This window comes from Nicotiana attenuata, unplaced genomic scaffold, assembly GCF_001879085.1.
Source record: "Nicotiana attenuata strain UT unplaced genomic scaffold, NIATTr2, whole genome shotgun sequence".
In the NCBI taxonomy this organism is placed as follows: domain Eukaryota; kingdom Viridiplantae; phylum Streptophyta; class Magnoliopsida; order Solanales; family Solanaceae; genus Nicotiana; species Nicotiana attenuata.
In genome coordinates, this window is record NW_017670307.1 from 626766 (window position 1) to 698854 (window position 72089).

The 72089-nt window shown below is 39.5% G+C and overlaps 2 protein-coding genes and 1 long non-coding RNA gene across 7 annotated transcripts; 2 read left to right on the forward strand and 1 right to left on the reverse strand.

Annotated features, from left to right (window-relative positions):
- Nucleotides 1-2598: 2598 nt before the first annotated feature.
- LOC109237567 lies at nt 2599-3429 on the forward strand. The gene has a single exon (XM_019403888.1). It carries the CDS (start codon nt 2599-2601, stop codon nt 3427-3429), a length of 831 nt encoding a protein of 276 aa, XP_019259433.1.
- Nucleotides 3430-8755: 5326 nt separating this feature from the next.
- On the reverse strand, nt 8756-13143 carry LOC109237580. Of its 5 annotated transcripts, none has more exons than XR_002069642.1 (5): nt 13013-13143; nt 12757-12839; nt 12520-12585; nt 10456-11010; nt 8756-8968 (listed from the first exon to the last, which is right to left on the reverse strand). It is a non-coding gene; the product is annotated as an uncharacterized LOC109237580 (long non-coding RNA). The 5 variants fall into 5 exon arrangements; XR_002069641.1 differs by having other exon boundaries at nt 10456-10580; nt 10906-11010; nt 12757-13143; XR_002069643.1 differs by having other exon boundaries at nt 10456-10580; nt 12757-13143.
- Nucleotides 13144-26346: 13203 nt separating this feature from the next.
- LOC109237568 (F-box protein At5g07610-like) lies at nt 26347-27561 on the forward strand. The gene has a single exon (XM_019403889.1). It carries the CDS (start codon nt 26347-26349, stop codon nt 27559-27561), a length of 1215 nt encoding a protein of 404 aa, XP_019259434.1.
- Nucleotides 27562-72089: the final 44528 nt, after the last annotated feature.

Consider the following 72089-nt stretch of genomic DNA (forward strand, 5'->3'; position numbering starts at 1 on the left):
TATCTCCTAACCTACAACCCTAATGCTCGACCTCCACAACTTCCTATCAAGGGTCATGTCCTCGTAAATCTGCATCTGCACCATGTCCTGCCTCTTCTCATACCCATCAAGGCCAGCTGTTCACACCTCCTTACGGGTGCATCCAGGCTTCTCCTCCGCAAGTGCCCGAACCATCTAAGCCTAGCTTCCCGCATCTTGTCTTCCATGGGAGCCACACCCACCTTCGCCCGGATATTTTTATTCCTAATCTTATCCAGCCTAGTATGCCCGCACATCTATCTCAGCATCCTCATCTTTGCAACTTTCATCTTCTGGATATGAGAATTCTTGACTGGCCAACACTCTGCACCATACAGCATGGTCGGCCTAACCACCGCTCTATAGAACTTTCCTTTAAGTTCCGGAGGTACCTTCCTGTCACACAGGACGCCAGACGCTAGCCTCCATTTCATCCACCTCACTCCTATACGGTGCGTGACATCCTCGTCAATATCCCCTTCCCCCTATATAACCGACCCTAGGTACGTGAAGCTCCCTTTCCTGGGATTGACTTGAGAGGCAAGCCTTGCGTCCATGTCCGCTTCTCCCGGCATGCCGCTGAACTTGTACTCCACTTATTCAGTCTTAGTCCTGCTCAGCTTGAAACCTTTAGACTCAAGGGTCCGTCTCCAAACCTCCAACCTCTCGTTAATACCCCTCGCGTCTCATTAATCAGAACTATATCATCAGCGAATAACATACACCATAGCACCTCCTCTTAAATATGGTGTGTCAGTGCGTCCATCGTCAGAGCAAATAAGAACGGGTTAAGCGCAGATCCTTGGTGTAACCCCGTAACAACCGAAATTGCTCCGAGTCGCCCCCCACTGTCCTAACCCCATTCTTAGCTCCATCATACATGTCCTTAATCACCCTAATATAAGCCAACCAAATTCACTCTCATAATTACAGTAATAATACTTTTAATTTGTTTTAGAAATAAACACACGCTTTAAATTTTACATTTCATACTAATATGTAATATATCAAACTAAACATTTAATAAAAAAATCCATGCATTATATAATTCTTGTATTACTAATCTATGTATTGTTAATTCTTACATTACTAATTGGTACATTATAATCCGACATAACTTGTCGCTACAACAATCGACCCCTAACATAACTGCTATGTGGTCATCTCAATTATTCATGACAATAACCTAACATTTGCATTTATCAGTTACATTGACTTATGTATGACAGGGTAACAGATAAAGTCTAGAAGATGCGACTGTGTGGTGTCGATGCTTATAAAACTGGAGGTGGCGACGTGCATCAAAGCTCTCCATGTTTAATACTATCCATTTATTTTTGGCAGAATACATCGACAGCCCTTTAAAGTTGTCCTCATTTTTTATATTGACACTCCATCTTAAGTCCGTCTATTTGAGCACTTCAACCACACCTTAAATGTGACATTTAAACACAATGGCATAGTGTGTGTTGCCCACCTCATTAGAGAGCGTGGGATGCTATTGTTATAGGTCCCAAAGATAAATAAATGTCAATAGAGAAAAAACAAACAAAAAAAATAAAATAACATTCTTTCTCTCACCTCTCCATCTTCTCATTCCACCATATCCTGTCAATTCACACGATGCGAGCTTTACCAAGCTTCACTGTAAACACCCAAAACAACTACGTCCAGCAACCCCTTTTAACTCTTTAAACCAACAGCCCCAACACCACCAAATAACTCGCGCACAGAAGTACAGAAACATCATGTAAGTTGCACTGATCGTTATCTCCTCAACCCAAAAATAACAAAAATCTTGCAAGATGTCCAAAAGTAGCAAGAGCAAGAAAGAAAAACTTTGTTACCTCATTCTTCTCTTGAACAGTATTTGGATATTTCAATAGTGACAAAAATACATTGTTGTTCTTGTACAATATTAAAATTTTAAAAGGTAAGGCATTGAACCCTTTTCTTTTCCTTTGATTCTCTCGGCACAAGTTAACGTGGTTAGCTAACCTGCGCCTGGAAGCCATGGGAGGGAGGGGAAGACCTAAGCGAAACCAGCAGAAGAATGCAACGGATGAGCAGCGTTCCTTAGCAACTAGGAATGCTGTGTTAGAGCTCTTTGTATCTCCGAAAGGGATACGAATTGAAGAACCAGATGGAAGATCAAATTTGAAGAATATGCAAGCTGAAGAAAACAGTGATGAAGGAGATCTAACTAGGAACAAAGGAAAAATGAAGGAAGGGATGAGTACCCCAGCTCCAATGGTAGCTATTGCTAAAAGAGACGAGTCGAGGAAGAAAGAACAAGGGAGCAATTTGAACACAAATGGAACGGCCCGCCATCTGCTAGCATTGTGGTTTTCCATCGATTCTTTATCAATGGCCCACCCTTTCTTTGAACCTTGTCAATGATCGAACTTAAAGATATGAACTGAGTGCCATTCAACTCGTGAACTTAGCCGATACAAAGCTTTATGATAGCACCCAATTTTTCCGATTCGGCGGTTCGATCTATGATCCAAAGATGATGGGAAGCAGATCGTATCTAGGACCCAAACATGGGCAAATGTGGTGGTTGGGAACAAGCTGGCTATGAAGGGCATGAATTTGCAATTTATTGCCCCAATTGTGCAAAACGGAGAGAAAATGGTGAAGCTCAAAGCAGAAGATGTAGAACAGGAGACTGCAAAATGGAAGAATGCCATTGTCATATATGTAATAGGTGAATCTCCCTCAATTGGAGCCATGGACAGATTTGTGAATTCAATGGGTAAGTACTTAACAAAACCTCAGATCTACTACCATAATGAAGACTACTTCATCATACGATTCAGTAGTATTAAGGAGAGGGACCAAATATTGTACTCAGGGCCACATACGATTAATAATCGACCAATAATTATGAAGGCATGGTCGGAGGAGTTCAACCTACATGATGAGGTGCTAAAGACAATCCCATTATGGGTTAAGCTGCCTAACCTACCTATTAATTGGTGGAGTATGACAGCATTAAGCAAAATAGGTAGTGCCCTGGGTAACCCCATCTATGTTGATGAGTGTACGACTGGAGCAGTAAGAATTTCATATGCAAGATTATTAGTAGAAATGGATATCACAAAGCCACTTCCAAGACAGGTGAAACTGCAGGATCCTAAAGGGAAGGAGATGATGCAGGAGGTGGAGTATGACTGGGAACCCAAATACTGCAGTAAGTGTTTGAAAACAGGTCATGAATGTTCTGAAAACAGGAAGCCAATACAGCAACAAAGAAATATTCAGCAGAAGAAGACTAATAAGGGGAGAATGGTATGGGTTAGAGCAGATAAAGAAGAAGGCAATGAAACTAAGGAGAAAGACCAGACAAAAGAGAGCTCAGGGATCAAGGGAGAGATGGAATGCAAAGCAAGGAAGCAGGATGGATAACAGTAGCAGGCAAATCTGCAGCAAGAGCAGCCACAGCAAAACAACAAGAAGTTCACAATATTGATGAAGTTAATACATTCCAGAGCTTGATTTATGATCATAGGAATGAAGTAGCAGGTACTAGCCAGACCAGTAGTCAAGGAGAGCAGGGGTACTTTCACTATCCTTATTTCATTCCAGTATGAGTGTGGTAACTTGAAATGTTAGAGGGATGAATAAAATATATAAGCAGAAAGAAGTAAAGGAATTTTTTAGAGTAAATAATAAAGTTGTAATAGCTATAGTAGAGCATAGAGTTAAAGATTTGAAAGCCATTGATATAATCAGGAAGATAGCTCCAGGATGGGAATGGATATCTAATGCTAGAACAGGACAAAAAGGAAGAATATGGGTAGTATGAGTTCCTAGAATATACATCTTTGTTCCTAAGGAAATTGATAAACAATTTATCCATGGGCAGATTAGTATGAAGTCAAAGCCAGTTAATTTTGGTTTCACAGCAGTATATGAGCTACACACCATCAAAGACAGGAAGCCTTTGTTGGCTAAACTAAGGCAGATAAATAGCATCCAACAGGGTCCCTGGTTGGCAATGGGAGATTTTAATGCAGTACTTCATGTAATAGATAGACAACATGGATCAGAAATTCAGGACATGGAAGTGAAAGATTTTAAGGAATACATGATGGATACAGGCATGAATGAATTACAATCAGTGGGAAGGGATTATACATGGACCACTAATCATACATATAGTAGGATAGATAGGGAGTTGGTGAACACTGAGTGGATGATGACTATGCCTAACTTGAAAATTCAGGTATTAGAGCCACTAATATCTGACCATTCTCCTTTGAAGCTGATGATCACACAGGGGCATACAAAGAAATGCAGACCATTTAGATTCTTGAATTGCATTGCTGACCATCCTCAATTTATCCAACTAGTTGAAAAAGCTTGGAAGGAGGGAAAGGACACTGAAAAAATGCAAATAGTTTGGCATAAGCTCAAAAGAACTAAGGAGCTTGTCAAGGAACTAAATACACAGCATTACAAAGGGTTGGATGGAAAAATTAAAGAGGCAAGGAAAGAGTTGCAAACAATACAGGAAGACATGGGCAATAGAAGGCAAGACACTGTGCTGAGAAAGAGAAGAAACTGAAGCAGGATTTAGAGAAATGGGTGAACATTGAGGAAAGTGTCTACAAACAAAAATCAAGGGTGCAATGGCTGAAACTGGGAGACTCCAATTCAGGATACTTCTTTGCACAGATGAAGCATAGAAACAGTACAAATGGAATTCAAATGCTATCAGATGATATGGGAAAGCAATTGGTTCTAGATGATGAAATAGAAGGAGAAGTACTGGGCTACTACAAGAACCTACTAGGTACAAAATATGACTCCATTCCAGCTATAAATCCCAACATAATCAAAATGGGAACTACATTGAGTAGAGAACAACAACTGCACCTGATCAGACAAGTCACTAAGGAAGAAATAGGAGAGGCATTGAAAGAGATTAATGATCTGAAGGCTCCAGGATATGATGGTTTCAATGCAGTGTTCTTTAAGAAAGCATGGGACTGTATAGGTGAAGAGGTGACACTGGCAGTGGAGGATTTCTTTGAGACTGCACAAATGTATAAACTAGTGAATTGCACAGCTATAACTTTGATACCTAAAGTCAAGAACCCAACAAGTATAAAAGAATTCAGGCCCATCTCATGTTGCACAGTGATTTACAAGGTAATTTCCAAGGTTCTCACTAGAAGACTTCAGTGTGTTATGGACGTTTTGTTTGACATTTCTCAAGCAGCATTTGTGCCAGGAAGAGCTATAACTGATAACATCATATTGAGCCATGAGTTGGTTAATGGATATGGGAGGAAAGGTGTATCTCCAAGGTGTATGATGAAACTTGACATGTAGAAAGCATATGATTCAATAGAGTGGGACTTTATGGAGCAAATGATGCATGCATTAGCTTTCCCAGCACAGTTTGTTAGGTGGATAATGGGGTGTATAAGGACAGTCACATACACAATACTGATTAATGGTGTTCAAACTAGACCTTTTGAAGCACAAAGAGGATTAAGACAAGGGGATCCTTTATCTCCTTACTTATTTTTACTCGCAATGGAATACTTGACAAGGAGGCTGAAAATGCTCAACAAAGATCCAGATTTTAACTACCACCCCAAGTGTGCAAAGATGCAAATCTTGCAACTTGGGTTTGCTGATGATCTTTTACTGTTTTGCAGGGGAGACTTGAAGTCAGTCCAACTTATATTCAGTGGCTTTCAAGAGTTCTCAAAAGCATCAGGACTGAAAATTAACAAGAACAAAAGCTCTTTATTTTGTGGAGGAATCACACAAGAAAATCAAGAAGAGATGCTAAGCTTCCTGGGGATACAGAAGGGAGAACTACCTGTGAGATACCTTGGAGTTCCACTAAGCACAAAGAGAATATCAATTGCACAATGCCAACCCTTGATTGAGAAGATTGTAGGAAGAATAACATCTTGGACTACCAGATTCCTGTCCTATGCAGGAAGAATACAGCTTATAAAAAGTGTACTATTTGCAGTGCAAACATACTGGGCACAAATCTTTGTGATGCCCAAGAAGATTACAAAGCTAATAGAGTCCATTTGCAGGATCTTTCTATGGACAGGTGAGAGTAATGTCTCAAAGAAAGCACTTTTAGCATGGGAGAAGATATGCATGCCCAGGACAGCAGGAGGTATCAACATCATGCATATAGCATTATGGAATAAGGCAGCAATATGCAAGCATTACTGGGACTTATGCAGAGAGAAGAATAAGTTGTGGATTCAGTGGATCCATAGCTACTATGTCAAAGGTAGAGAAGTATGGGGTCTACAGGTGAAACAAGCATCTTGGATCGTGGGGAAGATACTAAAGGCAAAGGACACTCTTGACAAAGCAAGCTTCAACTATGAAGATGTAAAGAGAACCAAGAATAGCAGTATCAAAGCAATATACCACAGGCTGCGAGGAAATTTTGGAAAGGTGAGCTGGAAAAAAGTTGTGTGCTAGAATGTAGGGTGCCCACGATGGTCTTTCATGTTAATATTGACGGCTCATGGCAAGTTATACACGAAGGATAGACTACAGAAATGGGGAATACAAGTAGAGGAAGAATGTGTGCTGTGCAAAACAGGAAGAGAAAGTATCCAACACTTGTTTTTTTGAGTGTGAATATTCAAGAGCATTATGGAGCAGATTGTTAAGCTGGCAAGGTATTAATAGGAGAGCACAGGGATGGGACCAAGAACTAATATCGGCAACACATTTCACCAAGCGAAGGAACCCAAGAACAGAACTGTTCAAGATGATCTTAGCTGCAGCTGTGTATTATGTATGGCAAGAACGAAATGTAAGAATTTTCCAAGCAAGAGAAAGGAGATGGGAAGTGCTATGCAAACAGATTGTGCAAGAAGTCCATTGTAGAAACAACAAATACTTAGGAACTTTGTTGAATAGCCTGAATTGGTACCCTTGTAATGGATAAATATTCTTATGAAAAGGAGGGAGTGGATAATAGAAGTGTAGGATGGAATGTATGGGTTTTGTATTACTTGTAAATATTTTCCCTGGTAAATAGAAAGTTTAATTACCAAAAAAAAAAAATAGTGACAAAATTAACATTAAGAAGAAGAAAATTTTGAATAATAACATTTCCGGCGAAATTTTATTTTTTTCCGGCAAAGTTTCGTTTTTCTCAACATTAACGAAATTAAACTTTGTGACTTGAATCTAAAGAAAAATCAGATTTACATCTCATAAAAGGGCGAGGCTTTGTTTTCCCAGTAAATTTTTGTGAATCTAAAGAAGGAGAAAATCAGATTTGGATCTTTCAGAAAAAAAATTCGGCCAAAGCTCCAATGTGAAGAAAAAGGAGAAAACGAAGAAAGAAAGGACCAATTTTTTGGAGAAGAGTTGGAAAAGAATGGCTGAAAATTAATTTTGCAGGCAAGGAATGGTCATTGGGGAAGATGACGATGGGTGGGTGGACTTCTCATTTTTATGTTTAATTAATTATTTCTAATTTTTTTATATTTATTTAAGTTAAATTCATGTGTCCTTGTCTTATTCGTCAGTCTAGTGTGTGAATTTCACGTACCTTTGGTGATTGGCTGCCTATAAATTTGGTGTTTAAATGACACATTCGAGGTGTGGTTGGAATATTTAAATGGAACGGACTTAAAATGGAGTGTCAAAGTAAAAAGTGAGACAACTTTAAGGAGTTGTCGATGTATTCTGCCTTCATTTTTCATATCATGTCATGTAAACCGAGTCTAGTTTTGTGAATCCAGATTCCATATTAACAATCTTAAATGAAATCATAAGTGTGTTCCATGATTAATTACCATTAAAAAAACTTTTAAAACAGTGTCTTTTAAGGCGGAGAGAACGTATTGCTTAATAGAGGCAACATACATAAGCTTCAAGATGGGACGTAAGCACATTAATTTTTAAAAAAATTTAATTAATAAATTAATAAAGTAGAATATGAAAAATACATCAAATTTCAAAAAAAAAAAAAAAATTAAAGCCATAGAAAAACAGCTAATAGAAAACAATATGTCTAGTACACTTGTACAAGCATAAATAATGCAAAAATTCCCGACAAACAAATCAATTGGAATGTCTTAACCTTCTAACAATTAAAAATCATAATTTTAAAAAAAAAAAAAAAAACATTATCAAATTACACATTTTCCCTCCGTAAAGTAAAAAATTACTCTATTAGTCCCAATTTAAATGTCATACTTTTCTTTTTAGTCTATCCCAAGAAGAATGTCAAATTTCCTTATTTATAAATACTTTAACTGTAAAATTTCTACTTTACCCATAATAAAATAATTTACAGTCACATTAATATTTATGAATTATTTTAGACCACAAGTTTTAAAGTCTTCCTTTCTTTCTTAACCTTTGTACCTAGTCAAACATCACCATATAAATTGAGATGGAGTGAATAATAAACTTTATCAATATTATAATTTAAAACGTTACCCTTTCATATATAAATGAAACTAGATAGCCGGTGCCCGTGCACAATGTACCTAGTCAAACATCACCATATAAATTGAGATGGAGTGAATAATAAACTTTATCAATATTATAATTTAAAACGTTACCCTTTCATATATAAATGAAACTAGATAGCCGGTGCCCGTGCACGCACGGGCGTAAGTTATACACTGCTATACCACGGATCCGCAATATTCTTGTACCAAAAACGTTTGACACTGAAAACTTGTTTCAATTGTTTAGCAAGATAGGAAAAAGGAAAGAACACTATCAAGGTAATTAGATACTAACATAATAATGCTGCATGCTATGTACATTTATTTGAGGACCAAAGTTGTACAAGATATAAAATATACATTGCAACAGTACATTCTTCTGCCTACTTCCATGAGAAAGACAAAATAGCATGCATTTCTTGTAAAAGTCGATCACCCCATAAATCTTTGTTGCTGTAATTTTTCTTTTCGCAGTAGTACTGCAGCAAGATTCAACAAAGTATCAGAACCTGCTTACGCGTACAATTCCTAAATTTCAGATTCCCTTAGAAGAAGAAGAGGAAACAGATGTTAAACCAGTATGAGGACCAACTCATTATGTTTCAACTTTCAAATGAAGAAAAAGTATACTACAAAACCTGATTGTTAACGACGTAGGGAGAGACATGAGCATACTTTTAGTTTTCGATTTGCCAAATGTTGAATACACATCAATTATTAGAATCCATTTACTTTAAGAAGATAGATTCTTGTGATTCAATTTTGAATGAACTGTAATCCAGATGCAGAAATTCCAGAAAAATCCACCCAAAAGAAGTGCCGAAACAGTTAAGTGCAGAAGGCATGAATGAAAATGTGTAGAATGCAGAAAGATAATGCAAAAACTGAAAAGTGTGCAGAATATAGGAAAATCTTCAATATGCAGAAAAAGATGGTGCATACAGTGGAAAAATAAGTACAAAATTATGCAAAAAATATGGAACAAAAATTGAAAATTAGTGCAGAATACACGAAAATAAAATACAAAAAACCAAGAGAAAAAAGAGCAACGTCAGAATTTTTGCTGGAAACTAAAATTGATTGAGGTTAATAGTACGGAAAAAGTTATGCTCTAGAATGAGTGTCTGCTGGATTTTGCTTTAGTAGATACTTTTTAGGCTCCTCTTTCCCCAACTGATATTTGCCATGAAGTTAAAATCCTATGCTAGAATTTCATTCAGGCAAACCCACCTAAAGTTCTATAAGACTTTCTTTATTAGAAAAAGCCTACACAAAGTTCTTTCCTAATATTTAGATAATAGGTTCTTGTTCTTTTATATGAAGCCACTGCCAACCAAGGGTTCTATCAACACATAAGTTGTTTAAGTAGTCTCAACTAATATTTTCATGTGTCATGTAATATGTATCAATCAAGTAATCGTTCTATTAAGGCGTAGAAATACCAACCAACATAAAGTATCATCAAGAATATATTCCTTTGCGCCAACTTTTATCATTACTGAAGTTAATCAATCAATAATATCATGGTACTTTCCTAAGGCATGAACAACAAAGTTGCACCGGGCAAAGGTCAATCTAGCATAAGCTCTGGCAGAAATCCTTTAATCTTATTACCAGATCACCTCATTCTTCACCATCTAAATCAAAATACTGGAAAGTTAAACTATCAATTTCCTTCAACATTTTTCAAGGGAGTCATATAAAATGTGCAGATTAAATAGAACAGCTCTAGCACTTCCTTTTTAATTCTTTGAATAAGTGAATCTAATGAAACACAATGTTTGTTGGAGAGTGCATGAAATGTCGGCATCCATGTTTTACCACAACCAACCGATAACCCATTATCGTCTTTTAAGCTCTCACATTTTAGGTTTCATGTATCGACACCATTTCATAAGACACACGGAAAGCCAGTAGTAAACAAGTCTTCAAATTTTCTAAGGATTTCAAGAAAAAACAAACTAACCTTGAAAAATGCTTTAGTAGAGTTTCTACTCAAACAAGATTCGGCGAAATAGGTTACACCATCCTGCCCTTAGTGGAAACGTATTTCTTTTCCACTTGCTGATCTTCCCTTCCTAAATGCATATCCTAATGATACATATTAACACATCAAAATTTGCATCATAATCGCATATTTTCAGCTAAAACATAGGTTGTAAGCAATAATATGCAGACAATATATCATTTTTAACTGTAGAGACATCATTTTCAAGTATGTATGAACACGAAACATTAATGGATGCGAGTAGTAACTAAACCAAATGCAATTAATTTCTGAATTTTGGAGATAAATGTCATCCGTAAGATGAAGAGAGAGATTTTGATGGAGCTTCTGTAATGTCCTTGAGCACACTAATGATGATGATTTAGATTTTTAAGGATTTCACTATCTGGAGGAATGCTAGATTCATACACACTTGGGCAGGGAGAAAAGAACGAAAAATCTTATCCAATTCATGTCAGAAGCTCTTCTAAGTCACATTCAAGTCAATTCTTTTCCTCTATTGCTGGGATTTAGCTGCAAAAAAAAAAAAATTCTCAGCCCTTCATAGCTAAATTATAAGGCTAGCAATTGCTTATTCTCTTTTGGTAAGATTGTGAAAATTTAGTATTGCTTCCTAGAAATATAAAATAGCTGTAACTCAAATATGTGTACCACATAAATAAGGCAAGACTTTTATGTAAGCAAGCTGGATAAATTAGTAGCTTTAAAATGAACTCCACACAATGATCTGACAGTACAGATATCACCCAATGAACAGATTTAAGATGACAAGCAATCTTTATAAAGTTCCCTTAGACTTAGAGTAATCAAGATAAGAGATAATGCATAGATGCTAAAGCTAAACTATGCAGTTTAATATCTAGATTACACAGAGCTTATTCACTGAAACCATAAATTGACAACCTGACAACTTCTCAAACTCAAATGTTCATTCTGCAACTATAGGTTACACCAAACGATTGTAAGCTATGATCGATCATCGATGTAGAGAAGGACTCTTAGGGAATACGAAGAAAGATATCGAAAACACAAATCGCTGGTAAAAAAAATCCTGCCTCTACACAAAAATTCATTTAACTCTAGCTAATGAAATGCCTAGCTGATTGCAGCGTGATTAACACCTTCGTTTCTATTGTGCTTTCTTTCATAGTGAAAACTCTAAAACAGATGCAAGTTTCATATGTTCCAGCTTCCTTGAAAAGCCCTTGAGTTTTCTCTTGCATAGAATATTTTAGCACTTCTCAGGCCATCAATGACAGCTTCACGAACCCAAGAAACAACATAACCTCAGTTATCTTCAGAATAATCATCTGAAGCCTAACAAAATTGTCTACATGACCTCATTCTCAATGAAGACAAACAAAGATATACTTTCCTTAATGATCTTTTGGCTCGATAAAATTTTGCAAGTTGATTAAAGTTTTTTGACAACATGCTGCGCTATGACATCCCTATAATTTCACACACCATAGAGCGAATTGTTCCATCAATGAAAAAATGTGCAGCTTAGTTCCTCAGCAGTACCAGTAAATTTAGAAGAGGCACTTCTTAACACGTTAATTTCAAGCTTCAGAAGCATATGTGAACTACCATTTAGCTTGAAACTTGAACCTATACTTTCCGTTATTACAAGGTGAGCACGAGTAAAGCACTTCGTTGCTTGTTTAGTACCCATAGATTCAAGATAGAACTCATGGGTTATGGCCGCGCACGCCTTGGTGCCTTGGCCCTTGCCTACATTAAATAGCAGCTTAAGCGACGTGAAGCGCCTTCCTCGGGTTTTTTTGAGCTTCAAGGCTTAAACGTGCCTTAAATAAGCCTTTGACAACATAACCAACAATTTGTCATTACAGTAAAAGATGATTGATAAATTCCACATGTGTTAGGTTAATGGGCAACCCATTATGACTGAAGCACGCTCTCGTATCTCGTACATTTGGAGCTAATCTAACCAACAATGCAGAAGATAAGTAAGATAAAAGAAACCAAAATAATTTGATATAATATAAATGTATTACTGACCTTTAAGAGTTTTGTTCACATATCCTTTTTCTATTCCCATTGAGTTCCTTTTAGTTCCATTGATCGCTACCAAATTGACACAAAATAGTTAATGAACAAAAGCATATGTAAAATCACGTTAAAAAAGAGCCAAAGGCTCGGAAATTCTATAATTGCCTTCAATAAATTTATTTTTTCTAGTGGGGCCAGCGGTGATGGAGGATGAAGGAGAAAAGGGCAAAATGTCTAGAACAATACCTCATTGTAGACCGCTTAGATCTCCAAAGACCTCTCAAAGAACGTCCTTTAAAGTCATCTAGATAAAACCAAGAAATTTGGCACTAGATATACAAATCAAAACATTCATAAGTGGAACCAGTTAAGGAAAGATCTAAAAGCACCAGTAACTCTAGAATAAACATCAGAAATTCTGTTTACAGTTCGCAGATGCGGCAAATATAGCCTATGGAATTCGAAGAGGAAGAGGAAAAATCCCCAAATCGGGAACGCTCACCTGTTAGTCATAAATATATACAGGAGCGCTAGAGCAAAACTCAAACTAAAATTTACAATTTCAGAAACAAAAAATCAGAAGCTGGAAGCATACGATGTAAGAGATGGAAAGAGAGAGTGTGGGAAAAAAAGGATTACTGGATGGATACGAAGAGGAGTTAGAAAATACGTGTCCAAGAACAGCTCCATGTTGGTATCCAAAGGACGATTTTATCCTTGGACGACCAGAACTTTCATTTATTATATAGTAGAAGTAGAAAATATCTTTCAAGTAGAAGTAACATATGTCTGATAATTTTTAGAGACAGATAACTAAGACATAAAATATAATAACAACTAAAGATATAAGGCTTCAGTTACCGTATTTTGAAAACGAAAAATTCATATAATATAGACACTGACGGTGTTTTTAATTATAAGATATACAATACTAGGTTTATTATTTGAGTTATTCGACTTTTATAAGCCATGTGTTGTTAGTATAATGTATTTGTAAAATAATTCTGGAGAAAATAAAATAACATAAACAGAAATATAAACGAAACAAAAGTTAATCCGAGCCCACTGAATTCACAGTGTTTCCTTAAGGAATTTAATCCACTCCTAGTACCCAAGGTTATGGATTATTTCCTCCCAGGATAGAACGAATTACACACTGGTGTAGTGATACTTCAAACCCCCAATGTTTCAGCGAACACAAAGTTCGGTAGCAAATCACACTTACCGTTGTTTTCTTTGAAGTTAAAACAATGCAGAAGAAGGAGGAGAAACTCAGAAAATCGTATGGAAAATCTGAGAGAATGGACTTGTATTTATAACGAATGTTGGGTTGAAATCTGAAGAGGTGCAACTCTTCAAAATAGCTGTTTATGCAAAACGGCCATAGCATAAATGTCATAACATAAATGACTATTTACTCAACAATAAAGAGAGAAAATTGAAAAAGGGTAGTTAATTTTCTGTTACAAAAAAGAAAACGGAAAAATGGAAACGGTTGGATTTTAATATTAATATTCTTGGATTTAATATTAATATTTTGTTATTAAAACGGATATTTAATAACATTTCTGTTAATATTTACTATTAACAAACAAATTTGGTCCAAAAAATTAATTAATCAATCATTTGACCGGATCCGAAGCCGAAGCCGAGCCGAGCGAGCGACGGCGCGAGGCTTGCCTTCTTCTCAACTCTTTAAGAGCTAGAAGAAGAGCAATTGCTTATATACCTATTAAAAATCTCTTTCTCTTCCAATATGGGACAATGTCCCTTCATCAAGGAGGGAATCTCAAATGAAACTCAAATATTTCATTTTCCCTCCATTTCCCATTCACCCCTCTTTTAAGCATTAATATACTTAAAACCCCAACAATCCCCCACATGAAGGAATGGCTATATCACGAAAATATGCATGAAAAACTATGTGATTCGCGAGCAAGGATTAATTGTGTGCACGGTAAAATCCGGGGATCCAATTTCCCCGTCATTATGATGCCCCGCGACATACTTCCCAAGGCTCGAGACTGGGTCGAGGTTCACCTTCGAGGGCTGTCAATGCTCGACCTCGGAGCCATGCAGACCAACGGCTATATCGGGAAAATGGGGAGTTCACAAGGCACGCTAGGGCTGACATGGTCTAGCGGGCTACTCTGAACCCAAATCAGGGCGTCATTCAGTCGTCTCATCCCCATATCTATATAATTAATGTATTTTGTACTATGTGGGGTTCCCTCCTATATAAAGGGAGTCCTTGCCATTTTGTAGGGGATTTGTTGCTTCAGCTGCTCCACAAGAAATATAAGACAACATTCTCTCTACTCTCTTACATATTCTCTTGATATTATTGCTCCTATTTATTATCTTCATTATTGTTCATCATTTATTGCTTATCATTGGCCATAAAGAGCCTTCTTTGATTTTATTATAACTGTTAGTCATACTTCGATTACCTTCGATAGCTCACAGTCGAGCCCCGGAATCGACCTCGAGGCACCCGAATCGACAAGCTCGAGGCCCGATTGCTAACCTATCGGTTTGACCATCACCTTATCCTTTGCTCTTATTTCGTTTCTAAGTCTCACATACACAGCATCAACTACTTAACAACCGGCATAAAAATAGATCACGTATTTTTAGAGTCCCATAATCAAATTTAATTATTGTTACCATTTTCACAGTAAGCAGTTTGGCGCCCACCGTGGGGCTAAAAATAATAGTGATTATTTTCTTGCTGGTCCCATTACACAACGCAAGTTATCTTTTACACCTTTTCTTGTCCAAGATCTTCAATTTCAGGTTGAAATGCCTAGCTTAGTAAATAGAGTCAAAAACGACAATCTCGAGAACCACGGAGGGAATGGTATGGCTGTTCTGGGTGCCGGTATACCACCACAGGACTCTATGAAATGCATCGGAGCCGACCTCTAAGGATACGACCTCGCGCGACGCCCAATGCATTGACGCCGCTCCTCGGATTCACCAGAAAGTGCGCCGAAAAGTTCCGTGGGAAACTCGGCAAAATCCAACCTGGGCGAAAAAAGAGATTCCTCGGCATATCGTTCATATCATTACTGGAGGGACCGTCATTCCCCAAGGGCCCATGATCAAGCGGACAAAAATATCCACCGCAGAAGAAGGGCCGACCGGAGACCGCGTGGCCGAAGACACCCTCGCATTCAGCGAAGAGGATCTCGAGACCTTGGCAGAACCACACAACGACGCGCTGGTAATCTCATTTCTTTTAAGCAACATTCGAGTTAAATGTGTGCTCGTGGATCCAGGCAGCTCGGCAAACATAATCAGGTCAGAGGTAGTAGAATAGCTTGGGATGCTCGATCGGATCATACCCACCTCCCTGGTCCTCCACGGCTTCCACATGACCGGTGAGGTAACAAAAGGAGAAATCACCCTCCCGGTCGACACGTCCGGCACAGTTCAAAACACCGAGTTCCAAGTCATCGGTGGCGACATGAGGTACAATGCATTGTTCGGCAGGCCATGGATACAGAGCATAAGGGCAGTACCGTCAACTCTGCACCAGATGATAAAATTTCCCACAAAGGATGGCATAACAACCATATATGGAGAACAACAGGCGGCGAAAGAAATGTTCGCGGTTTACCACGAGGTGTCGACCCTCGCGCACCCAACCTCGGATGAGTCTAGGAGCATACAGACCCCCGAGGACGACGAAAAAGATTTCTTCGCTCCTCGAACTTTCGTTGCCCCCGAAGAGTCGGATGCAACGAAATCTACAATCGAAGATCTGGAGTAGACTGTTTTGATCGAACACCTCCAGATCGTAAGGTATACCTGGGAACGGGATTGACCCCCGAACTCAGGAAAGAATACATTCAATTTCTTATTAACAATATCTATTGTTTCGCTTGGTCCCACTTAGATATGATAGGAATTCCGCCGGAAATAACCTCCCACAGACTGAGTGTCGACCCCAGGTTTAAACCGATGAAGCAGAAAAGGAGACCACAGTCCGAGGTAAAACACGCATTCATCAAGGAGGAGGTAACGAAACTTCTTAAAATAGGGTCCATTAGAGAGGTAAAATACCCCGAATGGCTAGCCAACGTAGTAGTGGTACCCAAAAGGGGAAACAAGCTAAGAATGTGCGTAGATTATAAAGACTTAAATAAGGCGTGTCCAAAGGATTTGTTCCCATTGCCTAACATCAATCGTCTGATCGATGCTACGGCCGGCCACGAGACCCTCACCTTTTTCGATGCCTACTAGGGGTATAGTCAAATTCAGATGAACCCCGAGGATAGGGAGAAAAACTTCGTTCGTCACGAAATATGGTACCTACTGTTATAACGTGATGCCCTTCGGACTAAAAAAATGCAGGGGCTACGTACCAGCGTCTAGTTAATAAAATCTTCGAGCATCAAGTAGGAAAATCCATGGAAGTTTATATTGATGATATGCTAGTTAAGTCCCTGTGCGCAGAGGACCATTTGACTCATTTGCAGGAAACATTCGACGTCCTCAAAAGTTACAGCATGAAGCTCAACCCCGAGAAATGTGCCTTCGGAGTGGGTTCGGGCAAATTCCTAGGCTTCATGGTATCAAATGAGGATCGAGATTAACCCCGATAAAATCAAGCCCATCGAGGAAATCACGGTGGTAAATAATATAAAGGTCGTGCAACGACTGACAGGGCGAATAGCGGCTCTGGGCAGATTCATATCAAGGTCATCTGACAGGAGCCATCATTTCTTCTCTTTACTCAAAAGGAAAAACAACTTTGAATGGACTCCAGAATGCCAACACGCCTTAGAGGAGTTGAAACGATATCTGACTAGCCCGCCTCTGCTCCATACGCCAAAGGAGAATGAAATGCTATATCTATACTTGGCCGTATCAGAAATAGCGGTAAGCGGCGTGCTGGTTCGATGAAGACAAGGTACGCAATTTTCCTGTTTATTATGTACAGCCGGACACTAGGGGAAGCGAAACTTAGGTATCCGCAACCTTGAAAAATTGGCTCTGCTTATTAGCGTCCTCGCAAAAAAATTTGAAGCCCCTATTTTCAATGCCACCGTATTGCGTTCTCTACAACATATCCTCTCCGGAGCAATATTGCTCACTAAACCGAAGCTATCGGGCCCGATTGGCACAAATGGGCCATCGAATCTTGGGGTGTAATGATATCGAGATCAACCAGCCGAACGGCCATCATAGTCCCAAATTCTGTCGGACTTCGTGCTGATTTTTTCCCCCTCTCGTGCCCGAGGTAGAAAAGGAAACTTTTACTAAAAAATCAGGTCTGTTGCACATCTTCCGGGGTATGGACCATGTTCAACCGACGCCGAGCGCCACAAAAACACGTGAAGAGATCCGGACTCGGTATAGAGTCCTGTAAGGCACCTACGGGACGGCGTATATCAGGCAATCTATTAAAAACGCAAATTGACTAACAATGAAGCCCGAGTACGAGGCTTATGATTGCAGGTCTAGAACTGGCCAAAAGCCTTGGGAGCCGAGACCTATCGAGGGCAAATGCGATTCACTCTGGTAGTTAAACGGCAAGTGAATGGGAGCTATGAATCCGGGGACAGGATGTCAGAGGTGTTTGGATAAAATCCAAGTCACATTACGTTGTTTCAAAGAATGGACCTTAGTCCATCGTGCCTCGAAGCAGAATAGCGAGGCCGAGTGCCCTTCCAAACTAGGATTCATCTGTGAAAAGATGACTAACTCCCGAGGCTGTTATTCAGCTATCTAAATCAGTGGTCGAGGAAGGTTCATATGCGAGGATTAACTCCACAGCCGTAACAGTGGGACCTGGAGAAATAAATAATATTGTATTATTTGAAAGACAAACAATATGCCACGGATCCAAAAATCAAGGGCCTGCGAATCAAAAGCAGCCCGGTTCTCGCTCGATGAAAAGCAAGACTCTAATACAGGAGAACTTTCGATGGTGCCCCTAGCCAAGTAATGTCTGGGGCAGGGGAATACTAGACTATAGTACTCGAGATATTCACGAGGTACTTGCGGAAACCATTTCCGGCGTCCGATGTCCTTAGTCGAAAGCTGATGAGGGCAGGCTACTACTGGGATCAACAAACAACGAGGAAACGACACCAAGGAATTCGTTCCGAAACATGCGATATAATGCCAGAATTTGCCCCCATGATTCACCGACCCGGCTGAAAAATACATTCGTTTCTTCATCTCCATTCATAAAATGGGGGAATGGACCATCATCCGGCCCTACTACGACGGCCCCAGTAAGCTAAATTCCATTTTATCTTTCATGACTGACTATTTCTCGAAATGGGTGGAAGCCGCAGGCCTTCCGAGAAAGTAAGAGAAAAAAGAAAATCAATTAACCTCCTCATCTGGGACCAATATTGCTGCTGATATCCGGATTCCCTCGAGACTAAATTGTGCGATAACTGGGAAGCAGTTCATCGAAAGCAAGTAACACAGTTCCTTGATGGATCACAAAATCAAGAAATCCTGTCGACGCCTTACCACGCCCGTGTGACAAACGGCCAGGCCGAGTCCCAAATAAATACCATCATCCCGAAATTTAAAAAGAAGAAGTTGAGAGCGCCAAGGGGAAAGTGAAGAGACAATGTTGCCCGAAGTCTATGGGCAACAGAACAACTTCAAATCAAGCAAGGGGAAAGCCTTTCTCCCTAAGTATACGACGCCGAGGCTTGTGAACGCGGTGGAGGTCGGGAAGCCGAGCGCAGATTTCCACAACAACACCCGCGAAGGTTCGAACAACGAGGCCATGGCAACGGCCTCGAACTGCTAGATGAAAATAGGAAGCCTCGCTGGTCCGAATGGCCGCCAGAAGCAAAAGGACTCGACAAGCGTATTACAAACAGGAAAACCACCTCTCCGACATTCGCGAGTTAGGGACTTGAGTCCTAAGGAAAGTCACCTTAACATCTGAAACCTAATGAAGGAAAGCTAGGTCAAAATTGGGACAGGACCGTACAATGTCCTCCGAGTAGTTGGTTAAAGGTTTTTAAGCTCGGTACACCTGGAGGGCGAACACATTCAAGCCAACTGGAACAGATATCAATGGTAAAAACGATATTAGTTTGCTAAGGGCATCCGATTGAAAAATCCAAAAAGCGCACCCTCGGCATGCCGTGCATCTCTTCCTTCCGACCGGATTTTTATCCCAGAACGGTTTTACCTAGCAGATTTTAACAGAGGCAACGACATGATTCCTATCCTAAGGAATTCACAAGTAATTCAAGATTCTTTTGCAAATCCACCTCGAATATGGGGGCACACCCACCGGAAGGTCACCTACCAGGAAAGCCAACGATTCACCTACATTCTCAAATGGGACATCGATAGGAACAGTAATGTCCGGCCAAACGATCGAGACGAACCATGCCCATATAGAGCAAACCGACCTGTAGACAACAAAAACATGTATTACTTGTAACACAGTAATCGAGAATACTTTTCATTTAAAGCATTTCACGCTTTCAGGAAACTCGACCGTTCTAGCAAAAGGGACTCCCTCTGGTCAAAAGGTCCCGAACACACTCGGAAGGCTGGCGGTCAATAATTCGACACCCGAACGACCCCGGGTCGAACATCCAAACTCCATAAGCCTCTCAATTGAGCACCAAAAAATCATAAAGCGTCTCCAAAGCCAAAAGTGTCCCGACACTTGGAGACTGGCGCCAAAATCTCCAAAAAAAAATCTCATGACCTCAGGTCGGAGTCGCCAAATTGTAAGCTCAAGGTGAGGCAATACCAGCTTACAAGTAACGGTCCCGACCAGGATAACCCCCGATGACCGGGGACCTGTCGCCAATCACCAAATTCATTAAAAACCCGAAGCCATAAGACGGGCAGGCTCGGTCTCGCAAGACCTACGAAAGGCAACAACAGCATCTGTAAGACCTCAAGCAAGGCATGAACCACACTTGCACGAAGTGGCAATATCTGTAAGACCTCGAGCAAGGCAAGAACCATACTTGTACTAAGTATCTAAAAACTGTAAGACCTCAAAGGCATGGAAATTTTGTAAGAGCTTGATAAAGGCATAAACACGATCTCAAAGTTTTGGCTATATATCGAACTTGTAAGACCCCTAAAAGGCATACACTCGATATAGACGCCTAAACTACTTCACTCGGGATCAAAAATGGCTCCGGCCAAGCACAAATGAGTATGGTCATAAGGCTGTACCAGCCAAACTAACGCGACTCGGGGACGCCTGACTGTTGCTACAAAATCACAGGCCTTCAATTACTTCGAATCTATTTCGAAAAGAACCGGTTAAATAGGCTACCCTCGACATAGGCAAAAGAGCTTCGACCATGTCAGCTCCTAAACACTGGCTTCGAGATACTCAGCCTCCGAGCCAAACCTCCCGAGGTGCTCGATCATCTCCATATAATGACTCACAATCGAGGTTTTTTATTAAACTGTCGAAGAGTTAGGCAAACACTTTCAAAAAATCCTTATCGAGGGAAAAATAAAGCCTACACAAAAGGTCGCATCGACCCAAGGCGTAAGAGCCATTGTTGCCAGCCCACATAAACAATCGCACCGACCCAAAGCGTAAGAGCCACTGTCGCCAGCTTAAAATACGAAAACTTGAGGGTCGAATGAGCTCGAGTCGAAACCCAACTCGGAGACTGAACCCAAAATAGTCAACTACATATGCCTAAGGGCAAGGCATAAGAGCCATTGTCGCCAGCCCACACAAAAGGTCGCATCGACCCAAGGCGACCCAAGGCGTAAGAGCCATTGTCACCAGCCCACATAAAAGGTCGCACCGACCCAAAGCGTAAGAGCCACTTTCGCCAGCTTAAAATACGAAAACTTGAGGGTCGAATGAGCTCGAGTTAAAACCCGACTCCGAGACTGAACCCAAAATAGTCAACTATATATGCCTAAGGGCAAGGCGTAAGAGCCATTGTCGCCAGCCCGCATAAAAGGCCGCATCGGCTAAGTCGTAGAGCCATTGTCGCCAGCCCACACAAGTCCAAAAGTTTGAGGGTCAAAATGAGCTCGAGTCGAAATCTGACTCGGAGACTGAACCCGGAACAGTTAACTAAGAATGCCTAAGAGCGAAAAGCACCAGAGCTCAAATGACAACTTACGCTAAGAGGGCGTACCGACCCAATACGTACGAGTCGCTGTCACCAGCGCTAAGATCAAAGGTCGTGCCGGTCGGATGCATGGAAAAACTAGGACCGAGGGTCTAACCCGAGAGCTGGGACCTCGGGTCGTAAGTCAAAATACATCACGTAGTATTTCCAAAAAAAAGGGAAAGAAGGGGTAGAAACAAAAAGCCTTCTTATGGCCCACAAAGGGGATGTTTACAAATATTGAAAAAACCCTTACAAACAGAGAAGCAAACAAAATCCTAATCTATCATCGAGCCTGCATCTTCGATGGCTTCACCAAGGGTTGCACCCCAACAACTATGCGTCCTTCAATGGCCCCTTCTCGACGGCCTCTTGCCCTCCGGGGGCTCCGCCTTCATTTCTATCACCTCCCGAGCCACTGCCCGGCACACCTCCGAAAGCAAGCAAGTCAACATCTTTCCTCTCTAGGGTCTCCACCCTCCCGAGCTCGGCAGGCAGAATGATATCTCCCGCATGTACGTCCCCAAAAGCCAGCCTCCGAGATCCAAATCGAGCACGCTCCACAGCTCGAATCGGTTTCGAATCGTCCCCCTCAGGCGCCCTCCCGGTTTGAGCGCTCGTCGCCATGGCATCCTCTCTACGCAAAGATATAAGCGCCTCGACTTCAGTTTTGATCCCGGATAATGCAGCTACCAGCTCATATTGGAGACCTCTGTACTTGTCACTATCCTCCCTCACGTCGCTAAGCTGACGCCCGACTAAGGTCACCTTCTCCCGGAGGGCATCCCTCTCGAAAGCTATCTGTTTCACATGTCGTTTGAGTTCGGAGACTTCACAGTCTCTAGCCTGGAGCTCCTCCCTCAGCTGGGCGCTTTCCTTCTCAAACTGCACAAATCGGATCCAAGATGTTAAAACACTGGGATCTGGCAAAACATTCAGATAATAGTAAAACGGGGACTAAGTAACCTATTCAGTAAGGTGAGCCTTCTCGCGCTCATGACGGGTCATCTCATCCTGATACCGGGTGAAAGTCTAACTAAAAAGCGCCTTGGCCTGAAGCCATGAAAAAAGACANAGAGGCAGGAGCTTTCGCCATCCTAGAAATTTCGGAGAAAAGGGGAGCTGCGTTCCTATGAAAGAACAGAAGTAAAGGTAGAACGAACCTTTTTTAGGGGATGGAAATATCGTGAGTTATAAAGAACTAGAAGGAGGGTATTTATAGAAACCCCACATGCGTTTTGAAGGAGGCCAAGAGACGGTTAACTGCCATTATCAATGCAAAGACCTTCAGGAGCTGCGTGTGCATCGTCTTTTGGCACCTTATGACTGCCATCACTACAAAAGTATCAGAGGGGGCAAAAATTCAAGATCGTTTCTTATCACTTTCACTCTAAAAAACGTAGAGACTATCTGTGCACGGTAAAATCGGGGGGTCCAATTTCCCCGTCATTATGATGCCCCGCGAGCATACTTCCCAAGGCTCGAGACTGGGGTCGAGGTTCACCTTCGAGGGCTATCAATGCTCGACCTCAGAGCCATGTAGACCAACGGCTATATCGAGAAAATAGGGAGTTCCCAAGGCACGCGGCTAGGGCTGACACGGTCTAGCAGGCTACTCTGAACCCAAATCAGGGCGTCATTCAGCCGTCCCATCCCCATATCTATGTAATTAATGTATTTTGTACTATGTGGGGATTTCCCTCCTATATAAAGGGATTCCTTGCCATTTTGTAGGGGATCTGTTGCTTCAGCTGCTCCACAAGAAATATAAGACAACATTTTCTCTGCTCTCTTACATATTCTCTTGATATTATTGCTCCCATTTATTATCTTCATTATTGTTTATCATTTATTGCTTATCATTGGCCATAAAGAGCCTCCTTTGATTTTATTATAACTGTTAGTCATACTTCGATTACCTTCGATAGCTCACAGTCGAGCCCCAGAATCGACCTCGAGGCCCCCGAATCGACAAGCTCGAGGCCCGATTGCCACACTCAAGATCGCTAAGGAAATATTAGAATATAAGAGAATTGCCAAAGGAAGCTTTTGTATTAGAGAAAATTTTATTGGTTTGCTTGATGAATTACATATGAATGGCCCCCTTTATATACTAGTCTCCTAGGGACTACTGAGTAAATAAAAATTACTACACAAGTCCCTTATTATTTACAAGAAGTCCCTTATCTAGAATATTCTACATAATTAGAATCTTCTAAGGACTTTCCTAGCAATTTCATAGGGTTCTAGGGTCTTCCTAGGGAAACCTCTATATTTCTCTAGAACCTTCCTACATGTGCTAGTATATTTCATATGTAAGCACCTACGTGACATGATGATATGGCCGGCTATGACACTCTTCTCCATCCAATTTTGTGCCGCCCTCGGCACAAAGCATCGACACGTATGCGTGCACCTTACCTTGGTGTCGCCGGAGATCTTTGTCCATTAGCCATGATGCCCTATAGAGCGGTTCGCCTTTCCATGTCACAAGGTACTAATCACCTTTCTTTTTGCCCCGTTTGTACTTTGATGGGCTAGCAATGATGGCTTTGATCCTCCGCCCATCAGATGCCCCTCCTTACTCTTGGCCTGAATCTCCCCATGACTCGACCAAGTCTAGCAACTTCTCAAGCATCGGGTCCATGCTTCCACTCCCTATTTGGCTGCTCTCCGTAGTCTAGCCTTGCTAGCAAACTTGACCCCTCTGCTTGGTGCATCGTCTAAGTCTGATAGAGTGCCATCACTTTGTAACTCGCCATCCACTTCAACTATGTCCGTGCAACTTTTCTTGCTGCCACCATACTCTATTTGCATGACGCCAAGATAGGCTTTGGAATCCCCTTCTTTCGGCTTAGATTCCAAGTGCATTCCTTCAATGCAGGCGGTCCCTTCTGTGTCACCCTTGTGTGCCCTAGTAAAGTAGCCGATTATTGCTGCAAGCTTTCCCAACTGTAAGAATTCACTTGCCCGATGTAATCCTTTACAGAAGTAACAGCCTCCCTTAGGTACATACTCGCTACTGTTTCCCGACCCCTTGCCGTTTCTCTTGGATCATCGTCCGTTATGGGAAGGCCTTTTGCCATTGCCCTTGTATACCTCAACTATGCCTTTCCCCTTGTCCTTGTCATGATCTACCCTACCGTTCTCGGCGTTGCCTTCTTTGGACTTGGCAGGCTCCATCTTGAAGTCAACGAGCGACTCAGCTACCCCTATAGCCTCGTCCATGTTGGATACTTGATGCCTTCTTAACTCATGCTTTACCCAATTTTGCAACCCATCCATGAAGTGGAAGAGGAAATCTTCCTCGGACGATGACATGATTTGCAGCATTAAGGTAGTGAACTCGCGCACATACTCCCGAATTATGGCCGTCTATCGGAGCTCCCTTAGCTTCCGCCTAGCCTCATTCACCACATTTATTGGGTATAATTGCCTCTTCAACTCCTTCTTGAACTGCTCCCATGTCTCAATCTTGCATATCCCTTTTTTCCATGTTGGCACACTTACGACGCCACCCTAACGCGAAAACCTTGGTCAAGCACATTGAGGCGTTGCGTATCTTAACAACTTCGTCATCCTCCTTGACTACCTCAAATTACTTGTCCATCCTCAAAAGTAAGTCTGCCACCTAGCGTGCGTTATGTGCACCGCCATACTGCTTTCGCTTAGGGACCTTCACATTGGTCCCTTTTGCAAGTACCGGGCCTTTGGTAATTCCGATCATGGTTCCATACAAAGCTTCCTTCTAGCAATCTCTTGTATTCTTTCTAACATTCCTTTAGTAATAACCTTTGCTCTGATATCACGTTGTCACGTCCTTAGACTTAAACTAATTGCATATGCGGCACTTGAAAACTCGCTCACGATCTTGCATAACTTGCTCGCGTTCTCGCTATGCCAAGTCAGCCTTACCACACTCAAGATCGCTAATGGAATGTTAGAACACAAGAGACTTGCCAAAGGAAGCTTTTGTATAAGAGGAAACTTAATTGTTTTTCTTGATAAGTTACACATGAATGGCTCCCTTTATATACTAGTCTCCTAGGGGCTAGTGAGTAAATAAGAATTATTACACAAGTCCCTTATTATTTACAAGTAAGTCCATTCTCTAGAATATTCTACATAGTTAGAATCTTCTAAGGGCTTTCCTATCAATTCCATAGGGTTTTAGAGTCTTCCTAGGGAAACCTCTATATGTAAGCTTTCTATATGACAAAAATATATACCAAGTGGCACCTACGTGGCATGATGATGTGTCGGGGTATGACATATTGCTCTAAAACATCATCATCGCACGTGAAAGTTTGTAGTTCCACTTAATTGTGCAGGACCTCAAGTTGGAAATCATATTATGGTCAATGGTGTATATTTAACATTAACCATTCCTATTTTATTCTTTTTCACAAACGATTTGTTTTATGTGTTTGCGAAGAAATAAAATATACGAGGGATGCAAATCATAATTGAAAAATAAAAAAGAAGATAATGTGTAACTCACAAGTCACATATTATGCATACAACGCACCTTTACAAATCTACAGTATTTACAATTTTGTAAGGAAATAAGTATATAAAAGAGAAGCACAACATCACCAAAAAAAAGAAAATAGAAATAGTAACTAAAGAGTTTAATTAATTGAAAATAACTGTAAAAACTACAAGGACTAAATATGTCAAAACTCTTGGTGGTTTCACCTTCTATTTATAGGAAGGGCCTGAAAACCGTACCAACTAAAGAATGTGGAGAACATCCCTAAACGGAATCTCCGGTGATGGGCCGGCAGAATTTCAGACATCTGTCACCGGAAACACCGATCTCTTGACGGAGATTCTCCTCCGGCTACCCCCAAAATCACTTCTCCGTTTCCAAACCGTCTGTAAAGATTGGTTTTCTATCATCTCAAGCCAAAGATTCCGGCTACTTCACTGCCGGAGAAAACACAGTTCCGGCAAAGTTGACGGATTGTTCTTCTGCTGGTGGGTCTACGGTAATAACCATGTAGACTTCATCCCTATCAATGGCATGCCAAAAAAGCAAATGGGTATGATTCCTTTAGCATTCAAGAATATTGCCAAGTATACACCTTCAAAGATTGAATCTTTACATTCTTGTAATGGATTGTTCTGTATTAGTTTCAATTTGGGTGTCGAAAATCAAGTATATTATGTTTATAATCCCAGTACGAATCAGCATAGATCGATTCAACATCCAGCTGGTACAGAGCTTCGTCAAGTTATTGTAATGAATTTAGCTTTTGATCCAATGGTGTCCGATAGTTATAGACTTGTATGTGTCATTAAATCAAATGGGGTTTATGAATTTTCTGTATACTCATCAGAAACTAGAATTTGGAGAGATTCTAATGAGATATTGGATATAAAGCAGGAATATTTTTTAGCTCAGGGTGTTTTCTTGAATGGTTGTATGCATTGGGTTAGTGAAAATGGATCATTTTTAAGGTTCGATTTGGATTCTTTGTGCTTTAAAACTATGCCTAGCACTGTAATTCCTAATGGCTTGTTGAAAAGGAATATAAGGTATTTTGGGCAGTCTGGTGGACATTTGCATCTTATTGAGGTACAAGGTTTTAGTTCAATGAGTTTTGAGGTTCTCGAGTTGGAGAGTGATTATTCGAGGTGGTTTGTGAAGTATCGTGTTGATCTTACTGTTCTGCATACTGCATATCCACTGATGTTGAGTGAAGAACTTGATTTAGTAGATGTGAATCGTCGAACTTGTAATGTAGTATGTGTTGTTGTGGATGACAAGGAACAGACAACAAGATTCTTGGTAAGTACGCCAGATGTTATCATTGAATATGATTCTCGTTGTATGATTATTAAGGAGGTTGCGGCTGTAGAGAAAGGAAAGATCCCTGTTATGTGGGAAGATGTTTCGGTGTTTGAATGGTATGACGCCCACCGATATGTCGAGACTATGGCGTGCGTGTGATATCTTTTCTTTTTCGAAATAAAATTATGTAAATTTTGATTGGATATTTTCAATTAGTCTCTCCGTTTCAATTTAGATGATTTAGTTTGACTTGGCACAAAGTTTAAAAAAAAATATTTGAAATATGTGGTCCTAAAATCTTAAGGGCAAAATATTAAAATTTAAATTTTAAAATATTAAGTTAATTTAAATCAACTTAAGTTTGAAAATTAATCAAATTAACGCTCATTAAACAAAAGATGTCATATAATTATGAAGTATATATTGTATGTAACTTCCAAAAACGGAGCTGGCGAGTGATGAAGCAAATTCATGTATGCTTATGACATTTGTAATCTGTTTGTCGCAAACAAATTTTGTTTTGTCTGCTTAATGGCTTTGTCCCTGAGTTTGCACAACGGACATTTCACGTTTTTGCAGTCAATTTTTTTTTTTCCTGTTGGCGGACAATCTTATGTGAAAAGCTGTGGCTGCTGTCTTCATCTGTAAATTGTGTTTCACGTTGAACTACTTAAAATTCGAATTATTAAATTGCAATTGAAAGAAAGAAGAATTTAAATTTGAAGTTGTACAGAAAATTTGAGCTACTCAAGATTTGAATTTCTAAAGTTACAGTTGAAAGATAGAAGAACTTCAGATTTAATTTCTGAAGTTGCACTAAATAGATTGGCCTACTTGAGATCCGAACGGATACACTTTACAACATGTACATCTGTTATTATTTTTTTTTTAAAATTCATGCTCTTTAGATTTTGATCTATTTATAGCTTTGCTTTTAAGTTTTAACAGATCATTTCATATTTACTGTTATCATTAATGCTATTTTAGCTCAAAATGAAGGGATTTTTACTTTCCTATACTACATATGAAATTTTATTACCCTTCCTAATCACGTTTTAGCTTAACCCTCACCCCCCCTCCCTCTATTTTTTCCCCAATTTTTCTTCCTTTGATATTCTCTACTTTTTATTCTTTCATGTTGCATATAGTTTATTTGGAATTCATCAACGGATTTCAATCGTTTTATTATAGAGTTTTAACTTAGCAATTTCTTTTCATGTTGTACAACTCGTGTTCAAATTGAAATTGTCAATCAATAAATTTTGAAGGTGTTTGACTCTCCACCATTGACAACCATTAAAAAGCTTTGAAGCTTTGAATTCGAATTTGGGTTTTCAAAAATCATTATTTGTTTAGATTGGGTGTTGTTGCAAACAATTGAAAATATTGCGTTGAGTTTATATCTCAATTTTGAGGGTGTTTGGTGAATATTAGACTTGATTTTGGCTTAATTTCAGATTGAAACTCGAAGAAGAAGAAGAAGAACACATGACATACAATATACTTACGAAATTGTATTAAAGTTGTATTATAATTGTATGTAAAATATATTTAAGTTGTATTCTGTTGTAGTTATATATTTTTATTTAATTTGAATATTGTATGAAAGTTGAAAGATAGTTGTATAATGTATGAATCGTTGTATGAAAATTGTATTGAAGTTTATAAATCTATCTTTTTAAATAAAGTTGTTGATATGTATCAAAATTGTATTAAGAGAGGAAATTTCGATTGAAATTTCAGAGCGGAAGAAGAACACATCACATACAAAATATGTACAAATCATATACAAAATACATACAAAAGACAAATTGTATAAAATTTGTATGAAAATTATTTTGGAAACAGCCTCTCTACTCCTTCGGGGGTAGGGGTAAAGTCTGCGTACACACTACCCTCCCCAGACCCCACTAGTGGAATTTTACTGGGTTGTTATTGTTGTTGTATGAAAAATATATTTAAAAGTTGTATGATATTGTAGTTGTATTTAACTGGGTAAAAATAATGTATAAAAGTTATAGATAAGTTATAAATAAGTTTTATACTATATAATTAGTTATACTCTATGACAACGATAAAAAGGATTACACGCCCAAAAAGTAGGTTCCAGCAATTACCTTGCTTGACGGTGACAACTAAGAAAATGTTACAAGCAATTAAGGAGGCAGAAAAATAAGGAGAGAAGAGAGGAGAAAAAAAAAAATGATGTTAACTAAATTTCCTAATTTAAAATACTAATAATGAATTGTATATAATTTGTAATTAATTTTTGCTTAGGATAGGTAATATACAAAACTAAGATAATTTTGTTAAAAAAATTTCAAATATTATACAAGAAAGAAAAATTCCCAAAATGAATGAACTCGACATGTCCAAATTCTCTAAGAAAAGAAGGTTCAAATTACCTTAGGTTAGAGCTCTCTTAGGGGTCGAGGGAAAAAACGGGCTTTACCTACAAGTAAGGATAAGATTTAAATTAAAAGTCTAATAAAATATAAATTGCTTAATTTCTAATAGTTCGTGATAAATTTAACCTTGTTCCGTTAAAAATAGGGAGAATGACATAATTACCCTCAAAAATAAAACTATTTACCCTTTTCTACCAATTTATTTTTCTACCCATAAACTAATTACATTTCTTGCATATAGTAATTTTTGTGGGAAATTTTTTCTTTATTCTCTAATTCTTTTTTATTTCTATGCTTCTTCTTTTTTTCTCTTTTTCTTTTTTCTCGTTTTCTTCTTATTTTTTTCTTTTTTACTTTTTCTAATTTCATTTAACTTCTTTTTTTATATTCTTTTTCTCTTCATAATCTAATTTTATTTACTGTTTTCACTATTTTTTATTATTCTTTTTTATACTTTTACTAAAGAAAAATCAAATTGCGTACCAATTAAATGTAGCTAATACAATCAAAAAATATTAACTAACATATGATACGGTACAGTATATAGCTATACCAACAGGGTACACAATTGCACGCAAAGAGTTAAAAAAAATTTAATTCAATTATTAAACTGAAATAATATCAGTTGTCAATAAAAATTTCAAAAACTTTTAAAAGGATCTAAATTGTAAGAGTATACCGTTACATTATATAGCATACTATAATTTTTTTTTTTTTGCATTTTCAATTTGTCCCTCACGCTGGGTAAAAGCTTAAAGCAAATTAAAAAGGAAAAGGCAAGTGAATTTACGCGTAATAAGTGTACTATTATAGTATATTGCATACTATTACAGCATACTGTTACAGTATATTGCGTATTATTACAGTATACTATAATAATATATTGTATACTATAATAGTATACTGTTGCAGTATAACTATATACTCCTATAGTATATTGTATACTGTAGCGGTATACTGTTAGGTAACTGTGTTCTTTTTCGATAATTATAATATACCGTTGCAGTATAATGTAAACTATAATAGTATATTGTTGCAGTATAGCTATATACTCCTACAACATATTGTATACTGTAGCGGTATACTATTAGGTAGTTGTGTTCTTTTTCGATTTTCAGCTAATCCTGTTTTACGAAAACAAACAAAGATTCAGAAAAAAAGGATAGGTGCAGAGACTCAATGGAAGCTATTCTAACAAATGGAGTTAAATGCGTTGGTAGAGGAATCTTTACATCGAAACTTCAGAAAATTTCGATCTCAATCACCTCAAATCAGCTCCAAATGCTATCAAATTTCAGTATGAACTTCCAGAAGGTATTATAAGCAATATTTAACAACACCCACTTTGAATCAAACAAGAAATCTTCAAAAATAAAATTGAGCTTCAAGCCCAACAATGGTGGATATTCAAATACACATAAAATTTTAGATCTGGGAAGCTTACTCGAAGATACTACAAGCAATATTTTATAGCACCCACATCGAATCAAACGATAAATCTTCAAAATAAAATTTCAAATTCTGGAGCTTCAAACTCATCAATGGTGGGTCTTCATACACACATAAAAATCATAAGAAGAGGAGGTAGCGCAATAGCTTGGGTTGACCCTCTTAATGAAGATTGATCTGGCTGCGGAGAAGTAGATCCATTTAAGTCCACTACCAAGTAAGCTTGCAAAAATGAAGTCAGATGTTTTAACATTCTGTACTTCAAATGCGAAAGCAAATAGCTGTGGGCCGGGTAATAGTCTTGGTTGCATAGGTAGGAAAAGTAAATAGTTTAGGTTTGGGTATTTAAGGGTAAATAGTTTGGGCTTAATAGGTATAAAGTGAGATTTTCTCTTAAAAATATACATATCCCAAAGGCCCAACTCTATCATTAGGGGTGTTCATGGTTCGGTTTGGATTGATTTTTCCCTAAAAAGAAACCAAACCAAGTAAGTCGGTTTTTTAAATATTAGAACCAAGCAAAACCAATTAAGTCAGTTTTTTCTCGATTAGGTTTATGCGATTTTTCGGTTTTTTCGGTTATTTGTCGGTTTTTTCTAAAAAATATAAGACATACACTACCAAACACATATTCCGGAGACCACATTTTCAACGTAACACTATCAAATCAATTTCCCTTTGAGAAATCTATTAGTTACCAAGATATATTGATGATAATTGAATCAAATAGTGATGAATAATTTAAGGACTCAATTAAAAATATGTTATTTTTAACACGAAATGGATTCTTACACTTAACAAAAGAAAACTACCAATCAAACTAGAATGTAAAGGTAAAGAACTATACTAAAAGTGCAAACTATTACTCCCTCCGTTTCAATTTATGTGAACCTATTTCCTTTTTAGTCCGTGCCAAAAAGAATGACCTCTTTCCCTATTTGGAAATAATTTACCTTTATGCAATGATTTATAGCCACACAAAATATATGTGCTTCATTTTACACTGCAAGTTCAAAAGTCTTCTCTCTTTTCTTATACTCCGTGCCCAGTCAAATGGGTTCACATAAATTGAAACGGAGGGAGTAACATTTACCATTTAATTTTTGAAACTTTATATAAAAATATACATATATAGGTGTAATAATAAATTTGAAATAGCTACTCCTATAGTCGGTTTGGTTCTGTTTTTTTCTGATTAAAACCAAATTCAAACCAAATTTGATCGATTTTTAAAATTCAAACCCAAAACCAAACCAAGCCAAAAAGTATCAATTTTTTTGAACGATTTGATTTGATTTTCGATTTGGTTCGATTTTTCGGGTTTTTATGAACACCCTATCCATCATGGTCTTAAATGGAAAGCACAAATGAAAGCGCGAGTTTTGAGGAGATAATGCATTACTCAAAAATTCCGTATGAATTTAATCACTCAGCCATTTGTAGTTGTGGTCCATTGTGAATTTCAGGTTGTCTGGTTGACCTTGAACGAATTCGTGAAGATTTTATGTTATTTCCTCAACCTCATTTTTGTTGTCGCATTTAGCTCAACAAAATTATTCCAAAATAACTGACACTCTAGGATTTCAAAATTAAGTTTGTTATTATTTCCAATTATACCCTTAATATTAAATAAATAGTGTAATTTTTTTTGATACTGCTCAATTTTTAAAAAGTATTTAACAAGAGTAACTTAATAAATTATACCTTGTGTTTTTTTAATGGACGTAAAAAAAAGTAAAGTGACAATTAAAATGGAACGGAGGGAATAACATTATAGGGTGCTTCATATTAATGGGTAACAACTAACAAGGTGTCTTAAATTAATAGTTTGGGATAAAAAATAATGTCGTCTGGGAATATTATTATGTCTCATTTTTATTTTAATCTGACAAGGTTCCAGCTACCGCCAGACAAGTTCCATTTTCATTTTTCAATCTTACACTGCAATGTTTAGGAGAAAGGACAATATTGTGTAAATAGATTCAGATGCTAACCTGATGCGCATGTATATCCAATCAAGTCTGATCTAATATCGATTCCTTCATTCCGTGAATGATGGAGCCACGAAGTATCACATGAATGATGAAACCACAAAGTATCAAAATTATCAAACTATTAGGGGTCGCATGGTTACGGAATTAGGATACTAAAATTAGGACAAAAATTGGGATGATATTCCCATGTTTGATTGTAAATATTAATTAATACAGATATAAATTTGGTACCTTAACTGTGATGACCCGATAGAGTTTTAAACCTTAATTCTATGTTTTGAAGCCTCCAATAGCTTCTTTAAGCCTTTATCGATTTGCGTGCGCAGTTCGAGTATTTTTCGGAAGGCTTTTATGTTAAAAATTGATAAATCATGAGATTTTGCCTTAAAAATCCATTTGAGTTGACTTCGGTCAACGTTTTCGGCAAACAGACTCAGATCTGTGTATTGACGGTCCCGGTGGGTCCGTATCGTGATTTGGGTCCGGGACGTATGCCCGGAATCAAATTCGGATGTCCCTAACTCGAGTTATCGCTTTTTGTCGAAATTTTAAAGTCTAAAGGTTTAAAGAGGTTAAAGGTTTGACCAATGTTTGACTTTGTTGATACCAGGACCGTATTTTGGTTCCAAAACTCAGTATAGGTCCATTTCTATATTTATCACTTGTCTGTCAAATTTGGTAAAAACCGGAGTTAGTTTGACATGATTCAGACGTCCGGTTTTTAAAATAGCAATTCTAAAGTTTCCTTGAAATTTTCATTTGATTTAGAGTCCGATTCGTAGTTCTAGGTGTTACTTTGGCGATTCGATTGCGCGAGCGAGTTCGTATGATGTTTTTGGACTTGTGTGCATGTTTTGGTTTGGAGCCCCGAGGGCTCAGGTGAGTTTCGGATAGGCTACAGAGTGGATTTGGACTTAGAATTCATAGTTGATGCATTGTGTTCCTGGTGTCTGTTGCAGATCTCGCATTTGCGAGATCTTGCTCACATTTGCGAGCCTCGCATTTGTGAAGTAACCTTCCCATTTGCGAGTCTGGGCATGGCTGGCGGGTCCTTGCATTTTCAAGGTAAAGTTCGTAATTGCGAACTTGCCATTTCCGCTTTTGCGGAGGCAGAGTCGCATTTGTGACTCAGCATATTTTGACGATCTTCGCACAGAAAGGTCTGCATTTTTAAGTGCATCAGGGTTCGCATTTGCGATTACTGGGATTCTGAGAGGAGTTCGCAATTGCGACATCTGCAGCTGGGTAAAAGCTAAGTTAGACGGGATTTCTCTCATTCTTTCAAATTTTCAAACCTAGAAACCCTAAAGGTGATTTTCCCAAGAGCTCTTCTTCCCCAATTTACTGGTAAGTGATTCTAATCTACTTTCTTTCAATTTTCCATTGCATTTCATAAGATTTCAACCAAAAATCTAGGATTTTCATGGTGAAAATTGGGGGTTTGGATAGAATTAGGGATTTTTGTAAAATTAGAGTTTAGACCTTAAATTGGGATCGAATTTCGAAATAAATTACATAATTTGGCTTGGGGGTGATGGATCATCAGGTTTTGGTCTGAATTAAGGGTTTGGACCACGCGGGCCCGGGTCTATTTTTGACTTTTTTGAAAAAAGTGTGGGAATTCTAAATTTATGTATTGCAATTGATTCCTTTAGCAATATTTGATATTATTGAGTCAATTGCGGTTAGATTCGAGTGGTTTGGAGGCGGATTCTAGGGAAAAGGCCACGGTAGAGCTCTAAGTTGACTGCGGAGTGAGGTAAGTGTTGAGTTTAACCTTGATTTGAGGGAATTAAGAATCCTTGGCCTATGTGCTATGTGAATTTCATGTGTTGTGGCGTATATGCGAGGTGACGAGTGATTATACGCCGCCGAATTCCTTATTTCCCTGATTTTCCATTTTTCCTTAATTATCTCATTCCATGTCTTAACTGTTATATGCTCTAAATGCCTTCCATGCTTATTTGCTACATGTTAATCATTGTTTCTCATGTTAACAATGTTTAGTTCTTTTCATCTTTCATGACTCGGTGCTATTTCCCCTAATTGACTTACTTGGACCTTCTTATTGCCATTCACTGAACTTGTCTTGCCGTGTAGTATTACATATGCGAATTCCCATGTTGTATAAGGTTTCCTTTCTGATTCAGCTTTATATTCATCGATCGTAGAGGTTCTTATTATTCGAATTATTGATTTGACTGTGCTCATTGAATATTTGGTAATGATATGGTGGGATCGGGTTGCATGCAGCAACAAATAAAATAAGGGTGGATTGATATGGTGGAATAAGGGTGAATTTGTACTGATATGGTGGGATCGGGTTGCACGCCGCAACATATGAAATAAGGGTGGATTGATACGGTGAAATAGGGGTGAATTATGATATTGATTTTGTTATATGGTGGGATCGGGTTGCGCGCCGCAAATATATTTATTGTTTATGATTGTGACATTATTACAATGGAATAAGGGAGGATTGTGCTGTACGTTGGGATCGGGTTGCGCGCTGCAACAACTTATGTGCTTCTATTTTCTCTATACTGTGTTGGTTCTCGGTATTTTTCATACGGAACTCTAAGGATTGGTAATTCTGATCGGTACTGGTTTCCTTTGAGGATTTAGCTATTTTCTTCAGTTAACTGTCTTATTTCGTTCTGTATTTCCTTCTCCTATTTTATTATATACTGCGTACAAGTTGTAGTGTAAGTGACCTGCCTCAGCCTCGTCACTATTTCGTTGAGGTTAGGCTCGGCACTTACCGATTACATGGGGTCGGTTGTACTTATACTACACTCTGCACTTCTTGTGCAGATTTTGGAGTCGGTCCCAGCGGCGATTATTAGCGTGCTCGGATTGGCCAGCTTTGTGGAGACTTGAGGTACAACTGCTCGTCGTCTGCAGCTCCTAGAGTCCCCTTTCCTTTTATTTAGTTGTGTATTTTCCTTCAGACAACTTTATGTTTATTTCAGACCCTTGCTGGTACTATTCTAGTAGTTCGTGCACTTGTGACATCGGGTCCAGGGTTGTATGAGATATTTTAGTTGTTATAGCTTCCACACATTACTTTGGATTATTATAGTTATTTCAGTTCTTTCTCATTATTTAATTTAAACTATTGAAAAATGGATAAATTGTTTTAATGTTGGCTTGCCTAGCAAGTGAAATGTTAGGCGCCATCATGGCCCCGAAGGTGGAAATTCCGGGTCGTGATAAGTTAGTATCAGAGCACTAGGTTATATAGATCTCACGAGTCACGAGCAAGATTAGTAGAGTCTTGAGGATCGGTACGGAGACGTCTGTACTTACCTTCTAGTGGCTATGGAGTTTAGGAACAATTTCAATTCATTCTTATTTGTCATGCGATTTTATTCTACCATTAATGATTGAACTCTTCTATTATTGATCTCTCGCAGATGGCGAGAACACGCACCGCATCTTCTGCTAGACAACAGCCGGAGCCCTCAGCAGCAGCTCCTACGAGGGGCAAAGGTCAAGGCCAAGGTCGTGTCAAAGGCCGAGGAAAAGGCACATCTCAGCCTAGAGCTCGAGCAGCCGCACCAGCAGTGGAGCTTCACGTAAATTTTGATGAGGAGGTTCCAGCTCAAACTGTACCTATTGGACCAGCTCAGGTCCCGGAGGGGTTCATCTCCACCCTAGTGCTTTAGGACGCTTTAATCCGTTTGGTGAGCCTGATGAAGAGTGTGGCCCAGGCCGGTATATTTTCTGTGGCACCAGCCGTCTCTCGGGCTGGGGGAGGAGTACAGACTCCCGCTACTCACACTGCGGAGTAGATGGATCTCCAGAATCAGACACCCGCTACCTTGCTAGTTGGGGTAGTTCAGCCAGTTGTTGCGGTACAGACCGGTGATAGGCCAACTTCTAAGGGCTTATTGGGATTGGACAAGTTTACCAAGCTCTTCCCAGTTCACTTCAGTGGTGCACCTTCTAAGGACCCACATGATTATCTTGACGCTACCATTAGGTGCTACAGAACATGTGTATAGTTGAGACCAATGGGGTGGATTTTGTTGTGTTCCAGATGACGGGTTCCGCCAAGAGATGGTGGAAGGATTATGTATCTACCAAACCAGTTGGATTGCCTGCTCTTACTTGGGACCAGTTCTCTCAGCTATTCTAGACAAGTTCCTTCCTATCACACTGAGGGAGGATTACCGTAGGCAGTTTGAGCGTCTCCAGCAGGACAGTATGTCAGTCACCCAGTACGAGACCCGTTTTGTGGATCTAGCTCGTTAGGCCCTTATCTTGCTTCCTACTGATAGGGAGAGGGTGAGGAGGTTTATTGATGGACTCATTCATCCTATCAGGCTACAGATGGCCAAGGAGATTTGGGGGGGGGGGGGGATTTCCTTTTTGACGGCTGCAAACATTGCTAGGCGGATCGAGATGGTTCTTGCACAAGAGAGAGGGCATGGGTCTAATAAGAGGCCTCGTCATTCCGGTGGTTTTAGTGGTGCCTCATCTGGAGGCAGGGGTACTTTTGGTATGGGACATCCTCCCAGGACATTTTAGTCGGTGCTTTAGGCATCCCACTGTGCTTCAGGGAGTCGTGGTCCTTATGTGACTTATTCTGGGTAGCCAGCCTACAATGCACCATCAACTCCTATCAGTGCGCCTCCGATTTAGAGTTATCACCATGGTTATCCGCCCCGTTCGCGTCAGTCTCAGTTTCAGCAGCTACTGCACCAGGATGGATGTTTTGAGTGTGGTGGTTTTGGGCATATGAAGAGTACCGGTCCGAGATTATTGGGTGGCACACCACAGTAGAGTTCTCGTGCCATGGTTCCGGCACCGTTTACACTACTGCTTGCTCAGCCAGCTAAAGGCAGGGATCAGGCAGCCAAAGGTAGAGGTTAGGCCGTTAGAGGTGGAGGTCAGGCCGCTAGAGGTGGAGGTCAGGCCGCTAGAGGTGGAGGCTAACCAGCTAGAGGCCATTCTAGAGATGTAGTTCAGAGTGGTGGGGCCCAACCCCGATGATATGCTTTCCCAGTCAGGTCTGAGGCTGAGTCATCTGACGCTATTATCACAGGTATTGTTCCAATTTTCTATAGAGATGCTTCAGTTCTATTTGGTACGGGTTCTACTTATTCCTACGTGTCATCCTATCTTGCCTCATATTTGGTTGTGCCTCGTGATTCTTTGAGTGCTCCTGTGTATGTGTTCACACCTGTGGGAGATTCTTTGTTGTAGATCGTGTCTATCATTCGTGTGTGGTTACTATTAGGAGTCTTGAGACTAGTGTAGATCTCCTATTTCTCGATATGGTAGATTTTGATGTTATCTTGGGTATGGATTGGCTGCCACCTGATCATGCTATATTGGACTGCCACACCATGACGGTGACCTTAGCCTTGCCGGGTTTGCCTCGATTAGAGTGGAGAGGGACTCCTGGCCATTCTACGAGTACGGTTATCTCTTATGTAAAGGCTCGGCATATGGTCGAGAAGGAGTGTCAAGCTTATTTGGCTTATGTCCGTGATTCCAGTGTAGAGGTTCCTTCCATGGAATCAGTACCAGTTGTTCGCGAGTTTCCAGAGGTGTTTCCTGCAGACCTGCCAGGGATGCCACCCAACAGGGATATTGACTTCTGTATTGACTTGGCTCCGGGCACTAAGCCCATTTCTATTCTGCCATACCATATGGCCCCACCAGAGTTGAAAGAATTGAAGGAGCAGTTGCAAGATTTACTTGATAAGGGCTTCATTAGGCCTAGTGTCTCGCCCTGGGGTGCGCCTATGTTGTTTGTGAAGAAGAAAGATGGAACGATGAGGATGTGCATAGATCACCGACAGTTGAACAAAGTCACTATCAAGAACAAGTATCCATTGCCGATGATTGATGACTTATTTGATCAGCTTCAGGGTGCCAAGGTATTTTTGAAGATTGATTTGAGGTCTAGCTACCATCAGTTAAGGATCAGGGCATCCGATGTCCCTAAGATAGCTTTTCGGAGTCGGTAGGGGCATTATGAGTTTCTAGTGATGTCATTTGGGCTGACAAATGACCAAGCATATATTAATTAGTAGCTACGTACGGACTCTCGTCACCTCGTACGTACGTAGCCCCCACAAATAGAAGCATATATTAATTTAGTTCACCTATGGGGTTAATTCCCTCTTACAAGGTTAGAAAAGAGACTTACCTCGCTACGAAGCCGACTCCCGAGCCTTTCCAACATCTCAAACCAATGCCCAACGCTCCAAAACTAGTAAATAAATGTGCAAATCCATAAATTTATACTCTAATACTCATTATAATTCAATTTACAATAATTCCCAACTTCGCTCGAAAAGTCGATAAAAATCACCCTCAGGCCCACGTGCCCGGATTCCGAAAAGTTTTGAAGATAAACTTTACCCATAACACCACGAACTCAAATATATAATTTATTTCCAATTCCATGTCCAATTTCGTTGTAAAACATCCAAACTACTAAATTTCTAGGTTTTCTACCAAAGCCCCAAATTTATATTATTTTTCATGCTTGAATCCATATAAAATCCTTGTATTTAACTCATAATAGGTGGGAATCACTTACCTTGTATTGCATGTTTAAAACCCCTCCTTGTAGCTCTCCAAAATTGCCCCAACCAAGTGAAGAATGAAAGAAAAATGGGCCAAATCCCGTAATATAAACTCACTGCCCAGCCCGACCTTCGCACCTGCGGCCCTCTAGCCGCTTCTGCGGAGGATTTCTCGCAGGTGCGGCTTTCCCCCAAGGCCAGCTCCTCCGCTTCTGCGCTCCCTCACTGCAGGTGCACATCCGATTCTGTGGAAAACCTTCTACACCTGCGGTCTCCTAGCCTTCACTCTCTTCCGCTTCTGCGACCATTGGGCTGCTTCTGCGGGCTCGCACCTGCGGCCCTCTTCACGCAGGTGTGAATACACCAGATGCCCAACTGCTTCAGCTCTTTCTCCAAATCCAAATTCGACCCGTTGACCCTTCGGAATCAACTCGAGGCCCTTGGGACCTCAACCAATTATACCAACCTATCCCAAAACATGATACGAAATCGCTTGAGGCCTCAAATCACATCAAACAACGTCGAAATCATGAATCGCACCCCAATTCAAGCTTAATGAACTTTAGAACTTCAAACTTCTATATTCGATGCCGAAACCTATCAAATCACGTCTGGTTGACCTCAAATTTTGCAAACAAGTCACATTCGACATTACGGACCTACTCCAACTTCCGGAACCAGAATCCGACCCCGATATCAAAAAGTCCACTTCCGGTCAAACTTCTCAAAATCCTTCAAATTTCTAGCTTTCGCCAAATGACCCCAAAATGACCTACGGACCTCCAAATCCACTTCCGGACGCGCTCCCAATACCAGAATCACCATATGGAGCTATTTCCAGACTCCGAATCCCAAACGGACATCGATAACATTGAAATGCACTTTAACCCAAATTTATGAAATTTTTTCAAAATGCCAACCTTCCACAATTGGCGCTGAAACGCTCCCGGGCCATCCAAAACCTGATCCAGACATACGCCCAAGTCCAAAATCATCATAAGAACCTGTTGGAACCTTCAAATCCCGATTCCGAGGTTGTTTACCCAAAATCAACCCTTAGTCTGATTTCTTCTAACTTAAAGCTTCCGAAATGAGAATTCTCTTTCCAAATCCACTTCGAACTTCCCGAATTTCAATTTCGACCACGTGTACAAGTCATAATACCTAAAGTGAAGCTGCTCATGGCCTGAAACCGCCGAACGACCCGCTAGAGCTCAAAACGACCGGTCGAGTCATTACATTCTCTCCTACTTAAACATATGTTCGTCCTCGAACGTGCTAAGAACTGCTCTGGAGTTGTCCGAAATCACTGCTTAACGCCTCGTGCACCTACCCGTGCTACCACAACTCAGTTGAGCACATTAGCTCAAGCCAATCTTAAGATTCTCCCTTTTACTTAGTCAAATAAGCCTTAGAGCCCAATTCCAACATCCAGAATTCTTTACGAGGCCTGTTTCCATCATACGAACACCGTATCAATCACTACACGATGCACCAATACATGATTTCATACCCTTGCTGAATCCACACCATGCACCGCATAATTCACATGACCATAATAACATCCTCTGATAACAACAGCCGAAATCCCGCGAATCCGATGCTCACAACACACCTCATGACATATATAGGTCCTGTTCCAACTCTTATAATGCTGCCACGACGGGAGAGCTGTGTAGAAATGTATAACCAACTGCCGAGTCAAAAAATCATTGAGTTCCTCCTCTTGACAAGAACCATTACCTCATTATGAACCAAATAAAGGTATTTGCTCTTTAATACGCTTCATATAAATCCGATCGCATTGATCCCAGGTCCAATAATCTCGTTTCACACAGCACAAGCTACTCAGGCAATAAGCCACCTCAGACACTGCCAAAAGTCTCATATGATGCCACAATGTGCCAACAAGCTACAAACTCGAATGTGATACCAAAGGAAAAATGAACCCTGGAAAGAATTACTCAACCCACATAACTAATTAAACAACCGAAAGGATGTTATGAACCTTCCTCAGGGAATGAGAAACAAAACACACAAGGATAGATATGGGGAACTATACTCAGCATCACGCTATTGCGGCATGCAATCCGATCCACACATAATACCGTTGCGGTATGCAACCCGATCAAATCATGATACCCGTGGTGGCGTGCCACCTGATCCAAACAATGTACTCGTGGCGGCGTGCCACCTGATCTACACATAAAAATCTATAAGGAAATACTTACCGAGCTAAAATGCTCATACCTGTGAAATACCCGAATATCAACCACAAGCACGCGAAGTGCATAATACAAATCCTAGGGAGATGGATTGCGCCATACGCCACGAAACTCAAGCACAACTAAGGTGCAATAAATGACCTGTATCTTGAGATCCATCTTGCTCTCACAACACTATAAATTACATGGGATCTCAACACGAGTGCGAATAATCAAACCCCCTCACAACCTACATGGCACAATACAATATTACATGAAATAGCTGATGATGAAATAACATCCAACATCCGAATACTCCTCCATTAATAACGCTATGCTGAAATGAACACGGCCCGATATAGAGCCCACATTCACACTTAGTTCCATCCACGGACCTCAAGCCGATTCCAATCGTACCACATTGGGCCAATAACCTTTCAGGGGTCCACAATAACCCTTTTTCTTTGACACACAAGAGCAGCCGTCAAATCTAAAATAAACGTCCTCAGTTCACAACCAAATGAATAGAGCGTCTTCTAGGCCTAAACTCTCACATTAGCAGTAGTACCACAATCTCCATACTTGATTTCAATCTTCAATCAATCTAAGTGACTACATGTCACACTTATACAATCTTCCCGTGGGATACACTCCCATGACCTTCCGCACCAGGTAACAAGTCTGCACATCCATACCACCGGCCACACTAATGCTGTAAAGCGAATCAAGGACCCGAAAATCTGTACACAAGGTCTCTTACACATGACACCGATCTCAGGTGACTCTAAAGACAATACCAGCTTACTCTAACCATCTGAGTCCTTTCCCGCTCATCTGAGCTTGTGACATTCTTGTCAACACCGAACCGCAACCTTGATCCTCAACTTCCAATTCCCATGCTACCCACTATACCTAATCATTCCCGCAAGAGTACAAGAATTTCATCATAACTCCTGAACCACTAACAGGGTACACACTTCATTATATAGAAACCTTTCACTTAACTCATTTCAGGAGAACCATTGCAACACGTGACTGAATTCCCATTACTGCAGAAAATACAAACCTCAAGTAGTGGTCTAAACCACCATAACTCTTCGGGGATCCATCTACACATAACAAGCCATAATACTCGAATGCTTCCAAATAAAACATATTACAGCGGCCGCCAAGCCTCGCACGTATCGCCACAAAGCACATGTACATCTTTACATGCTGAAGGAACTGATCATTGCCGCCATCATGTCAATTCAACCATTGCTAACCGATCCGACTTCTTCTAATTTACTGTGGACTTTCCTTAGGAATAATAATAACTCCATTCAAAACATAACAAACCCAAATCCGCACTCATCCCGAGTAACCTTATTTCACAAGACCACATTGTCTTAAAACCCACGAACCATCTCATACCCTCATTGTGCGCATATTCGCCTCTTCAACTGGTACACCCATCCTGATAATTTCTCCATGAATCCGAAGTTATTTTCTCCTATTCCTCCAATGCTACACCGTAGATCGAAGATAACATAGAACACTCCAAGCCCTCTTTTCACAATCCGCTGCAAAAGCTCGGTACTTAACCATACTACAAACTCGAAATTCGCAGGCACCGCACTTTAACTTTTAAATCCACTAGGACAGTGGTTGAGAGTCACCCACTCTGGCTTGGTCCCGAATATAATCAACTCCAAGGCTCTGCTAGCACATGAACACCCTCTCAAAGAAGCACCCGGCTGAATCACCTTCCTTGAAACTCACCTCTACATGAAGCATAAATCCCGAGTCTTCCTAAAGCTTGAACATGAATCGATAAGGCCAATTATAGCACACATTCCTCAAATCCTTTGGTCAAATTACCACTGATGTTCTCTTTCCTTTGTCGTAATAACCCACAAATATGCCAATAACCAGAAACCTCACAAGTAGACAATCATGCAATCCAATCGTAGGTGGTGGGGCTCTCTCACTTAGCTTGAAGCTACCATTACATAACCGTGGAACCTAGTAATATTCCTTCTTCCTCACTGACATGAACTCGCATAACCGACACGCCAAATTCCTCAAAATCTCCCTGTTAACCATTTCATGAACGCTCTGAATCACTAGCCACATTCACATGTTCGACCTTTTACCGTATAGCCAGTAGAATTCTTTGCAGAAGCTTCGTCAACACCACGCAAATGTTAACCTGCTCACATGAGGTAACCCACCTGTGGAAATTCCATGCCGACATCTTCCAACAATGCTGCGCCAAGTATAATTACTGTGAAACCAATAAACCATCCTGAGCCCGTGTTCATTCACCAGCTGTACAAGTTCGTCCACTCCCCATCGACATCAACTAAAGGTGCGACAGTACATTCCACTCCAAAGTCATGTTGCATCCCTCTTCATATTAAGCAACTCCCTCCTGTCACATCCAATCATCCTCAGTATAGTAGTCAATATTCCAAATTAGTCCGTAGACCTAGTCACTATCCACCGTGAATCCCGAATTACTCTAACCTTTTCTCAAGGCGTGTAGTCATCCTACCACAGAACCCATATGCTACTCTGCCACTCTCCTAGTTTGCTCAAGCTCACTCTTTTAAGCAACTACTCGACTCCTGTTTCTCACACTTGGCCTTCTAGAAGTTTATCCACCGCAAGTCACCTCCCATATGTCCTTCCTCATCCTTCGCTGCCCAGTTGTTGCCTTAAGTCAAAATCCATCTCTGTAGCACTTGAACCAATAGATCACTACCAACTTTAAACCCCTCTGAAGATCATCTTCCTCAAGCCATCAACATTAGAAATACCCATTTAAATTCCGAAATTGCTACACTACGCTTTCTCTGACAACCGCTTCTTCGTCACCATCTCACACTACTCTGCCCCGAAGGCAAATTGATGAAGACCATAACACCGGCGAACCTTAACGCATTCAACAAGGACGGCGACACCACATCACAGATGAAAATTCCACCACGCTCGAAAATACCAAGTCTCGTTACTCCATCAACCCAAACCTGAACATTTATAGTTCGATTGCCTTTCCTCCGCCGGAACTAAATTACCGAATCTCTGAATCATGCACTGAGTAAACCTCCTACCAAGTCATAAACTGCCTCGACGCATAGACAAACATCATACCATTACATAAACACTGTGCGATAGCGCACAAATCATCATAACAATCAATGCCAAATCTCAAAACCTTAGGTAGTACCGATACTGAGCTGAAACGATAGAACGACTTTCCACAAGGTGACGATAATAGCCGAAAGCAAATACGTAGAGAGAAACATCATGCACCATATCTGTAGTACCATTTAAATTCCTCGATTCCCAATTTATAATAAGCGCTTCACGCCACGTCAGATTGAATAGGAAGGAAATAAAGGCATAAGCCTCAAAGGAATCAAATCGCACGATGAGGAATCAAGAAGGGAAGTGCTCCTAATAGCCTATAGCCTCTCGAAGATAAGTACAAACGTCTCCATACCGATTCGCAAGACTCTACTAGACTTGCTCATGACTCGTGACACCTAAGTGAACCTAGTGCTCTGATACCACGTTGTCACGACCCAAAATTCATTAAAGGTCGTGATGGCGCCTAACACCACTGTCAAGCAAGACAACAAATTTTGATTAACTAAATTATTCACTTTAGTATTTGAAATCTCGATTTCCTTCAATTTAATAGTAAAATATGGAATTTACAGAGTAAATAATAATATTTTAACAATTTCAATACGAACAACCCCTAAACACCCCAAAACCCGGTGTCACAAGTGCATGAACATCAACTAGAAAGATAAAATAAAATACAGCACCTGTCTAGAATACAAATTAGATAGGAAAGATAAAGATAACTTCGAAGGAGACTCTGCTGACTGCGGATCGTAACATGGAATGTAGCTCACCTAAGTTCCCACTTTAACCACGTCTCTGCGCCTACAAGGCCCTAAACATATTGTGCCTGCACAACAAAATGTGCAGCCAGTGTAGTATGAGTACGTCAATCAATGCGTACCCAGTAAGTATCCAGTCTAACCTCAAAGAAGTAGTGACGAGGGGTCGACTCTAACACTTACTATGGGCTATAAATAAAATAACAATGATATAATTAAGCATGGATTACATAGAACGGCTGTAAGCTCAATATCATGAAGTAAGTAAATAATTCTTTTATTAATAAGAAATTTTCGAATTCATTTTTCATCATTTAACAATTTATATCTCAGGCCAATGAAGCAATATCAATTATTATAAATTTCCTAGCAACCAATTTAATCATGCGCAAATCATGCCGAGGTCGTACGGCCCGATCCAACATAAATATATAAACTGTGCACTGCCGAGGGTCGAACGGCACGAACCTACATATAAATATAAACTGTGCACTGCCGAGGATCGAACGACATGAACCATAGATGCATCTATTTAATCCGCCGAGGCGAACGGCCCGCTCCCATGAGATTAGTAGAAATTTACCCTGGTCGCGGAATATAGTTGCGATGCGGTTGAACATAGATTTTCTCAAGTTATTATAATATTTCTAAATTCTTTTTTTAAAAAAAAAATACGAAATTCAAATGAAAGCTTTTAAAATATTAAATTCCTCAATTCTTACTCTTTTCAAGGTAATTAATAAGAAACTCAATCTCGCTTCTTCTCAAGGCAAATAATAAACATAAGTCAAATAACAATATCAACAAGGCATAGTGTAAGCCTAAAACTACCCGGATATAGGCATAGCTAGTAGCTACGTACGCACTCTCGTCACCTCGTGGGTACGTAGCCCCCACAAATAGAAGCATATATTAATTTAGTTCACCTTTCTTACAAGGTTAGAAGAAAGACTTACCTCGCTCCGAAGCTCCGTAGCCGACAACCTTTCCAACATCTCAAACCGATGCCCAACGCTCCAAAATTAGTAAATAAATGTGCAAATCCATAAATATATACTCTAATACTCATTATAGTTCAATTTACAATAATTCCCAACTCCGCTTGAAAAGTCGATAAAAAATCACCCTCGGGTCCACGTTCCTAGATTCCGAAAATTTTCGAAGATAAACTTTACCCATAACACCACGAACTCAAATATATAATTTATTTCCAATTACGTGGTAAAAAATCAAAAATACCAAATTTCTAGGTTTTCTACCAAAGCCCCAAATTTCTACTAATTTTCATGCTTGAATGCATATAAAATCCTTGTCTTTAACTCACAATAGGTGGGAATCACTTACCTTGTGTTGCATGGAAAAATGGGCCAAATCCCGAAATATAAACTCATTTCCCAACCCGAGCTTCGCACCTGCGGTCCTCTAGCCTCTTCTGCGCCTTCACTTCTGCGGAGGATTTATCGGAGGTGCGGCTTTCCCCCAAGGCCAACTCCTCCGCTTCTGCGCTCCTTCACCGCAGGTGCGCATCCGCTTCTGCGGAAAACCTTCCGCACCAGCGGTCTCCCAGTCTTCTCTCTCTTCCGCTTCTGCGACCACTGGGCTGCTTCTGTGGGCTCGCACCTATGGCCCTCTTCACGCAGGTGCGATTACACCAGATGCCCAGCTGCTTCAGCTCTTTCTCCAAATCCAAATTCGACCCGTTGACCCTCCGGAATCCACTCGAGGCCCTCGGGACCTCAACCAATTATACCAACCTATCCCAAAACATGATACGAACTCGCTCGAGGCCTCAAATCACATTAAACAATGTCTAAATCATGAATCGCACCCCAATTCAAGCTTAATGAACTTTAGAACTTCAAACTTCTATATTCGATGCTGAAACCTATCAAATCACGTCCGAATGACCTCAAATTTTGCACGCAAGTGACATTCGACATTGTTGACTTACTCCAACTTCCGAAATCAAAATCCGACCTCCATATCAAAAAGTCCACTTCCGGAAAAACTTCTAAAAAACCTTCAGATTTCTAACTTTCGCCAAATGACCCCAAAATAACCTACGGACCTCCAAATCCACTTCCAGATGCGCTCCCAATACCAGAATCACCATACGAAGCTATTCCCAGACTCTTGAGCCATCCAAAACTCGATCCGGACAAACGCCCAAGTCCAAAATTATCATACGAATATGTTGGAACCTTCAAATCCTGATTTCGAGGTCATTTACTCAAAACCAACCCTTAGTCAGATTCTTCCAATTTAAAGCTTCTGAAATGAGAATTCTCTTTCATAATCCACTCCGAACTTCCCAAATTGCAATTCCGACCATGGGTACCAGTAATAATACCTGAAGTGAAGTTGCTCATGGCCTCAAACCGCCGAGCATGCATTAGAGCTCAAAACGACCGGTCATTTCATTACAGATAGCAGTTGTATGCCAAGTTTTAGAAGTGCAAGTTTTGGTTGGACTCGATCGCTTTCTTGGGGAACATCGTATCGGCAGAGGGCATAAAGGTGGATCCTAAGAAGATTGAGGTGGTTCAAAACTAGCCTAGACCCACTTCAACTGCGGAGATCTGGAGTTTCTTGGGTTAGGCGGGATATTACCATCGGTTTGTGGAGGGGTTTTCATCTATAGCAGCCCCATTGACTAGGTTGACCCAGAAGGGTGCCCCGTTTAGATGGGTAGACGAGTGTGAGGCGAGCTTTTAGATGCTCAGGACTTCTTGACTATGGCGCCAGTGTTGGTGTTGCCCACAAGTTCAAGATCTTACATGGGGTATTGTGATGCATCTCGTATTTGGATTGGTGCAGTATTGATGCAGGATGGTAGGGTGATTCTATATGCATCGCGGCAGTTGAAGGTTCACGAAAAGAATTTGAAAGTACAAGAGAGGGGGGGGGGGTGAATTGTAGATAATTAAAGTTAATCGTTAACAAGTTGACTTAAAACTTAAGTAGTCGACTAAATATGGCAATCTTGCAGAGATAGTAATTCGAGGTAATAAGCAGAAAGTAAATGCAAAAATTTAAAGACACCAGGAATTTTTATACTGGTTCGGATTCAATGTGAATCCTAATCCAGTTCCCTTGGGTTGCAAGGGATTTCTCTTCAAGTGAATAAGTTTTCTTTCGAGTACAGATTTGATGTATGTCGCTCAGTTTCTCTAGCACTCGTTTGATACAATGCCTCACCAGTTGTATGCCCTCTTTCTATCCCTGACTTGTTACACAGCAGATCTATATAGGCTACTATGCTTGTTTGCAGTAGAATGAAGAGAGTTATTTTGGTTTGATCAAAGTATACTAAGGATGGAGTTACACTGTGAATTTATACAAGGATCAATGGTGAAGGCTTGTCAACCCAAGGGTTTTGATCCTTGGAAAGAGTTGATTCTTTCCAAGAATAAAGAACTATCCGTTGCTTCTCTTCAGACCTTTTCCTTCGGTAGATAACGGGTTTGACATGATTCTTCCTTGATTGTTGGACCTTCCAATCTTGACCGCCGTCCGGATCTTCTAGCTTTAATAGTTCTTCAGTGATTTGATCTGACTCGTCAATCACAGATTGCGTTGAATCTTTATTCCATTATGGCAGATTTGATTTCCCAAAATCATGGAGCTAATCCTGATTTGCTGATGTAGTACTATTTCTTTCCTTGTACATCGTAAGTATTTCAGGCAGCTTCCCTTCTGAATGATTTCCTTCCATGTTCGACATAGCCGTTCCAATAGTTCCTTTGTACTTCTTTGAACTCCTCACATGCATATTAATTGCACCCATTAAAATATGTTCTAACAATCTCCCCCTTTTTGATGATGGCAAACTAATATACATAAATGTAAGGATGTAAACAACAGTTGACTTCCCTGTTTAGTACTAGCCGACTTGGCTCCCCCTCAATGTGTGTAGTCAACTGAACTTGATCTCCCCCTCAATGTGTGCAGTCGACTTGTACCTATATAGTCTTGTCTATGCATGGGCAGCATAGTTGACTTAACCTGTTCAAAGAATATCTATGCATGTAGCATAGTCGACTTAACCTGTATAACAAATAAAGAATACATATGTGGACCCTATGTATGCACAGTCGACGTGAACCTGCACATAAACCGTTAACAATCCAGAATATATATTCTCCCCCTTTTTGACATCAACAAAGAGGGATCAGCAAGTTTTTGCAAAAATATTATCCACATAAGCAAAAGAAGAAAAAAAAAACATCCACGGGCACAGCCCAACCACAGCCAAAACAAGGTTTAAACAAAAAAATATTGTCTGAAAAACACATCCATCTCAGCGACGCAGAAAGAAAGTAAGAGTGTTGCAAATCGCCTCCTTCAACTGTTCAAAGCTGGTGTTGGCAACAATACTCATTCCATCCAGCCTGTCGTGCACCTCCTTGAAGGCTTTAACCGCATTCTCCCTTACCCTTTGCACAGCTACCCTGATTTTAGACACATCTGACCCTGTTTCCTTTGAAATAGCATGAATAGCATCCACAGTCGACTAAGTGAAGGACAGAAGAGACTTGATGTATAAGAGTTGGGAGTCAATGGAGCTGAGCTTTTCACTTAGGTTGGCAGGAATAGGAGAGGGCAGAACAGCAGACGAAGGCTTGGTTTCCACAGGAGTTTGCTTTGCATCACTTTCACCCTTCTTAACCCAGGTACCCTTGACATTCACATACCCCATACCCGAGAAGGCTCTAGAGTTGTAGCACTTGAAGACAGGAACAAAGGGGTAGTCTGAAAGCGGAATTTGATGAGCTTCCAGAATGTGGGTGATGGCCATACCGAAAGGAAGACTGGTTGNCGCGTTATGTAATCTTTCAATTTTACTTGTTCTATTTCTGTTAAGTAATTTTCTCCCATGTTTTAGATACCATGTTCTATAAGAGGGATTACTATCAAGTTGAGTGTTAGTATAACATAATGTTTAGCAGAATGTCCATTAAGTGTGCATGTTATATCACTGGCCTTGTATGGTTTAAACTTTGATGATAATGTTATGTTATTTCGTCCGACACTGGCTTGACAAACCATGTCCATAAACACTTCTCTCTTTCCATGACAAAAATATGTTGGGACTAATTTTAAGTGGTGACCTCTCTAAGTGGTATTCATGCTTTAGGAGTTACTACAGATTTCATTTTAGCGATCTTGCCATTAGGACATTAACTTTATAGCATGAGTTGGTTTACCTCTATCAATTGAAGTGAAGTCCAGATCCGCTAAAGCTAGTTGTCTTATATGAAATTTATGCTCTATGAATCATATATGTACTTATCTTTTAATCTGGAGAGTATGCCTATTGGATTTATTGAATAGTTCTAAATATGTGATCATCTTATTATTTAAGCCTTCTGAGATCGAACTTTAGTATGAAACCTTTTTAGAAGTGCTCTCACAAACCAGTAGCTAATATAACAAAACAAGTTATACTCTTTCTAGCTTCTTCGAGTGAATAAATTTGTGATGATAAAATAAACTTTCATGACGTAGAATATCACTTCTCTATATGTTTTAGAGACACTAGCTTTAAACTGAGTTCTCTGGAAGACCTATAAGCCATAACTTTAGAATCTCTATCCTTACTTTGGGAAAAGAAAATGTGATCTGAACTATGAATCTTGACTAAACTTCTTTTTTCTTCACCATCATTTAGAAAGCATGTCTTAGAGCATTATAATTAATTTGCATATGTTATTTTAAGATTTATGGTTTCGAAAAGAAAAGACAAAACGAATGGAAAGTATTTTTGGAAAATCAATTGGGAATTCAAAAATAGCCTCTCTGGTTTGTTGTAGAAATATTCTTCTTCTTTTCATATAGTTTTCAAGATTACAATTTGTTACTCTAACTCTATTTCCCTCCTTTACTNGATGGAGTTACACTGTGAATTTATACAAGGATCAATGGTGAAGGCTTGTCAACCCAAGGGTTTTGATCCTTGGAAAGAGTTGATTCTTTCCAAGAATAAAGAACTATCCGTTGCTTCTCTTCAGACCTTTTCCTTCGGCAGATAACGGGTTTGACAGGATTCTTCCTTGATTGTTGGACCTTCCAATCTTGACCGCCGTCCGGATCTTCTAGCTTTAATAGTTCTTCAGTGATTTGATCTGACTTGTCAATCACATATTGCGTTGAATCTTTATTCCATTATGGCAGATTTGATTTACCAAAATCATGGAGCTAATCCTGATTTGCTGATGTAGTATTGTTTCTTTCCTTGTACATCGTAAGTATTTCAGGCAGCTTCCCTTCTGAATTATTTCCTTCCTTGTTCGACATAGCCATTCCAATAGTTCCTTTTTACTTCTTTGAACTCCTGCACATGCATATTAATTGCATCATTAAAATATGTTCTAATAGAATTATCCTGTTCATGACTTGGAGTTGGCAACCATTGTTCATGCGCTGAAGATTTGGAGGCACTATTTATACAGTGTGTCGTGTGAGGTATTCACGAATCATCAGAGCTTGCAGTATTTGTTCAAACAAGAGGTTCTCAATTTGAGGTAGAGGAGGTGGTTGGCGCTATTGAAAGACTATGATATCACTATCTTGTATCATCCCGTGAAGGCCAACGTGGTGGCCGTTGCCTTAAGTAGAAAGGCGGTGAGCAGGGGCAGCCTTGCATACATTACAGTCGGTGAGAGACCGCTTGCATAAGATGTTCAGGCTTTGGGCAATCAGTTTGTGAGGTTGAATGTTTTAGAGCCCAGTCGTGTTCTAGCTTATACACTTGCTCGTTCTTCCTTGTTTGTGCGCATCAGAGAGCGGCAGTGTGAGCACGCGATTTTTGCTCTATATGAATTACTCCCATAGTTTCAAAACAAAATAATTTCTTTTATTTATTTGCAATTTCTTTTGGATTTTTGTGGCATTTTCTGTTAATTGTGTGCATTTGTGTGCGCATGTTTATTTTATTTTAATTAATGAAAAAATACAAAAAATGTGTTGCATGTGCATTTAGGAGTTAATTTTGTATTTTAAGAATTATTCAATTTAGTTGCTTTATAAAAAGGGAAAATCACAAAAATAGTTTAATTTGCACTCTTTAAGTTTAACTTTGATTTTGAATAGTTTTTCTTTTAATTTGTAGGTTAATTAATTGTGATAATTATCATCTAGGTTTAATTAGTTCCTGATAGGTTAATTAGGTTTTAATTCAGATTTTGATTTAATTTTGAAAAAAAGAAGAGAGAATGTAAAAGGAATTTTTGGAAATTGATTTGAATTTAGAAATATAGAAGAAGAGAGTTAGTTGGGCCAAGGATGGAGTAGAATGAAGAGAGTTATTTTGGTTTGATTAAAGTATACTAAGGATGGAGTTACACTGTGAATTTATACAAGGATCAATGGTGAAGGCTTGTCAACCCAAGGGTTTTGATCCTTGGAAAGAGTTGATTCTTTCCAAGAATAAAGAACTATCCGTTGCTTCTCTTCAGACCTTTTCCTTCGGCAGATAACGGGTTTGACAGGATTCTTCCTTGATTGTTGGACCTTCCAATCTTGACCGCCGTCCGGATCTTCTAGCTTTAATAGTTCTTCAGTGATTTGATCTGACTTGTCAATCACATATTGCGTTGAATCTTTATTCCATTATGGCAGATTTGATTTCCCAAAATCATGGAGCTAATCCTGATTTGCTGATGTAGTACTGTTTCTTTCCTTGTACATCGTAAGTATTTCAGGCAGCTTCCCTTCTGAATGATTTCCTTCCTTGTTCGACATAGCCGTTCCAATAGTTCCTTTTTACTTCTTTGAACTCCTGCACATGCATATTAATTGCATCATTAAAATATGTTCTAACAATCTCCCCCTTTTTGATGATGGCAAAATAATATACATAAATGTAAGGATGTAAACAACAGTTGACTTCCCTGTTTAGTACTAGCCGACTTGGCTCCCCCTCAATGTGTGTAGTCAACTGAACTTGATCTCCCCCTCAATGTGTGTAGTCGACTTGTACCTATATAGTCTTGTCTATGCATGGGCAGCATAGTTGACTTATCCTGTTCAAAGAATATCTATGCATGTAGCATAGTCGACTTAACCTGTATAACAAATAAAGAATACATATGTGGACCCTATGTATGCATAGTCGACGTGAACCTGCACATCAACCGTTAGCAATCCAGAATATATATTCTCCCCCTTTTTGACATCAGCAAAGAGGGATCAGCAAGTTTTTGCAAAAATATTATCCACATAAGTAAAAGAAGAAAGAAAAAAAAACATCCACGGGCACAGCCCAACCACAGCCAAAACAAGGTTTAAACAAAAAATATTGTCTGAAAAACACATCCATCTCAGCGAAGCAGAATGTAAGTAAGAGTGTTGCAAATCGCCTCCTTCAACTGTTCAAAGCTGGTGTTGGCAGCAATGCTCATTCCATCCAGCCTGTCGTGCACCTCCTTGAAGGCTTTAACCGCATTCTCCCTTACCCTTTGCACAGCTACCCTGATTTTAGAAACATCTGACCCTGTTTCCTTTGAAATAGCATGAATAGCATCCACAGTCGACTGTGTGGAGGACAGAAGAGTCTTGATGTCTAAGAGTTAGGAGTCAATGGAGCTGAGCTTTTCACTTAGGTTGGCAGGAATGGGAGAGGGCAGAACAGCAGACGAAGGCTTGGTTTCCACAGGAGTTTGCTTCGCATCACTTTCACCCTTCTTAACCCAGGCACCCTTGACATTCACATACCCCATACTCGAGAAGGCTCTAGAGTTGTAGCACTTGTAGACAGGAACAAAGGGGTAGTCTGAAAGCGGAATTTGATGAGCTTCCAGAATGTGGGTGATGGCCATACCGAAAGGAAGACTGGTTGGATCTTCAGCACTCTCAATCATAAAATTTATGACCCAGGAGGACAACTTGATTTTGAGTTTGGAGATGAGACAGTAGACAAAGAAGGTGTCCCTTTGAGAGAGGGTTGAGAAGGAACCAGTTCTGGGGAGAAGAGTGGTTGCAACAATGTGGGCAAGAACCCTAGTTTCAAAGCTCACATCACTAGGCCCTAATTGATTGGGAAGAGTTTCAGAGGGATTTTCAGCAATACACTGTTTAGCCTGGTCAAAGGTGATTTCAAAATTCTCAGGCCAGACATTCTTAAAGAGGGTAGGGAAACCAGAGCAACGACAGAAGAAAAGAGAATCGAACAGACCACAATCAAGAACAATGCGTTTACCAAGAACAAGAGTTTCAAGCCTATTAGGTTTACTAGAACGAAGATTAGTATAAAACATACGGACAAGGGGTTCATACACTTTAGGTGGAGAAATAGAGAGAAATTTTTCCCACCCTTGATACACGAAAAGATCCTTTACCTTGCAGTTAAGGGACTCCATATCATCAAGATCCACAACTCTTCCATGGGCGATGGGCTTGTCCTTGAGAGAGATAAAGAAATCCCTATTTGGGGTGTCCCAGAAATTTAGGTCGGAATCGAGTGAGGCAGAGAAATCGAACTTCGATTTCTTTGGAGTGGAAGAGGCAGGAGGATCCTCCATGGGACACTTACCAGAGGCTTTTTCTCCTAACAGTTGAGACTGTTCAGAGTACGCTCCTTGAGAAGAGGCACAGCCCTCAGAACGATCAAACCCTAAGTCTACTTGCTCAGGAGGCGCGGAAGAGGGTTTTGCCTTTGAGCGGGTACTTTTTCTGGTGGAAGCAGAGGGGTTTTTGGAAGATTTTGCCATGGAAGAGGAGAGGGTTGGTACAGGTTGAAGAAAGAAGGTGGAGATGAAAGGGACCGAAAAAGTCTTAACTTAAAGAGAAGAGATTTGACGGTTGAGTACAGAAAAGGAAAGAGTGTCAGTCGAAGCTACGTGATGATTGGCTTTCCAACTTCGACTGCAGACTGATGGGAAATAGAATAAAAAGAGAGGGAAAAACCAACTGCGTAATTAATGCACTGAAAAGGAGTAATTATGACAAGTTTTTGATAAATAACACTTTGGTCCTAAGAGTTTTTTGAAAAACAAATGATTACAAGTAATTTTCTCAAAGAACAAAATCTTTCTTCCAATAATGGTTTAGTAAAAATATCAGCTAATTGGGCAGAAGTGCCAACAAAAGCTAATTCTATGTCACCTTTAAGAACATGATCTATAATAAAATGATGTTTAATGTCTATATGCTTTGCTCTATAATGATGCACAGGATTTTTAGAGAAACAAATTGCACTAGAATTATCACAAAAGATTTGTATAAGTTTGAAGAAAAGTTCATAGTCACCCAATTGATGTGACATCCACAGGAGTTGTGCACAGCATTGACCAATGGCAATGTACTCAGCTTCAGTAGTGGACAAGGCGACTGATGCTTGCTTTTTACTGTTCCAGGATATTAAAGCCTTTCCTAGTAATTGACAAGTGCCACTCGTGCTTTTCTGGTCTTTTTTATCACCTGCTAAATCTGCATCTGAGAAACCTTCTAATTTAAACGAGTTAGAGCGAGGATACCATAATCCATAAGATATTGTGCCAATAAGATATCGAATAATTCTTTTTACAGCAGTTAGATGTGACTCCTTGGGAGCGACTGAAACCTGGCACATTTACAAACGCTGAACATAATATCTGGTCGACTTGCGATCAGATACAGTAGTGATCCAATCATTCCTCTCTATTTTGTTTCATCAACTGGAGTACCCTGTTCGTCCTTATCCAAATTTGTAGCCGGACTCATACGAGTGCCAATTGATTTTGCATTGCTCATGCCAAATTTTTGGATCAGCTCCTTTGTATATTTAGTTTGACAGATGAAGGTTCCTTCTTCAGATTGATGAATTTGAAGCCCAAGGAAAATGTGAGTTCACCCATCATGCTCATTTCGAATTCGCTTTGCATGAGGTTTGCAAATTCCTTGCACATAAGAGAGTTAGCACTACCAAAGATAATGTCATCAACATAAATTTGAATGATAAGATTACCTTCTGTTGATCGTTTAATGAATAGAGTAGTATCAATTTTACCTCTGGTGAACCCATGATCAACAAGGAAGGTACTTAACCTGTCATACCAAGCACGTGGAGCATGTTTCAGTCCGTATAGGGCCTTAGTAAGCTTGTACACATGATAAGGGAATTTTGAGTCTTCAAAGCCTAGAGGTTGTTTCACAAAAACTTCCTCTTCGATGAATCCATTCAGAAAAACGCTTTTGACATCCATTTGAAACAGTCTGAATCCCTTAAATGATGCGTAAGCTAACAGGATTCGTATAGACTCTAATCGAGCTACTGGGGCAAAGGTTTCATCGTAGTCGACTCCTTCTTGTTGTGAGTAGCCTTGAGCAACTAATCTGGCTTTGTTCCTTATGACTTGTCCTTCTTCGTTCAGTTTGTTCCTGAACACCCATTTTGTTCTAATGACGGATACATTTTCAGGTCGGGGTATCAGCTTCCATACTTGATTCTTGCTGAATTGATCTAGTTCTTCTTGCATGGCTTTCACCCAGCTTGAATCCTTCAAAGCTTCCTCTACCTTTTTTGGCTCTATTTGAGAGATCAAAGCAATGTTTGCTTTCTTTTTAAGGGCAGCCCTGGTTTTCATTCCTTCGTTTGGATCTCCTATGATATATTTCTGTGGATATTCAGTTTCATTTCTCCATTCATTTAGTCGAACAGTGCTTGTAGTTGACTCCGTACATTGTTCTGGAGTGTTATTGCTAATTTGTTCAGTTGACTCAATCACTTCTGCAGGATTAGTTGACTCCTGTGATTTTCCTTTGTCCTGAACTTCTTGAGTTTGATCTTCGTCACCTGCATTAATTCCTTTCTCGACCAAGGGATTATTTTCATCGAATATACATGAATAGATTCTTCTACGCATAAAGTACGTTTATTAAAGACTCTGAAAGATCTGCTATTTAATGAATAACCAAGGAAGATACCTTCATCACTTCTTGGATCAAATTTTCCAAGATTATCCTTACCATTGTTATGAATGAAACACTTGCTTCCAAATGGATGAAAGTAACTGATATTTGGACGTTTACCTTTCCAAAGTTCATAGGGAGTCTTTTTCAGAATAGGCCTTATGAGACAACGGTTGAGAATGTGACACGCAGTACTCACACTTTCAGCCCAGAAATGATTTGGGAATGAATGTTCTAATAACATGGTTCTTGCCATGTCTTGAAGTGTTCAGTTCTTCCTTTCCACAACTCCATTTTGCTGTGGTGAGCGGGGTGCGGAGAAATTGTGAGTGTAACTTTGATCGTTACAGAAATCTTCAAATGCTTTACTTTCAAATTCGCCTCCATGATCGCTTTAGATTTTTGAGATCAGATAGCCCTTTTCTCTTTCAATCCTCTTACAGAAAACTTCAAAATTTCTTAAGGCTTCATCTTTATGAGATAAGAAAATTACCCAAGTAAAACGTGAAAAGTCATCAACAATAACAAAAGCATATTTCTTGCCTCCTATGCTAGCAGTTCTAGTAGGTCCAAATAAGTCCATATGAAGTAATTGCAACGGTTTTGAAGTAGACACTATGTCTTTATTTTTGAAAGAGTTTCTAGTTTGCTTACCCATCTGACATGCATCACAAAAATGAGTTCTAGAGAAATTCAGTTTTGGTAAGCCAATAACTAAATCATGCTTGGATAATTTTTCAATCAAATGCATGCTGGCATGTCCTAGTCTTCTGTGCCACAACCAGGGATCATCAGATATAGAAGTTAGGCAAATGTGACCATCTATATTTTCAAATCCATCAAGTATGTAAACATTTCCGTACCTTTTTCCAGGAAGAATTATTTTACCTGATTCGTGTTCTATGGCACAACCTGTTCTCTTAAACTTTACCTCATATCCTGAGTCACAGAGTTGACTTATACTGAGGAGGTTGTAGTTTAGTCCATCAACAAGATATACCTCAGTAATGTCACAGTTGTTGTTGAAAGGAATAGTTCCAGTTCCAACTATTTTGCCTCTTGAATCATCTCCAAATTTGACGCTTTCTCCATCAATCTTTGTAACCTCCTTAAAAAGATTTTTGTCACCTGTCATGTGACTGGAACACGCACTATCTAGGTACCATTTTCCTTTGCGACTTGAATGCAACACTTTTCTTTTTCTCTTCTTGATTTGTCTTTTTCAGGTGTGTTCTTTCAAAAGCAATGAGCTCTCCTCGAAGTTCATCATATGATAACTTGTTAAGATCTTGAGATTCCAGGGTGACCACTTTGGTCTGCCAAGTGGTTGGTAGACTTCTGAGAATTTTCCTAACTTGATCGCCATTGGTGTAAGGTTTGCCAAAAGCTTTCAAGTCGCTGATTATCTTACTGAACCTGGCAAAACGTTTCTTCGATGGATTCTCCTTCCTTCATTGAGAACAGTTCATAGTCGTGAACTAGCATATTGATGTGAGTTTCCTTTACTTTGCTGGTACCTTCGTAGGTAACCTCAAGTTTGTCCCACATCTCTTTGGCTGTATCACAACTAGATATTTTCTCATATTCTTCACCACTTATCGCATTGTGAAGCAGATTTCTTGCCTTGTGATTTATTTGGACACCTTCTAGTTGTTCTTTTGTGTATGAGTCTATGTCATCAGGATCAGCGAGTGGTGGAGTGCTGACAGGCAGTGGATAGTTTCCCTTCTTGATAACTCTCTACACCTTGACGTTGTATGCCTTGGTGAAGATTTCCATTCGAATTTTCCAGTGGGAAAAATGTTGTCCATTGAAGTAAGGTGGCCTTACTTGTGAAGTTCCTTCCTGAAAGAGAGCTCCTATGATAACCTTTGCCATGATCTTTTTCTCACAAGCTGTTAAGCAGAAAACAAAAGTGTGAGCCTTGCTCTGATACCAATTGAAAGTACAGGGGGGGGGGGGTGAATTGTAGATAATTAAAGTTAATCGTTAACAAGTTGACTTAAAACTTAAGTAGTCGACTAAATATGGCAATCTTGCAGAGATAGTAATTCGAGGTAATAAGCAGAAAGTAAATGCAAAAATTTAAAGACACCAGGAATTTTTATACTGGTTCGGATTCAATGTGAATCCTAATCCAGTCCCCTTGGGTTGCAAGGGATTTCTCTTCAAGTGAATAAGTTTTCTTTCGAGTACAAATTTGATGTATGTCGCTCAGTTTCTCTAGCACTCGTTTGATACAATGCCTCACTAGTTGTATGCCCTCTTTCTATCCCTAACTTGTTACACAACAGATCTATATAGGCTACTATGCTTGTTTGCAGTAGAATGAAGAGAGTTATTTTGGTTTGATCAAAGTATACTAAGGATGGAGTTACACTGTGAATTTATACAAGGATCAATGGTGAAGGCTTGTCAGCCCAAGGGTTTTGATCCTTGGAAAGAGTTGATTCTTTTCAAGAATAAAGAACTATCCGTTGCTTCTCTTCAGACCTTTTCCTTCGGCAGATAACGGGTTTGACAGGATTCTTCCTTGATTGTTGGACCTTCCAATCTTGACCGCCGTCCGGATCTTCTAGCTTTAATAGTTCTTCAGTGATTTGATCTGACTCGTCAATCACAGATTGCGTTGAATCTTTATTCCATTATGGCAGATTTGATTTCCCAAAATCATGGAGCTAATCCTGATTTGCTGATGTAGTATTGTTTCTTTCCTTGTACATCGTAAGTATTTCAGGCAGCTTCCCTTCTGAATGATTTCCTTCCTTGTTTGACATAGTCGTTCCAATAGTTCCTTTTTACTTCTTTGAACTCCTGCACATGCATATTAATTGCATCATTAAAATATGTTCTAACAATCTATACCAATGATTTCCCTGAAAAACTCTCGAAAAATCGCCTCACGCCGAGCTCTCTAGGTCGAGATTATGAAAAATGAGATGAAACCCACTTTTTGAGACTTAAATTCTGCTGCTCAGTGATTCCTCTTCGCGATCGCGAAGAGCAAAAACTGCCCTCACAAAATGGCCTATGCGAACGCAATATACAGGTCGCGAACGCGGTGAGTAAGATGCCTCCTTCCACGCAACCACGTCCCAGTTCACACAAACGCGTAGCAAAAACCTGCCTCAACCTTTCTTATACGCGAACGCGATTAACCTTATGCGTAACCATGAACAAACTCAGTAAGCCTCGCGATCGCGTCCTCACCTTCGTGAACGCGAAGGTGTAAATTCCAACAATCCCTGAGGACTCTATGCGATCGCGGGATAGCCTTCGCAAATGCGTAGAAGGAAACCAGACCTGTAGAAAACCAACAGCTTCAGCAGTTCTTCAACGTTCCGAAATGCGACGAACATCGTCCGAATTACACCCGAGGCCCTAGGGACCTCAACCAAGCATACCAAAAAGTCCTAAAGTATCATACGAACATTATCGAAGCATCAAATCACATCACACAACATTAGAACCACGAATCGCGCATCGATTCAAGCCTAATGAACTTATGAACTTAATTTCAAAACTAATGCCGATTCATACCAAAACAGCTCCGATTGACTTCAAATTTTGCACACAAGTCATAAATGACATGATAGACCTATTCAAACTTTAGAAATCGAAATCCGACCCCAATATTAATAAAGTCAACTCCAGGTCAAACTTTCCAATCCTCCAAACCTTAAATTTTCTAATTCGCCAATCATGCCGAAACGACGCATGGACCTCCAAATCAACATCTGGACACGCTTCTAAGTCTAAAATTACCATACGAAGCTATTGAAACCGTCAAAACTCTATTTCAGAGTCGTCACACATAAGTCAAACTACAGTCAAGTATTTCATCTTAAACCTCCAACTTGGGGACTATGTGTCACATTTTACTTCGAAACTCATCCGAAACCAAAATCAAATACCACGACAAGTCACATAACCACAATATAACATAGATGAGGGAATAAATAGGGGGATTAGGGCTATAATACTCAAAACTACCGGGCGAGTCGTTACAATAATAAGTGATCTTTTAGCTTTTGGCACATTTCTTAAGAAATTACTGACTCCTAGAGAAGAAAATGTATTTTGACTAAAATAACCTTAATTAAAATTTGTGTATTGTTAACATGACACCTTGGAATATGTAAATAAGGGAAAATTTTGAATAAATAAAGTTAATGTGTTTTTGATAATGTAAAAGGACACTTATTTTTTACCAAAATAGCAAGGCAAAAAAACCATTTATTATGAACCGAAGATAGTACCTTGAAAATTTTAGAAAAGTATCTTCATTTTTCCATTTCGGGTTAATAATCCTAAATAGTTAGTCCCCTCATTTTTCTTGTGAAAGATAAATTTGGACGATTACTAATTCAAATTGCTCTTGGCCTGCTTTCTATAGTAACTAGTAATTAACACCACTGCCTAATCTTATCTCTTTCGTCTGGATGTGCTCTCTCAAAATTAATAACACTGCCTAATCTTATCTCCATCCTCCTCTGGATGTGTTCTCTCAGAATTAATACCGCTGCTTATTTTTATGTACAGATAATCTATTGAGATTTGAGATAATGGTAAAGAGTAGTATTTTACTAAGACCTAAAATACCAAGTCACACTTGTTAGTAGTACTAACTTTTGAAGACCTAAAATATGTTTCATCTAAGCTTTTTCAAGGATAACAGCCTTCTATGACCTAACTGTTTCAAGTATTCCCTCTATTTCAATTTATGTATCTTAATTTTACTCTGCACGGAATTTTAAAAAAGTAAAAAAGATTTTTAAATCTTGTGGACTTAAAATAAAAATGTCTATATATAATGTACCAAAATACTCTCAAATCTTATGGTCATAAATATGTCATGTGCAATATTGGAGTTGAAGAGTTACTAAATATCGAAAGAGTCATTCTTTTTAAAATATACAAAAAAAAAGTAAGATATATACATTAAAACGGAGGGAGTACCTTAATTATTGTGGTCAGTCATTGCATAACAATAGTTATGTTTTACAAACTTCGGAATGGAAGGTCATTCCATAATAATACTAGCAAATATATATATATATATATATATATATATATATATATATATATATATGAAAGTGGTAAATATGTCTCTAATTAGGTATATCTAGGTGACTTTTCCTTTATAAAAGTTAGACCAAAGACAGAAGTAAATTATAAAATAAATTGGATCATTCGAGGATTATGAACAGCCTTAGGCAAAATTATTTTCATATTTGAAAGAACAAACATTACACACATTATATGAGACCATCAAAAAAATGAAATCAAACAAAAAGAAATATCTCAGTAGGTCACAATTTTATGGGCATGTCCATATCCAACATTATTTTTTAGACACTCCCGCTTTAATGTATTTACTTTTTGAATTTTAATATATAAGGTAGGGATCTATGCGAAACCTCCCACCACTATAAGGAGGATTTTTTCAAAAAAAATCCACAGATAATGGTGAATCCCCTCATTCTTCCTATAAATATAGACCTCATTCTTAAGCATTATATACACCTCTCGATCGCATTATATCACAATCCTAAGCATCTCAAAGAAAAATCTCACAAATATGGCTTTAATGTGTATTGACATTGGAGACAAAGCTAGAGAAGTACTTGCTGCTCAGGCACACATATGGAACCATACTGTAGGCATATAAATTTTATTAAAATTAAATCCATGAAATGATTTGGACTATATTTTAAATTCAAGATATATTGGTCCAAATAAATATATGGGCTAATATTAGGGGTGTGCATCGATTTATCGATTCGATTTTGACCCTTATCGATAATTACTTATCGATTATCGATTTGTACACATGTTTATCGTTATCGTTTCAATAAGGTTTCGATTTTTTCGATTTCGATTTATCGATTTTGGGGGCTTATCGATTCGGTTATCGATTACACCAATAAGAAAATTTGCGGGATTCCACGGAAAGTATATCGCTATAAACGCGCCTAATTAATATGGACAAAAAGAAGCTAAAATAAGACGAACACCATTTATAATATAAAAATTGTGTCAACAAGCACATGCAACAAAACTAAAGTAAGGGATCAAATGTATGCCACCAACACTCCAACGGTATAAAAAAAACAAAACACATCATCACGGCTAATTCTGTTTTCCATTAATTTGAACTTCATTCCCTTGATCTTTAAATATGATCATTCCTTAAATGTGGTAGAGGAAATAATAGGGTAAGGGACTTAGGGTAAAGGAAATGGTATAGATTAGGGAAAATAATATTGTATAGCCGCTTTCAAAATAGTAGCGGAATATATATACATTCTGTATGTTATATTAATCTACACAAATAGGTAATTACTCATTTAACAAGTGTCTACAGTCTAGGAGTGTTCATTCGATTTATCGATTCGATTTTGACCATTATCGATAATTACTTATCGATTATCGATTTGTACATATGCTTATCGTTATCGTTTCAATAAGGTTTCGATTTTTTCGATTTCGATTTCGATAACAAATAATCGATTCGATTTATCGATAAACCGATTCGAATGCACACCCCTAGCTAATATAATTGAATTAATCATATAAGTCCAATATATATGGATTAAATAAAGGGGTTTTGACACAGTTACCCACAAAAACAAAACTATTTACCCTTGTTTACCCATTTATTTTTCTACCCATAAACTAATTACATTTCCTACCCATAGTAATTTTTTCTTTATTCTCCAATTCTTTTTTATTTCTATGCTTCTTTTCTTTTTTCCTTTTTTTTCTTTCTTTTCTCCTTTTCGTTTTTCTCATTTTCTTCCTATTTTTTTATTTTTTCTCTTTTATTAATTTATTTTTGCCCAAATCGTATTATTGTTATTTTCACCATAACTTATTTCACACTCAAATTTGACTCCTTTTTTTTTCTTTATTTCTTTTTCCTTTTCTAATTCCACGTGATTGCCATGCAAACTTTGATTTCCTTCCCTACAAATATCAGTACATACTCTACCATTAGCAATAACACCAACCAGTGATGGAGCAAGAAAACATAATCTACGGCCACTAAATCTCCATATATACTAGTTAGAATAGAAATGATAATAAAATATTGGAAAATGCAATATAAATATAAGTAGCAAAAGAGACTTCTAGTACCATATGATACCAATATGGTATACATGTATACCAACAGAGTATAAGATTGCTCTAGAATATTGCTACACCTATCTGTGACTATACTACTGTACCAAAACATTAAAGGACACAATAAAAGTATGAGAAAATTACATGCTCGCTTTGCAAGCTAAACATTCTCAAAACAACTTGCTCATTCCATATACTAACAGGGTATACAGTTGTATGGGTCGTTCCAACAATTACTTATAATTATAAAAACTATTACATAATACACATAATCTATATCCATCAGCACAAAAAAATTCCAGCACTGCAAATCACGTTCATATAAATAATTTCAGAATAGAATTCATTTAAAAATACAGCCAAAACAACCAAAAAAATGTTCAAACTACCATGTGATACCAATATGGCATATAACTATAACAACATGGTATATAGTTTTACTGTTTAATTCCCCGCAACTATATTACTATACTATTATTACATAACACACATGCATGAAGAGAAAAATTAAAAAAATAGTGTACCACATATTAATATAATAAAGTATTTCAAGATATTGTACTATATGACTATTATTAAAAAAATCAAATATTATACTAATAAATGCAGCTAATACAACCAAAAAAGGATTCAACTAGCATATGATACTAATATAGTATATAGATATACTAATAGAGTATATAGTTGGAATGAATTGTATACCAAAATGGTATATTTGTATACTATTTGAGTATACAATTCAAATTCGTCTTCTTCTCTTGTTCAACTATATTTCAACCCAAACTTCTAAAATCTACTACAAAATCTCCACCATATTGACTAAAATTTTAGCTACAACCTCCAATCAACTTTCCAAACAAACCCATATAGGATCGGAACAAAATAATTAAAAAACTCAAATAAACCAAGTTATGAGTTTCAAGCTTCAAGGTCCTTCAATGGTGGATTTGAATTTTTGTACAATAAATCTCCAAAAACCAGTTTGGATGAAGAGAAAGAAGAAGGTATTCAATAATCAAAATATCAAGTGTCTATGTTTATTAGCTAATAGGGTATTCAGTAGTCAAAATAGGGTTTCAGAGTAATAATCTCTATAGGAGAGATTCGGAATTCTCCACCAAGTTTGTTAATCAATCAGCCAAACCCAAATGAGTCACTCATGCCAGTTCGAGGAGTTGATGAACTTCCAAAGCCACCAGTCGAAACAGAAGTAAGATTATTGGGAAATAACCGGGTAAATAGTTTGGGTAGCATGGGTAGGAGTAGTAAATAGTTTGGGCCTGGGAATTAAAGGGTAAATAGTTTGGAATTAATGGGTATAAAGTGAGATTTTCTCTTAAATAAATAAGTCTTAATCCATTGGGCTAGCCCATTTAATTGGGCTAAAGTGATGAGCCCACTTTATTACCCAAGATGTCATCTTCCTAGAGGCCCAGTTTGGTACCACGTGTCAAATGACGTGGCGCGCCAAGTCAAGCGGAAGAGCCAATAGGACCATGCCACGTGTCAAAATGACAAGGCATGCACAGTCACATTGAAAGGCCAATGAAATCGCGCCACGTGTGCAAGTGACATGTTCTGGCCAATCAAATGCGGCCATGTCACACTTCAATTTGATTGGTCGGAAAGAGTTTGTTTTTATCATGACTTCTCCCTTCCACAACTATAAATAGGGGTCTTCATAATCAGAAAAGACCACCAAGTTATAACAAGAAGCAAGAGAGAGCTCGTGGATCAAATGATGCAAATTTCTCTACAAGCTTCAAGCCTCAAGCAATCATTCAAGATCAAGAACGAAGAACAACTCAAGTTCAAGCTCAAGAACGAAGACCAAATCAAGTTCAAGTCCAAGCAATCAAGCTCAAGAACAAGATCATCGTTCGTGGCAACAAACATAGATTCAAGATCAAGCTCAAAGGCCCTTGAATTTATTTACTATTGGAAAGAAGAATCAGAGGATTCATAGAGATTGTAACACTCAAATTTTGAAATAAAATACTATGATTGTTGTGATATTTTTCGGTCTTGATTTTATTTTTTCGACGCAAATTTATTGTCTACAAATTCTGGCACGCCCAGTGGGACAATCTCTACCTCTCATCTCAACTTTTCAATCACCAAAGTTCAAGAACATTGAAATGGTTTCGAAGAAAATCAACTCCAGATCAACATCCACCAAGGCTGCTAACTCCAGGTTCTATATTGATGTGGAAAGCTTCCTCGATGTTACCTTTGGAAGCTTCGAACCAGTTACGAGGAGCAATGCAAGCTCTTTAGGACAACAAGCACCCCAAGTGCCGTCCACATCAACCCCTATTTTCGAATCTTCATCCTCAAAAGGAGCAAGATCTTCCACAAACGCACTTGAAGGAGGAAGCGATGTTGCTGAAAAGATCAAGAAAACGCTTGCTCTGCTTGACCTCTCCGGATCCAAGCACTCTGATGTGAAGGGAGATGATGATGCTTCAAGTGATGGATTTTCCCCACTTACACCACATATAGTGAGCCAATCAAGGATCAATCTGTGTGAAAATCCGTGCTACTCTCCATCGTCCACAACAATCATGCAAGCCATAGTGACAAACACTTCATCTGTGGAGGAGCAATTGTCAAACTTGACGGAAGCAATCGCTGGCTTGACCAAATGCATGCAAAATCAAGAGGCTAGACTTGACAAGTTAATAGACAGGGTGGGAATCTTGATGGAAGAAGAATCCACCCATGCACACGGCAAGATCCCAGAAGTCCTAGAGAGTGACTCTCCCCCAAGACAAGTAGCATCCACTAAGGCTATCCCTGTCTCATCTGAAGGGATGATTCCAATCGATCAACTGAAGGAGTTCATTGAAGGAACCATTAAGAACAAATATGAAGTTGCTGCCAAATCCTCCCTTACATATGTACACTGCAAGGGTCGATATGTTGAAGATGCCTGCTGGCTATCAATCTCCAAAGTTTCAACAGTTTGATGGTAAAGGTAAACCAAAGCAACATGTGGCGCACTTTGTGGATACGTGCAACAATGCTGGGACTTATGGAGATTACCTCGTCAAGCAATTTGTCCGCTCATTAAAAGGAAATGCTTTTGATTGGTACACGGACCTCAAGGTTGGATCTGTTGATAGCTGGGATCAACTAGAGCAAGAGTTCCTCAATCGCTTTTATAGTACGAGATGTACTATGAGTATGATAAAACTTACAAATACTCATCAACAAAAGGGGTAACAAGTTATCGACTTTATCAATCGTTGGAGTAATGCAAGCCTCAACTGCAAAGACAGACTTAGTGAAGCTTCAGGCATAGAGATGTGCATCCAAGGCATGCATTAGGGATTACGCTACATCTTGCAAGGTATCAAGCCTAGCACATTTGAAGAACTTGCGACTCGTGCCCATGACATGGAGTTGAGCATGGCCTCCGCTGGAAATGAAAGGCTGCCCATCTATGAACCTCGCAAAGGGAATGACAAGCAAGAAGTCAGGAAGTGGGGCAAGTTCGTACCCAAGTCTGAAAACAAAGAAGCTATGAATGTCAACACGTCACCTGTGAAGTTCACAACGAAGGTGAGAAATAAGCAGAGTATGAAATCCACTTCTTTTCAAGATAAGCCAACTGGAAAGTTGACTCTAAAAGAAATGCAAGAGAAACAGTACCCATTTCTGGATTCTGATGTGCCAGCCATTTTTGAAGAACTCCTCGAGTTGAATCTCATTGAGCTTTCGGAGATGAAGCGACTAAATGAAGATAGGAAAACGAATGACCCAAAAAACTGCAAATATCACCGACTTGTAAGCCACCCTATGGAGAAGTGCTTTGTCTTCAAGGACAAAGTTATAGACTTGGCCCGTGAAAAGAAGATCGTGCTTGAAGATGAGAAGGCAAGTGCGAACCAAGTCTTTATCACCTTTGGCTCATTCAGTCTAGATGAGTTATGCAGTTTAAAACAAATCAAAAAAGAAGAATTACTGGAGAATAACAAAGCCGAAGTAGACCACCATGATGATGATGAAGGTTCGACATTGGTGACTCGCTGTAGGCGCCACAAAAGGAGCCCACGAAATGAATCAATAAAGCAACCAACAAGGAAAATGATGGTTAAAATACCAAGGAGATGGAATTCAGTTAAGTATCTGAAGAAAGTAAAAGTGGAGGGGCACCATCCTCAAAAGCCGCGACATCCAGTGACCTTAAAGGAGTTCATACCAACTTGGTTCCGCACGAAAATTTCTCATGAGGGCATTGATGCCTCTTGTTGCCATGCTGACAAAGGGGAAGAAAAGAGTGATGGCCTACCGTTGGCACCATCTTCGGAAAAGCTCATCGAGTCCACTCCTCAAGAAGTTAATGCTTGTGAGGAAAAAGTCACGTTCACAAATGACGATCTTCTGCTAGGTGAAACTCTTCATAACCACCCATTGTACCTGGTTGGCTATATGCGTGATGAAAGGGTTAATCGAATTTTGGTTGACGAGGGATCCTCAGTGAACATTTTACCAATTCGCACTGTGAAAGAACTTAGTATTCCCATGAACGGACTCTCAGAAAGTCGTGTGATGATCCAAGGATTCAACCAGGGGGGCAAAGAGCCATCGGTGCGATCAGGCTGGAAATCACCATTGAAGATATGCAATCAAGTGCATGGCTACATGTGATCGATGCAAAGACTTCATTCAACGTCTTGCTTGGAAGGCCTTGGATACATGAGAACAAAGTGGTTCCATCTACCTACCATCAATGTTTGAAATACTATAAGGGTGAAGTCGAGAAGAAGATAGTTGCTGATGATGAGCCATTCACCGAGGCTGAGTCACACTTCGTCGATGCAAAGTTTTACTTGAAGAACCGCATTGTGAAGGAGCTAAAAGCCGATGATGTCATAAAAAGCAAAAATGACGAGCCCACAACTATAAGAGCCGAAGTGACTACTGGTAGAGTCAAAGATGTTACTGAGAAGGTACAACCCAACGCCAATAAATCTTATAGAGGGGGTATTGCGTCTTATGGCAAGAAAGTGAGTCCTGCGCTCCAATATGTCCCTAAAAGGAAGAAAGACGAGGGCGATAATCTCCAACTAACACGCTAAAGGAGTTAACTCTTCCGGTAAAACAAATGAGATAGTAAAGTTGTCCTCGAAGCCACTTGCAGGGTTTGTAGCCCAAAATCGTTTGTAGAATGTGGCACTCCCTACAAAGCGAACAGATGAAGGTTTTGATCCTAACGCTTACAAGCTATTTGCAAAAGCTGGATACAATCCCAATGAGCCGTCAAAGTTAGGGAAGCTCCCATCAGAAGCTGCAACGAGGAAACCACGTGAAGGTTTGGGATACAAGCAACCGTCACCAGTGCGCATCTCAATAAGAAGGGCGAGCAGCAATTATATCACTGTAGAAGATGAATCGGCCGCATCTAACAAGCCTTCTTTCTTTGATCGACTTGGAAAATCACCTGTGAGGACCTCCGTGTTTGAAAGATTGGGTCCATTAAAGAAGGGGAACAAGTTCCGGAGAAATTTTCAAAGCATAAGAACACCCGCTTCACCCAAAATCCAGGAGATCTCTAAGGATTTCCAAAGGTTGGTTCCTTCTAGAATGAGGCGACAAACAAAACTTGTGGTTTCATGTAAAGAAGTACTGAAGGTAAAGCCATATACTGTGGTCTACACTAAGGAACGTGACGAAGATGAAGAAAGTGTGGGTTCTTCATATCATGTTACCGTACAAGTCGAGAATGGCGTTCCATCTTCAATGGAGGATAATGCGGAATTGGAGAATGTTTCACCGTGTTATCACATATCCTTCAACGATGGGGGCCCTCAAGAAGATGAAGATGCGAAGGATGCTACACCTGAACTTGAAGGAGTGAAGACGACAGTTGATGCCTTAAAAGAAGTTAACCTTGGTACCGATGAAGAACCAAGACCCACCTACCTAAGTGCTTACTAGAAGTTGATGAAGAGAGCACTTATATTGAGTTACTCAAGGAGTTCAGGGATGTCTTCGCTTGGAGTTACAAAGAAATGCCTGGTTTGGACCCTAAAGTAGCAGTCTATCACCTTGCCGTCAAGAATTGTGCTCGTCCTGTAAACAAGCCCAAAGGCGCTTTAGGCCGGACTTGGTTCCCTTGATTGAAACCGAAGTTAACAAACTCATCAAAGCTGGCTTTATTCGTGAAGTTAAATACCCAATATGGGTTTCAAGTATAGTCCCTGTAAGGAAGAAAAGTGGCTAGATTCGAGTGTGCGTTGACTTCAGGGATCTCAACAATGCGTGTCCAAAAGATGAATTCCCGCTTCGTATTCCAAAGCTGATGATCGATGCTACTACTGGGTACGAGGTAATGTCATTTATGGATGGTTCATCAGGCTATAGCCAAATCTGTATGGCTCCAAAAGATGAAGAGCTTACTGCATTCCTTACCCCCAAAGGTATTTATTGCTACAAGGTAATGCATTTTGGCTTGAAGAACACTGGTGCTACTTACCAAAGAGCTATGCAGAATATCTTTGATGACCTTCTCCACAAGAATGTCAAATGCTATGTGGATGACTTGGTGGTAAAATCAAGAAAGAGGGGCGACCACTTAAAAGACTTGAGAATGGTGTTAGAGTTGCTCCGGAGGTACCAACTTAGGATGAATCCATTGAAATGCGCCTTTGGGGTTACTTCCGGAGAATTCCTTGGTTTCATTGTCCGACATCGAGGGACCGAAATTGATCAAGCCAAAGCGGATGCTATTTTAAAAATGCCCGAGCCCCGCAATATTTATGAATTGAAAAGTCTGCAAGGAAAGCTAGCATACCTTAGGAGATTCATCTCAAACCTAGCTGGGAGGTGCCAACCATTCAGTCGCCTTATGAAGAAAGGTGTCCCTTTCAAATGGGACCAAGCATGTAGCAATGCCTTTGAGAGCATTAAATCCTACTTGATGAAGCCTCCGGTTTTGGCAGCCCCTATACTTGGAAAGCCGCTGATACTGTATATTTCAGCACAAGAAAGGTCTATTGGAGCACTGTTGGCCCAAGAAAATAGTGAAGGGAAAGAAAACTTCCTTTACTACTTGAGCAGGATGATGACACCAAATGAGCTGAATTATTCGCCAATTGAAAAGTTATGTTTGGCGCTAGTCTTCTCAATCCAAAAGTTGAAGCACTACTTTCAAGCTCATGTCATTCGT

Coding starts and splice junctions, on each gene's coding strand:
- LOC109237567 (XM_019403888.1), top strand. CDS start 2,599: ATGAAGGGCATGAATTTGCAATTTATTGCCCCAATTGTGCAAAACGGA.
- LOC109237568 (XM_019403889.1), top strand. CDS start 26,347: ATGTGGAGAACATCCCTAAACGGAATCTCCGGTGATGGGCCGGCAGAA.